The 72,089-nt window shown below is 43.6% G+C and overlaps 1 long non-coding RNA gene across 1 annotated transcript; it reads left to right on the top strand.

The window, feature by feature from the left end:
* Window positions 1–15,863: 15,863 nt before the first annotated feature.
* Window positions 15,864–18,190, top strand: LOC118116297. The gene is made up of 3 exons (XR_004697646.2): window positions 15,864–16,226; window positions 17,207–17,290; window positions 17,573–18,190. It is a non-coding gene; the product is annotated as an uncharacterized LOC118116297 (long non-coding RNA).
* The last annotated feature ends 53,899 nt before the right edge of the window (window positions 18,191–72,089 follow it).

Consider the following 72,089-nt stretch of genomic DNA (forward strand, 5'->3'; position numbering starts at 1 on the left):
GAGCTTTGATAAGTTTGTTTTGCAGCAAGATTCGTTTACGCTTATTTTCCATGTGTGTGTAATCATTTGTAAGGGAGAAGGAGAAACCCATAATGCCTCTCAAATATTATGAAATTGTGTCTTGTATCACTGCCAGGAGACACAGCTCTCAATATATTTCAATATTTCAACTGGGAGTGCTTAAAGTCGACAATCCCTGATTAAAGGTGATGGCTGTAATTGGATGTCATACTCAAACAATAACATTTTATTACCCATGTGTCTTTTTATGCGCCGAGATGTGTCTCTCAACGGTATTCCCGTACTGCACTTCCACGTAGGGTGCACAGTCACAGCACGGTACCATTTGCAGGTCGCAGAAGCCGTCATAGCAATAAAGAGCTGGCAGCGGTTAACTGAGGAAGAGGAATGAGTCACAGTGAGGATGCGGGCAGTGCTGTCTTGCACTGCACCACTGCAGAGTTTGGAGCCCCGGCCACACGGTGCAGGTGCTGAGGAGGCCATACTGCTGCAGAGCAAATTGGTGTAACAGCTTCACACACTGAGGAAGAAAGTCACATCAATTAGTTTGAACATAAAACCAAACTTTTTTGTTTGTCAAAACCGATAAGAAAAGAATGTAACTTTTTGTCACATTTATTTTACAGTGTAAAAATAACAAAGGAAATGGTGGTATGTAACAATTCCTATTTATTGTCTAAAAATGTTAAAACTCAGAGAAATCCACCATTTCTGCTCCAGCCTATTACTAAATGATTGTGTTTCACCAGTTCATTGTGCCACATGAAAATTACAGTACTTAAATGTGGCAATGGAGAAAAATGGAGATAATCTCTGGCTTCTAAAAGCCAACTAGCCTGGATGCGCAATCCAATCCAATGTCAGATTTTTGATTATCATCTTCAAAACATGTGATATTAAGGTTTTGTAGCATATATAGCTGTTACACATGTTAGGTGAAGAAGCTATCGGATCATGTTCTCTCAGCGTCGCTATTTCCTTAGTTGCTGCTTTCTGCAAAGCACCAATCAGACCCAATCCATTCTGACCTCTAAAAAAAATCTAAAGCTGCAAACGCAACCACATAGTAGCTGTGATGCTCGCACACACACGGCACATGCAGTAGCACAGCAGATCAAGTTTTGATAGTTGAGGGCTGCAGAAGAAACGGTTTCATCAGGGGGATTCATTCTAGCCCAACTGCCAAGTCCTCACTCACTGATCTCGTGCTAGGCAGACTGAGAGATGAAACTTGAAAACACATGATGCAACACGAGCGCAACGCAGTCAGCATAAAATAACCAGACGAATCCAGCCCCTCGACGAGAGTGAAGGCTGTCGGCAAACTCAACAACTCTGTGTTAAACGGAGACCTGAAAAGTGAAGAGATATACGCTTTATGCATTTAAAGACCATCTAAATCCTGTTAGCGGCTAACAAAGGACAAACAGTAGTGTGCGCTTTCTTGATCCGTCTGCATGTCGTTTGATTATCCACCATTTAGCCGCCACTTACGAGGCCTTTGTCAAAGCCCGAGCGTGGCAGTGCTCAATATAACCTCTGATCATAATTAAAAAGTGGCCGAATGATGCTCAAGATATCACACCTTTGTGTTGCACAGATGCAGTTCTGCAGAATGGCATCAGTCTCTCTCCCCCTTTTCTCTTTCTTCTTTTTGTCTTGGCCTGACAAAGCTGGTCCCTCATTTCCATTCTGCCCATTATGCAAATGAGGACGCATCACATATTGGTTCAGATGAGTAAAGCAAGTGCAGAGGCCAGGTCTCCTTTAGGACCAAGTGGAAATTTGCACTTAAAAGCCATTTTGTGTGGCAAAACAATGGCCCAGGTGCTGTGCCCTTGACCAAGGGCTTTATCGTCTCCTGTGAGGCAGAAAGTTGGTGTCACACCTGTTTCAGCCCCTTTCTGTCTGCTCCTGGCCCCGGCTCATTCAGTCTGGCTGACAACTGAGTACAGATGATGCTGTCAAAATGAATTAAAGCTTCCACTGCTTTCTAACCCCAACACTTGCTGCCTTATAGCAAATATTCTGCTTGTGAAAAAAAGAGTATTAAACTGAGGATGTTTGTGATAAGTGTGAAAAAAAACAAATGCTGTCGTTTTATACTGACGTGTGTTTCTGCAAATACAAGATATTGTTTTTGTACCTCGATTTTTTTATTCTTGAAAAACAAAGGGGCCACTAACGCTGTTTAACCTTATTAAACATTTGACATATTCATTAACTGTGTATTGTTGTCGAGGGGTCATTGCGTTCAATACATTAACAACAGAGGCCATATGTTATTTGTTGCCTGGGAAGATTTTCTGTCCTCGTTCAATCCTGTTGTTAGTCCACAAACAAAGCTAGATCAGCGAGATTAGCGCCCGTCACCCGATGCATTCAATCAGCAAATCACCTCAAACAATGCACCCAAACAAAGAAGAAATCTCTCCTCTGAGGACTTTGCCACATAATCTGATAGGAAGCTGATGATCTGAACGTAAACAGCAGACCCTCTGTGTCCAGAGATTTAGATTAAATCACTCCCTCCAAATGTCACACTGTTGTTTCCAATTAACTTTTGTCGCTGCGCGCTTCCACTTCAAGATATAAAGCCCGGCAAACACGCCTCTATTTCATTACCTCTGCCAAGGAGTTAATGTTTTCAATGCAGTTGTTCTGTTTGTTTGTTATTTGTTTGTCAGCAGGATTAGGTAAACAACTACTACTACAGTGAACTTGATGGAAGGATGGGAAATGGGCCAAGAGAGAACCCATTAGGTTTTGGCGTGGATGCGGACAAAGTGGCGGATCCAGGAATTCTTTATTTCGCTCTTTAATAATGCAGGATTATGTTGTTGTTGTTTTTTTTTTACATTTTCACAGATTTTCCAAGGAAAAATCTATGGATCTCAACTAAATACTAAATCTATGTTATACATATATACATATAGCTATGAGTGTGTGCAATTTGGTGTGAGTGCCACTCTAGTTTGAAATGGATTTAGAAATGATGCTGAAGCTTGTTTCGATCACTAATCTTTTGATGATCTTTTACGGAACCCTTGAAAACAACTTTGTATTTCTAACATATTGTGGTAATTTCTAGATAATCTTAATAAATATATTTTTTAATGTAGTCTCCACTAGATGTAACCTCACAGTGACGACCAGAAGTCACTGCAGCAGCGCGACGGGCCTGCACATAACCACAAATGGTCACTTTTACACTTTAATTCCTACACTTATTAAACAAACAAGATAGAATGTGTTAATAAATTTGCTTATAACAAGGTGTTAGATAAATGTCACCTTTGGATGCTGTCATGCTACTTGCTACCTATGCTAAGCTAAGATAACCAGCTGCTCAAGCTTAACCTTCCCATTTATCTCTCAAATCATTCTCTTAATAACCGGATTTTTTTCATTTTCAAGAAAAGCTGGTACAGTCACTTTCATTGTACAGTACAATGTGGTTTATATTAAACAAAGAGACAAAGTTTTTCTTGACAAAAGATAATCTGAATATATTTTGGTTCAAGGCAGTTCAACGCGGTGTCTCCTCGGGCACTCAGGTCTAAGTCTTTAAATTGAAGTTAAAGGATGTCAGTTCTGCAGTGAATACACACACAGATACAAGTCCCCCTTTGGGCTTTGTGCATAATTATAATTTTGTACTATTTTGATAAGATAAGGGGGAACAATGGTCGTAAAAGAAAGTTTTAAAAAATGAGTTCTCAAGTTGCGGGAGCCAATTATTTTTCTTATGATGAAAGTGTCCCCATATCAGCAGGGATCAAACTATGCAATTAACATTAGGCCGAGATAACGAATAAACACTTTCTACAGTTTGAAAAGGAAAAGCTCTTCTGTGGTGCATTGGTATTGCGCTCACACGAAAAAATCCTTTCAGTCCAACTATTGCATGCATTTGTTTAGTTTTTTTTTTTGCAATCTGCACTGCACTAGGGGCCTGCTGCTTTCACAACCTGTCCTAACACGAGTGAGTGAGAGGAGCTGTCTGTGAAGGAGGGAGTGAGCGAGGCAGGGAAAGAAGTGCAGAGTGGTTCATGAGCGGGTGTGCGTGAGCGAGAGAAAGTAAGAGTTGGGTGACCTTGTTACCAGTTGGGTTGAGTTGGACAGGCTGGTAGGAGGTTGCTGTCTACGGGGAGGGACAGACAGATGCTCGCTCCTCTCCCTGGGCAAAACATCTCGCCTGGTGCAGGCAGCACACAATCTGGCCCGGGCAGCTGTAACCCTAATGATCACTGGTGGCGCTGCACCTGACCGACCGACCAGCTCAACACTCACTCAGCCCTCCCCTTCCCCTTGCCATCCCTTCCCTCCACTCCCCGGCCCTCCGTCTCCTCTTTGACCTCCAACGCCTCCGAACTCCGAGCATGAAACTAGTTGTGTTCGCAGAGCGGTGGGGAAGGAGGGGAGAGGGGCTCAAATGAGAAGGTGTTTCGGAACAGACAGGATGTTAGGCGGGGGAAGAGCTCCATATGAAAGTGATGAGACAGAGGAGATGGGTGGAGGAAGCGGTGAGAAGTGTTGCCAGTGGAAAGAATTTGTAACCAACGCACTGTGGATACAAATGTAAGGTAAAAAAGAAAAGACAAATATCCAGTAATCCATAAAAGAAATGGAGTAGGGTATAAAGGGCGTAGGAATGCAGGATACTAATGGAAGGGGGTATTAGGGGCTCCTATGCTCTCCTCCTGCCACCGCTGATCCAGTCTGAGCTGCTTATCGGGTCTCTCCCACACCGCTGTCTCTTGTAAGGGCTCAAAATCCTCGGGCTGCGACTGGCGCTGCCTGGTTGTGTCTGTGGGGACGTTCAGTTTGACTGTGTCATTCATCAGCAGGGGTCCAATACCTTCAGACCACCCGATCAGCAGTTATTTTAGGTTTGGTTTACCATTGATACTGTAGACCATACATATGAGACATTGTTAGGGATGGAGCAATTCATTTATCATCTGATATTAAAATAAATCAGAAAATGATGCTAAAACACGGGAAGAATATTTGCATCAAGACCTAATTGATATAATATTTACTTAAAATCATGAAATTACATGATAAAAGACAGATTGTTTGATTTATCTGAAATATCACAAACATTTCAGAGGAAAAAAGTTGCATTAAACCCTTTAATGAGTTTTACTAACTTTCTAAGAAATTGTTAATCACATTTCAATGCTCAGGGCAACTTGAGTGGGCAGCTGTAATTCAAACTCCTCTGCATACTAAGCTTTAACTAACAACTTCTTAATGAGCAGATTAATTCTGCAATAATATACAGATAACGTTACTTTACCTGATATTACCTGAAGGTAAAAGCATATTTCAGCTAAAATAAAAAAGGACAAAACACATTTAGACAGATATTCTTTTTCTCTACAGATTTTTTTTCCATATTTGAGAGAAATTGGCTTCAACAAACATGTTTTTTGTCCAGCGTGTGAATTAGTAGTTGTAAAGACTCCTAATCCATATTAATCAAAGCTTAGCTGTTGTTTTCTCTTGCATGCATCACACACAAACACACACACACACACACGCTGATAATAAAAGGTCATCCACAACAACCTACTGTGGTAAACATTTTAATCCCAATTAATCGCTAATTCGGCTCTTCACTCGATTCCATTCATTTCTGCGAGACGGCCCAATCTAGATGTGCATGGGCGACAGAGAGCTCATCTGCTTCATCAGCTTCACGAGCTGATGAGAGGAGAATGATAGAGGGTTGGGTTTTTTTTCTGCTTATGAGTGCACTTTCAAAAGGGGGTGCTAGTTAGCTTGATTTGGCTGCTCTGCCTGCTCGATGCTGAGTGGAGCAGAAGCCTTGTGAGATCAAATCACAGAGGATAGAGTTTACCAATAGTAAACACAGAATAAGGATTAAACACTGTAAAACTCTAATTTAATGATGTTTTTCTAAAGATCCTCAATATTTCAATAAAACTAATGTCTCTCGATGACAAATTTGAGGGATTTGCTTTTTTTATTTTAGTCTTCAAGAGTCCTCAACAATAATTATTCCTGATGATCATTAACATTTCCTTCTTCGCTGAACTGCTGGAGACAAAAAGACACAAGAAAGTGCGTGTTTGACACACACACACACACACACACACACATAAGAGAGAGCTGTAGATGCCAGAGAGAAAGAGCATCTGTGAGAGAGGGACAGAGAGAAAAGAAGAAGAAGCAGAGTGAGAGCTTGAAAGAGCGAGAAGGGGGTTTGTGGTAGTGAGTGTGTTTGGAGATCGGCCCGGGCCAAGAATGTGTCCGTGACTGCTGCTCTGTGTATCTGCCTTGCCCGGGTGACACCGGTGACACAGACATTTCCCAGCAGCCTCCTCGCAAGTCCTGAGCCACTGCTGCTCTTCCGGGAGCCAATCTATACACACAACACACACACACACACACACACATGCACACACACCACCACCACACACTATCTCACTGTCTTTCCCCTCTCTTCTGGGCCAGGCAACAGGCTCCGTGTTAGCCTAAGCAGACCAGGACTGTCAGAACCACATGACCCCGGCAGGGCTCCTCAAACTGTTGCCGCTGCTCTGTAATCATACTCCGCCAGCAAAGACTGCTCATGTTCACAGTTTGTTTCCAGCACAACATTTCATCCGCTTGGGATTGTTATCCATCCATCAGCTTGGTCCGGTGATTTGTGAGTCTGTGCGTGTTGTAGCTGAGACGCCAATCAGCTACGTGTTGGTGTTAGAAAAGCTCAAACCCACTGCACGGTCAAATCGGACTTGAATAAAAAAAAAAGCCTCCATCCCAAATTGAACAACCTCAAGAAATTCTGTGAGTGAAGATATTTTTGTCGCATAATCTATGACAGATCTCTTACAGACGAGCAGAGACAGTGGACAGATGTATGGACAGGCAGTCGGGCTCGGGACACTTAAAATCTTCCAGTCAGGATCTGGAGAGAGTTCACATCCTCCTTCGGCAGCCCAGCTGTCTATCTGCCATGTTTTCTTTATCAGCCCCCTCGTCATCCGGCAGCCCTGCACATGACCAAATTAGTCCCAGTATCAGCCGTTATCTAGCCACGGATGGCCTGCCTGCCTGCCTGCCTGACCAGAATCACTCTCTTCCCAGTCCTCTGCTGCACTGGCTCTGCTCTGGACTGAGGAAACCCAGGCTACGGATCCTGGGTTTGAGCCTCAACAGACTCCGGGACAAGGAAAAAGGCCTCGCTTCCTTTTACGGTGGCTGGCCTTGCTTTGGTTTATAAATATATGAGATATAAATTATATATTTATATACCGAGTGCGGGTCAGTCGGTTCCCTGAGGTAAAATGAAAAGCACTGGGAAGGTGGAGGGAAATTCAATAAATGAGATTGTTGGGGTGTAGGCCGTGGGATATTTGCTTACTTTAAGTTCTGCCGGCAGCAGATGTACATCGACCTTGTAACTTTGAATTTTTGGAATGGCTGTGCTCAGTGGACACCCTGGCAGAGTGTTCTCTCTCCTGCATAAGCAGAGCTGAGGGAAGATTAGAATTTGCACTTGGCTGGCATTACTACATGACTCACTCATGCCCTGCATGTGACGTCTTAAGTAAGTTTCAAGTAGCAAAGTCTCAAAGTAGAAGATTAGCCACTGGCATGAGAATTCATCATAATTCATGTAGTATTTTTTTTTTCTTCATGGGACTCTGAGCTTTTACGGTCCCATGGCCTCAGATGCACTGGAGATTAGCTTCATTTTCAAAAATGCTTTCTATTCCGACCAACCGCTTCAAAAACTTCTCACGCCTAATTAGACGTGCGAGTAGCCTTTTCTGAGAGAGCGCAGATAAGAGCGCATGAAAAACTGATGTGATATTCAGTGTAGAAAATGAGTTCAAAGAACGTGTAAACAGGAGGACACGGCATACATGCGTGGTACCAAACACATGCAAATGCATACACACACACACACACACACACACACACACGCTACAGAGGCCCAGAAGAGATAGGGATAGTGTATGTCAGGGGGACAGGAGGGATGCGAGGGGTTGCCAAAGACCACAGCACACTGTCTGTGCCAAGCAGAACTGAGCGCCCGCTGCCATCCCAACATAAATAAAGTGCTTTTGGCTCCCTGCAGCCACCAGTGTGTGCCGCGCATCCGCCAAGCATGTTTTTTTCTAACAAAGTTAAAAACAGGACAAATTTGATGCAATCACTTGCTGGAAATAAATATGTGCCACGTCTTGGACAGACAGGGTGTGAATCAGATGGTCGGTCAGTTATTAAGTTCCCGTAACATAACTTCAGGATAGATTTCCTCTTCAGATTTTCGGGGGGCCTAGGAGGGAAAAGACTCAAGCTGGTCACGCTGCATGAGTTACTCCTCATATATACGTGCAGCAAGGCAGGATGCCAACAGGAGCTGCACAACTTATCGATCCCGATCTCCACCGGGAAAATAAGGCTCATATGGAAATGCACTGAGATGTTATTGCTGAGATTTGCCATGGAAAAATACCAAGAATAATGACGAATTGCAGCTATTCAGTAATTCTGCTCAGTACTTATCTGATTTGTTTGTGCATTAGATGCTGTGTTCATAAGAATGTGTATGTGTGTGTGTGTGTGTGTGTGTGTGTGTGTACATGTGCGCCAACGTTCCCGTTCCAAACAGCTCCAGGCTCTATTCCCACTCTTCACCCTTGTATCAGTGCTGACTGATTAGGCCCTGATCTCCACTGCTTCTTGAACAACGCTCACAGCGCCGATGCTGCCCTGGTCCATGACTCTTGGGTGGGTAAAAAGGCATATTGCCATGGCAACACAGCACTTTCTCGGCCAAAGGAGTTGACCCGCTACTCACATGATCAGCCAAACAGACTCCCTCTCTCTCTCTCTCTCTCTCTCTCTCTCTCTCTCTCTCTCTCTCTCTCTATTTTGTCTCTGTCTCTTCCCTCTCATCTCCTCACCTCCGTCCACACCGCTCCTGTTTGGACTCACGTAGCTCCCTACATGTAGAGCGGAGGGTGTAAAGCCCCGTAAGCCCCTGCTCTACTCCACACCCAGATTTTAATACCTTGAGATCAAAGTTGTGCACAGAGTGTAAATCCAGGAGTGGGGGGGAATAAGCTGGAGGAATTCACGGTGGCAACAGTCACCACTAGTAACACTTAGATGCCGTATAGGAATAACACAGCATTTGGAAGCTTACATCATGTGGCTTCACAAAAAAATTGGTTAAGTGTACCAATTTATATGAGCCACATATTTACATAAGCTTAAAATGGTTAAAATAAATGCTAAAATTGTGTAAGCCATATTTAAGATTGTGGTATCTTTAAAGTAGAGTAATGTCTGTGAACTCCCTGGTATCAAACCCTCTGTGATTTGGTCCGACATCATTTGGACCACCGGCGTCTTAAGACCGGGTGTCAGGTTACGCACGCTGCGCTTTAGTGAAATCCATCTCCTCCATCACAGGCTGCAGAAGCTGACTGGCCCACTGTGTGGCTCGGTGAAACCGTGGCCGGCCCTGCGATCGCTCTGATGTGGGGATCTCTTCCGGCACTGGCCACTCAGCTCCATTCCGGAGCTGTGACACCAACAGGAAGTAACACATTAGCAGAACAATTGGGTTCCTTGTTAGGGAGCTTTGCACGGCCACGGCCTGCCATTAACAGCGCTGGGGGAGCTGCTCAGCTGATAAGGTCTGACAGATGAGAGCCACAGTCGGCTTCACAGGTTGCAAAGTTGCGTTAGGCTGCGTTTACCAGCGTCTTTTGAGATTATAAATAGGACAAAAAGCATCAGTATCTTGAATTAAAACAACTCCAATTTTTGCTGAGTGAATATTATGGAAGTGAAAACAAACATGAATCTGATCCCAGTCATCAAGTAACCTCATGAAATGACCTAAACCAACAGGTAATGAATTAGTAGACGTCTTATGAGGCCCATTTATCTGTACTACTGTTGTCACATGTCACAGTTACAGCTTTAAACCGGGTGACATATTTCTTCAATACCATGAACATAGGTACTGCAATTGTATTAGGAGTCTCAGATATACTGTCCTGCTGCTGTAAATACACAGTATACAGTACACTGAATGTATACTTAGGGTTTGCACCTTCAGGTATAATAAATGGGCTTTGGGCTCTCGAGTTGAAACATATTGAAAAACAAACTGATGATTTTCAACTTGTCATTGAAATTGTTGACAGAAATAAATGATACTGATCATTCAGAGCCTCATCCTTTCATGATGTAGTGAAATGAATGGAAGATGATTGATGTTTAATGCAACTAATTATTTTATAATCTAGACTTGTGGAAAACTAAAACTTGCAAATCAATGGGAATAATACATTAATTCTATTTTATTTTCACCAATATCTACAGCACGATAATGCTAACAACAGCCAAAGCACAATCAGAGAGAAAGTCAGCTGTTGAACTGCAGGCTAACAGCTCCCCAAATCAAACTCATGCGGACAAATGCTGTAAACACGACACTAGCAGCAAAGCCAAGATAACAGAAAACAAGCGAGAACAAGGCCGACTGCATGTGATTACACTCTTTAGTTTACAGAAACCTCTCCATGACGATGTCATGTGATAGCCCAGAACTACAGCGTCGTGTTCAAACATACAAATTCTCCGTGGCGAGCTTGTGCGTAACAGAAGTTTGCGGCAATCACCGAATAAACCAAACTCCTGAGACTAATAACAATGAGATGTAAATCTTCCCGAGCCGCCGACCAAGAGATACACATCAAGGCTGATTCAGTGTTGCCGCAGATGTAATGGTGATGCTGAGATAATACTGTTTTGTTCCTGTCAGATAACATTCAGTTTGACATTTAAAAAAAAACTCCCACAGCTCCTTGAAATTCTTTTCTAAAGGTCTGTTTGATTTTCAAAAATTAATTGTTGCCGCAGATATTTCAAGTATTCAGTTTGGTATCAGCTGTGAGCGTGTTAATGCATGCTGTGTAATGATGGGACTTTTTGTTCCACATTAGAAGGACAAGTACAAGATAAAAGAAAAAGAAAATCATGGAGGCTCTTTCTCCCCTCTCTCCCTCCTCCCCTCCTCCCCTCTCCAGACTCCCTCCAGCCCTGGGAGGGGGAGAACACAGCCCAATGTGTGGCAGGTGGACTTCCTGTCTTAGTAATTAGAAACAAATTAGGTTAAACTGCAGTTCTTCCCCCAGCCCACAGTCCACGGAGAGCCTCTGCCCCTGTACCTCCAGGCACACAGAATTAGCCCAGCCACACACTGGGAGCCTAATGGACAACCGTGTACACTGTGGCTGTTGCTCATGAGCTAGATAACACCCTGCACCTGCACATATCACACTTCCAATGCCCTCTCATCATTACACATTGCATTATATAGCTCCGGAGTGTTTACACGGCACAGCGGTGGGTGCTGCGGCTGTGGCAGTGAAGGCTGTGGTTGGGATGTGAATAAAAGCTGCATGGGGTCGTATTGGTTTGAGATAGAGTCTTTATTTTGGGTGTGAGCAGAGCTCTAATTGAAGACTGATGGATTTACATTAATTTCCTGCTCACACCTGCCTCCTTTATGTGCTCCCAGATAGCACTGGGTCTACTGGCCGGCCCACCAGCCGTTTCTATTATGAATAATGGGCAGAGCTGAGCGCATGCCTCTCTTCAACGTACACCACAACACAGGGCGCTATTATTCAGTGCAGTTGGTGGCACAGCAGCAAATGTACCTGAGAAACTGTGAAATCCAGCGTGTCTGGGCTGCCACTAAAAAAAAAACAAAAAAAAAACAGAGAGAGACAGGTGCAGCCCCTCTCCTGCTGCCGTCTGAGAACAGTAAACACAGGTCTGATTCTGACTGGTCAAACAGACGAGCAGCTTTTTTTCTGGTGACGGCACCGGAAAAACATCAGCAACTGAAAGAAGTTTTTTCATAGGGGTGCAAAACTGGGATAACAAAGCAATCATTCTCTCAAAGCTGACAGTTTGAAGTTTGAACGTTCGGCTGAGGGGAACATTAAACCCGTACCTCAACTGTCTGTTTGGTGCTGGGGGGGTGTCTGACCTAACATGGAGTCTGAAGGCGGGTAGGCCAGGGGCTAATGGTGAGGAGCCCCGAGCTGTCAGATGTGACTGACAGAGCTAACTGCTCCGCGGAGATGACAGAGAGGAGGAGGAGGAGGAGGACCGGGGCAGGACAAAAGCAAACGGTTACGTATGGGAAGTCAGGGGAGGGAGGGAGGGAGGGAGGGGTGAGAAACGGAGGGAGGAGGAGAAAGGGTGGAGGCAGTAGGAAAAAGAAAATTATGGAAAAAGAGGAGTATAATGTCTCCTCCAATGGTTCGGGGCAGACCCCACCAGCTGGAGAATAATTGCTGAGTTGGGCGAGGGAGAGGAGAACAGGCTCACATGATTGACTTGTCATTGATCATAATCTTAATTGCATGCATGCAAATCCCCTGGGTGTGATTTGTCCACTTGGCACGTGCACGTGTGTGTGCACGTGTGTGAGTGTGTGTGTGTGTTCGTGTGTGTGTCTTTGAGTATGTTCATGTAAGTACGTGTGTCTTTAACTGTGCATGTGTGTGTCTCTATGTAATGTGTCACTTTGTTATAGGACGCACCGTACACCTACAGGTTTGTGTATACATAAACATGCACACACAAACAAACACACATGCACACACGCACACACACACGTTTGCAATGCAACTACAAAGTGTTGTTTTAGTTTTTTTAAGGAATTAAATAAAAAGAGACATAATGTGTTCACTGGTGATGTAAAAGGGTTTTGGTAGGTCTTACCAGCTCTTTACCCCTGTTCCAGTCAAATTGCTACGCTAAGCTAACAAAATACTGGCTGTATCTTAATATTTACTGTATGGACACGATTTTATGGATTTTTTGAAAATTATAATGAATTCAATTTCACCAGCAACAATTTTGAAAATAAAAACAATGTGTTGCAGCCTACTGTTTTGAATTTGAGTGCTAAGTTTAACGGTGCCCTTCAGGCCCTAATGAGGATGTACAAAAATACAGAAGAAATTATCTAAAAAAGCAAGGTAAAGATTGAGTATTGTTGTGACAGGATCAGAATTTGTGTATTAACATTTTTCCCTGTCAACTCTTGTTCGTTAAATGTTGTTAAAAAAAAACTAGACGGTATTTGCCAGTATTTGGGGGAGTCATATTCCGACTAATAATTCACAGATGTTACACAACACGAATCTTAAGTCAAACATGACCATTATTTTGGACTGGCGCGGTTAAAAAAAATAAAGGCAGAGGAGCATCAGTGGAAATATCAAGAAATCTTACAAATACTTTGATGAGTAAGTGGATCCAATGATTCATCCTTTTTCCAAATACAGTTTGGACATGTTTTTTATTGGAGACTTGACACAAAATGATCAGAAAATCATTTCACTTTCTCTCTCTCTCCCTCTCTCTCTCTCTCTCTCTATCTCTCTCCCTCTCTCTCTCACACACACACAAGCACACACACACACACACACACACACACACACACACACACACACACACACACACACACACACACACACACACACCACAGCGTCAGTTTGTGTTTGCTCTTGTTATGGAGGGATTTGTGTGTTGTTAAATAGCAATCCTACAGTGAGAAACTGACCTTTCTTTAATGCTGCCGTTTAGTGTCGGCTCAAATGGGATCAAGTTCAGGCCCTGGTGAGTAATAACACGAAGGCCAACAACTGGAACAGTGTTGTCAATGCCAGTGGAATTACTGCCTGACTCGCAGGAAAAAATACACACCACCCTTTGCTGTTGTTCACACTCTAAAGACCAACATAAAATCAGGATAACATCTGTATATCTTGACGGGAAGGCCTATAGTATCTTAAGAACTGTGTATGTTTTTATAGCATACAAACGCTACTTTAAAAAAGCTGTTTCAAGCTAATTTGTGGCCACATGTGGCATTTGTTCATTGCTTGTAATGTCTCCATGTGTAGGACAGCGGGGGGGGGGGTCCACAAACCCTGGACGGCCGTGTGACCTTTGACATCGGTCCACCATATGCTGTGCAGAGCAGGGAGAGGCAGATAATGTGGAAAGACAATATTTGAGAAAAGGCGAGAGTGGAAATCTAAATATTTCCCCCTGAGGAGTTAGGGCTGTTGTAAGTGTCCGCTGTAACAGATTAGGCAGGTCTTTAAAGTTTAAAGGGTCGCCCACGTTCCAAAAAAAATAAAACAATCTCACCAGAGTGTTTTCAATTCAACCCGTCTTCTAACAAAGAAATAGTCCCTTATGACAACTGTTAACAACTGTGCTCTGTGAATTGTCCAGAGTAACAGGAAGCTATGTTTCTGTTTATATCGACTAAATCCAGAGATATCCGTCTGTCTCTTGGCACATGTATTGTTAAAGGCCCAATGAAGTACAATGTTTAGTTTTGGTGCAGTTTGGACATGTGAAATGTTCAATATTTAAAAAGAAATAACTCAGCCTAAGGGATATTGTCCATCACAACAACATGCAACCAACAAGACCACAGGCCAAACAAACAGCTCATTCCAACACTGAGGTTTAGAAAGTGCACATTTGTGTTTTCAAAAATGTAATTTCACCTCTAGCTATTTCTTTTTCACCTCAGAAATCTCAAAGACACTCAGTTTAAGACCTGTACGAGGTTTTTGTTGGGATTTGGGTGGACCGGCCATTTAAACAGATTAAAAACACACAGCTAGTGAGCACAACAGGCCGTCTTCACAGGAGACGCAGTCATTTCATCTTAGGAAAGGCTCAGGTGTTACTGATAATATTAACAAAGGCTCTGTTCGGCTCAAGTGTCCCAGGAAGACATGGCCGTGAGACAGTGAGCCAGCATGAAAAACACCGGGACCCTGAAACTGAAGTAGCTAAATGGAATTTATCCATTATTCATTGTTTGATTCATTGTTCTTTTTCTACAGTGACATAATGTTGAAATGTCTGCAGTGAATAAAAGCCTATGGAAATGCCTACATGTGCACGTGGGTAAGGTTATTCGGGAAGGACCAGGAGATGGGAGTGGGAGGTGATAGCGAGAGAGAAAGAGAGAGAGAGAGAGAGTATATGCATCAACTGCCCGAGAGAAGCAGGAAACAGGACAAGGTTAATGTTCTATGACAGACAGAAGCCAGCAACTCTCTTTAATGTTGCTCCCATTAGGGCGCTCCCGGTGCTCACATCCCACTCTAGCATCCTTTAGAAGACGCCTCTGCCAACAACTGGTGGGAGAGCAGCAGCGTGCCAGCTGCCAAACATGACATTTGCTGGCTGGGCCGCTGAACCCCAGCGGGTGACATCTGCAGCGCAGCCTTTCATCCCCTCGTTGGGTACCTGTGTGGCCCCCGGCCCCTGAGAGCCAGGATGAATGCACTCACTCTTCCTCCCAGCTGGGTTTCTCATAGCCACGGGCCCACAGCAGTGACACACACGCACACAGACAGATATACAGTACACGTACACACATCGCATACACACAGGGACGTGTACGGGTACATCTGTTGGTACACCCACCCACACATACACACACAATCAAACTCACATAGTCGCACAAAAGCACACCACCTCTACCTCACAAACACCTCCACACAACAAACAGCTTCCAGCGTCAACATCTGCAGCTCTGGGGGCTGCTTTTGTTTCCCCCTGTCGTTTCATCATCAGGGGCTGGCAGTCAAGTTGTGCTGCTATTGTTGTTATTTCAACCACAGGCCCCGCTGCAACTGGCATCTAGTGACGCTATCACATCCTCACCAGGGTTTGATCAAATATGCAAACGCGATGCTGAGGGTTGGAGTGGGTGAAGCGCAGAAAACAAACAGGCTGCGGAGGAGATGTAGAGCAGCAGTAAGAGCAGGTACGATGGCGGACGGGGGAACAGCAGTAATCGTAGCTGCGTGCCATTCGAATCAGTTTATAACAGGACTCAGACATCTGTCTGTTATCGTTTTTATCTCGTGGTTCTTTATCACGATGTATAAATCTGCTGATCTGCAACTCTTTGTGGTTTGAGTTGTGCAGATAAAGAGCTGGTAGCAGAATAACGTTTTTGTGGAAACAAAGCATTTACAAGCTGTGGGTTATTAGAATAAAATGCTAGTTTTGTTTTTTCCACATCCGAATACAGAACAGTATTGTTCCACTTCTCAACTCCACTCCCAGACATCGTCTTTCAGGTGAGAACTCCCAAAAGTGTCTGTTTCTCTCTCAACACATTCAGCCTGCTCCTGTATCTCTTCTCTATCTCTTTAATCAGGCGTGATCTTTGACCACTTGTTGTTATGAGTGGTTCTGCGTAGGGGTTCTGCTCCCGGCTGACATCCCATTAGCCCCACATTAGGAAATTCTAATCACTGTGCCACCGGGACGCTGGGACTCACAGCTCCTATTTCACTTAACCTCCAGCAGGAGAGATCAGACTCTGCGTCTCAATGTTTGTCCCTAATTACCTCCCTACAGTGAGCTGCCACACACAATTTAATCCAATTTTCATCCCCTCTCATCTTTAACATCTCGCAAAGCAGTCACACATGCATGCTATGGTTTATAGCTACAACCCACACGCTTCCCCGCTGCTGCTGTAATCAATGTCGGATCTGCATAATTCTATCAGCGCTCGAGCTGACACCTGTCACTTTTGGGTTCGGTTTTGTTTTCAGGTTGCTCACATTTTTAACATGGTCTTTGCTGCAGATGGTGCACAGAGATAGTTATCGCGGCAGTAACCACCAGCATGTTCACCTGAGGCTGCACAGGTCAGACAAGCTGTGCCTCGCTCATTAGCATGTGCTGTATGGAAGAAGAGATACCAATGGAATAGTTTATTATCATTTGTGAACGTGGATTTGTGATTTCTCAATTTATTATATTTTTTATAAATGCCTAAAATTGTAAATTGTATCCTCTAAGTTATTTAATTCATCCCCTTCATTCATCATCTGTTAGCTTTGCTGTAGAATCGCAACCAGTGCAGGAAGTCCCCTATCTCTACCCTTAAGTATACTGGGGTATGTTTGGGTCACCAATAAATGATGAGCTGAGTAGGAAAATGGCAGCAAGGGACAAATTACTTATTCAAGGTTTGCTTCTGCTAATTCTTGCACACGCATTAGAAAACTTAGAATTCCTAATTATGAGATCTGTTCCTACATTACAGATGTTGTAGGATGACAACAACAGACACAGTGGAGACATGAACATGCTGAAAACCAACACAACGCAGGAGAAGTTTGGCAGCAAGGTGATTAGTTTATAGTCAAATGAATATATATGTTTTGGGTGTTATTATTGACAGCTACTAGACTCCTTAACCATTTCTTATCAAGCAACAATGCCGCCTCATTACTGTTGCGTAGATTTGTTTGTGTGTATATGTTCAATTGTTTGCATCCCTCCCAGCCTGTTTATGAGCAGGCGTGCTTGTGCGCATATGTTTCTATATTTGCATGTTTACTTCTTGGTGTGTGTATGTAAGTGTGGTTTAAAACTTGTGATGGTGTGTGTGTTTTCCTGTGTCACACAGTCTCGGTCCTCATTATCATTTCTCCCTGGGCCTGTTCTGGTGATCAGAGCCCCACCAGAGGGGCCTTTGGCTCGGTGGGAGAGGTGTTGGAGGCGGCCTGGCCCCGCTGTGCTCCTTCCTTCCCCCTCCACAGGGTGCCAGGCACAGCATGTACCACTGTCATGCCAAGCCTGACGACGCGGCTGCCTGCACAGCCGACGCCGTGTTTGAACAGGGCAGGGGGTTGCCACGTCATGCCGAACACACACATGCAGGAAGGCCCCACGCTTGCACGCACCGACATACACACGTCGCGGTGAGGCTGACTCCCGGTGGGTTCGACACATGTTTGGAAGATGCCGCGGAGGTGAGAGTAAATGTGTGGACCAATTCAACTGAGTCTCTCTTGCAGTTTGTGCAGGTGAGAAACATCAGACAGAATTAGACTGAGATTGATAAAACTGAGTACATCTGTTGTGGTAGATATAGATTCAGATATAGGACACGCGGTGCACACTTTCAGTCAATTTAAAAATGTATGCGGTGAACGATTAAATCCTTTTAAAAAGTTTAAAATAAAAAGTGACTGCAGTTCAGTGTTTTATGATCTAACTATGTCGTCCTTGACGCAGTAACTCCGACTCCTCCTCCCCCTGACTCCATCATTTCAGCATATTGCGTGTTCCACATTAAGTTTTGATTTAGTCATATGTTCAGCTCTCAGGTGTGCCGCTGAACCATGAAATATTAAACCTATGAATTCAAGGAGATGTCACATTCTGTGTTTCATTCATTATGTACACCTACACTACATTGTTGACACTTTGAATTCTAATAGGTCTGAATAGGAAAGAAGTGGTGCAATCTCCATGCTGGCTTTTACAACTTGTTCCCAGCATCTGCTTTTATTTGTGAAGTCTCTCAACTTTTTTTGCGCCAGTTACTTTCAGTCGTTTGAAAATCTGGTGAATGTTGAAAAGTTTACAGAGCATCAGGACGGCATCCTAAAAACGTCGATGTGTGAATATCAGCTTGAAATGTGTCAACAGATGAGCTGGTGTGTGTCTGAGTGTGAATGAGTTTACACAACCTCCTCCATTTTGATATCTCCAAGTGTAACATCTCTTTTTCAGAGCCAGGAGCGTTTCAAGGGACTTAAGGGGGTTCAGAAAAGGGACCAGAAAACTACTGGCAGGGGGCCTCAGAAGGGGGTTTCCGACTATCAATGGCCAATAATAGGGGTTCTTACTAAATCTATGTTGCTGTGGACTATCGTAATCAGCCGTTGTCCCAAATAAAGAATACAGTATATATATATATATATATATACAAGTACTACGGAGACACAAAAATCAATGGAGCTCTCAAGTATCAAATAGAAATGACAAACAGATAATGTTGCATCTGTTTTAGTCCACCTCTGCTTTACAAAAAGATCAGCAGCCGTCGCTGTCTCACTCCACCTTTTAACTCCCTGGCAGTCGTGGGAGACGGGGAGTTCAATCGGGGGGAGAGATTGAATTACCATGACATAAATCTCTGTGTCTCCTTCTCCTCTGTGTGAGGGAGGTGGGCAGCGGGGCGACGAGCCTCTTAGCACCACTGTCTTTGGGAATGCCGGCATGTTCCCTGGAGGAGATAAAGGAGATAGGCCTGGCGCCTCCAGAGAAGTCTCTCTCCCTCCTTCTCCCTCCTTCTCCCTCCTTCTCGCTCTCACCCTCTCTGCTTATCTCAGGCAAACCACAATAGGGTTTTGTACACTGGAGCAGAGCGAGGAGGGTTCAGATGGCAGCCAAGTATGATATGCAGGAGGACAGAGGGCTGGAGAATCCCTCCCTCTGTTCCACACAGTGATACGGTACAATGCAACACACCAAACATCTCTAATGGATGAAGCACGGCTCCGTGTTCACCCATCATATATCAAATAGCGCACAGGCCCGTCACAGCCAAGATAGTGTTTTTTTTTTAAGTCCATGTCAAATGTTTAAATAAAACCATGAGTGATTCCACTTTTAGTTTAAACTTGTGCTATTAGTGTTTTAACTTTTGAGGCAGTTGATGGTGTCTGGCAGTTTTTAACTGTCTTTGAAATGCTTCCCACCATCTTTTTGCCCACCATGTCTGGTTCAGGCTATACACATTACTGGCTGCAGGGCGACGCTGTTATTGCAGATATATGGCTGCTGTTATTGTTATCCGAGCGCTACAAAGGGACGTGATCAGCCACAGGAGGGTCCGAACAGATACCAGCTGAGCCATGCGGTGAGAATCGAGCTCAGACGACTAACCTCCCTCCTTACAAATTGCCTGTTTGCTGCTGCTTGCAGGAGCTCTGGGTATCAAAGTGGTGATGACACGCGTGCAGCATAATGACGGGCTGCTGTCGACAAGGGGAGCCGGCTTGTGTCAGTATCTGTCACATTAACGCGAGAAGTGAAGGCTGTCAAATTTCCTGCAATGAAGACAGAAGGAGCGCAGCAGCGTCCATGTGACCTGCACTGTGCTGCACGAGCCTGCACAACGTCATCCTGCAAAATTAAAGATGCACACAAGGGCTTCAACGTGACGATGAAAAGAAGTCGTTTGTGCTTCAGCTTTTATGTCGTAAAGGTCAAACCTTATAAATCTACCGAATGCTGCCCAGGAACTGGCAACCATTAATCCTATCCACTAGAAGCTTCACAGCCTTGATGATTGCAGGGGCCAAAGGCTCTGCCCTTTCAATGCATTTTCTCTGGGCAGGTAAATTGGAGCAGCCAGCAGCCGTAATAAGAAAAGGCCTTGGAGACACTTGAGTCCCCCCCCCCACTAAGAGAATAGCAATTATTCTGGAAAATCAATGTTCAACCCAATCTTTGTCCCTTATCGACCAAGAGGCTCCTTGAAGGTAGAGAAGGTGGCAGGAAGATTTATTTCTCAGGTTCTATTAGCAGGTGTCTATTTGCTGCATGCATCTCAGAGCGGCGCCTGGTTTTCATCATCATTTTGGCGACGCATGAACACTGATTCTAAGCATATTTAGACTTTCTCTATAGAGTAGTGAGTGTATATGAAAATTGATTTTTTTTCTTTACTTACTAGAAGCTCATTCATTTTCATTTTCATTGATTCTTGTCCTGACACGGTTCCCTATTAGAAATTCCATTTGCTGGACGTAAGGTGTTAGCGTGAAAATTTGACTCAGTCTATTGAAATAGACTCATACATTCACTATGAGCTGCTTTCTACCCTCTCCTGAGCAGATTGTATTAAGTGAAATCCAAGTGGCTGCACTGTAGGCGCTGCTGTTGCCTTTCAGTGTTTATTCTGCGTGTGCACAGGTGTGTGTGCGTGTGTGTGTGTTAGTGCACGTGCAAACACACGCACCGAGCCCCAAACGTCTTTGTGATTATTCCCACAGTCTTATCAATGTTTATTTTCCTACTGTGAAAAGCCGTTTGCAACTGGCATTCTTTGCATGTCGTTCCCTGACCAAGATTTATCGTTGTGTTTATCCCGTTAATATGTCAAGCCATTTTGTAAACTGGCTACAGAGTATTGCAGTGATCCTTCTGACTGGCTCCCACTCACTTAAGTTTGTTTTATGCATCTGGTCCTGGTTTATCTGTATCCTTCAGTCTCCTCTGTCATTCTATCTTAATGTCTGACCCACTGTCATGTTTCTGTCCTATACTCTCGTATGTCATTTGTTTATGGAAGCACATTGAAGCACATCATGCTGTGTGTGTGTGTGTTTGTGGGTGCGTGCACGTGTGTGTGTGTGTGTGTGTGTGTGTGTGTGTGTGTGTTTTGACATCACATAGATGTAAATCAAAAGTGGCAGTGCTCTGATATGGGCTAATAAAACTGCCTGAACTGCCTGAAGTGCTAAAGGCATTTCAGCATACACCCTGAAATGCAGCCCACTGGCTCTCTCTCTCTCTCTCTCTCTCTCTCTCTCACATCACATACACATACACATACACACACACTACCGTGAGGCCATTTTCATGATTAACCATAACTCCACAAGAGGAAATTCATTATACGTTGTCTATTACCCGTATACACACATGAAAATACACACTTTACCACACATGCCAGCATGGAGGAAAAAGAGAATAAAACACACACACACACACACACACACACATGCTGTCCTGATTCTGAGAAGTAGCATTTGCTTTTGGTTAACAGGGTCCTCTGTGGGTTCAGCAGGCCCGATACTCTGCCCCAGTACCTCCACTTTGTTCATGTTCTACCCGTCTCTGTGCCCTCCTCCCTCGGTTTATTCCTGAGTGGAGAATAAAAGTGTCCAGCAGTGTGTGTGTGTGTGTGTTAGGGGGTCTGTGGGTGGTGGTGGTGGTGGTGGTAGTGGGATATTTGGTGAGAGTACTGACTGTTGAAACAGATGCCGGTATGTGTGTGCCACCTATGTCAACATGGCCGGTCTCCGGACCCGATGCTGCTCGGAGATAGGACCCTGCCCACAGAGTCACAGAGTCTAGACTCCAGATGTGTCCACACACACACACACACACACACCCACACTAGAACCCATCCAAGTCCAAAGCAGTAATTCTCCCGGATGACAGGCGTTTACTTACACACAGTTAGGGACGGATAATAATCTGTCTCTCCTCACTCTTGACAAAGATTACAAAATTGCTGATTTTCTGGTTTATGACCAACAGAGGACATCTTCACTGTACAGGAGGTGGGCGTGGAGTGCAGAAACACCCTATCATGATGACATTTGGATGCAGTTATGCAGAGAAATACCATCGGCCAACCACGCTCACTTTCAAACAGACACAGTGTATAAAGGCCCAGCGTGAATTTTACAAAACAACAATGCACATGCAAACAACACATCAGTGCCAGATAGTGCTGCTGCTGCTGCTGCTGTAGGAAACTTGAGATGATCGTGTCTAACTATTTCTGAACGTTTAATTGTATATGAAATGTGTTGTTTCATTGTGCTGTACATTTAAATAACCTACTGCTACACTCTCAAAACTGCACTGAGATAAACAGAAACATATGCTGGCCGCATATGTTCAACACCGCTTTATTTAGACTGTTCTATAGCGACTCGACAACAAGAGTGTTTTTGTGAAAAAGACACATGGGTAAATTGCAACTGTTATACTAAACAAGACTCGGGAAGAGGAAAAGTAAAGAGTAAAAGTGTTCAGAGCACAGATGCACCCGCTCTCTTGCTATCTCCTGTGCTTGTGGGTATACTGCCGATCCAGCTATTCTTGTTGGTTTGTTAATTGTTTGTCACCCACCAGGTGCCATCTGTCTGTAGTCCCACAGTCCCCGAGCCATGTGGGCCGGCCTGCCTGGCGCCTGCCAACGTCACTGACCTGCAGCAACCGTCCACACCTCCGTCACACACCTCCTGATCCGTCTGGGATAAATAGCTTCTCCCTCAACTTCTGTGCCGCCATCACGGCTTCCCAATCTGTCCTGTGTTAGAAGGGGGGAGAGGGAGGGGAGTGACGGGAGGAGACAGGGCGGGAGGGAGAGAGAAATGAGAGTAAGGAACGGATGGACGGACGGATGGAGTGAGAATGAGCAAGAGATAGAGATGGATGTCTGCAGAGATAAAAGGTGGAGACATACAGACACGTTGAGCTTTCTCGTATGCGTGCTGTCGCAGAGTAGAGAAGCTCCACCAGCATGCGGCCTGCTGCACTACCTCCGCGACTAACTGACGTATTTGTGGCTACAAGTCCTAATTACTGCAGATGTCAGAGTTGATTTCAATAACTTATCTTTGTTCTGACCTAAAATTAAAGCAACAACAAAATGTTACATCACCAGAAGTTGGGATAATTTGGGATTTGGCACAGCATCGACTGCGCCTCGCCACTTTAAGAGGCACTCCAACAGGCAAGGGAGGTCACCTTCACCTGGTCCTGATGTTGGGGCAGCTGTGTGCTGAAAAATGAGATCAGCTGCTTGCTCACCGGGACGCATGCGGCAGTCTGGAACTACCCAGGGCCTAGTGTACCAGCTAGCATACGGTGGCCCCGGTACAATAAAGGCAGAGGGAACAGCCCCCGCTCTCCCAGCCTGTCTGCCTGCCTGCCATCCTGGGGCATGTTGGGTCACCTTGACGACTGGGCCCAGCGAGAGGAGCCTCACCCCACTTCGGGGCGAAGACTGAGGCAGTATGGGTAATGAGGCGTTGCCATGCAAGTGGAACAGCTTTTGAATAACCCCATCCGTACACACACACACAGTATTCTACTTGTGTTTACAGAAGGGACGACAGCTTGGTGGAGAAACCTCTCAGGAGTTCTTAGTCCAGGAAGGAGAAGATTCATGGGCATCATGATGGAGGTCAGCAAGTCATGTTGTGAGCGTTCATGCACAGATAGCTTCAATAAAAAGAAATAAATGTGATGTATGGTTTATCTGAAGCATGCAAAAAAGACTTGCCATACTACATAAAGTAAGTTTTGCAATATTGATGGGTTTGGCTCCTGCTATTCTTAGGAGATTCTCAGGTTTTCAAAACTAATTTTCCACTTTCCGTGTCTTGTGTGCCTCCCCTGCTATACAAACAGAAATACTTGTAAGGGTTACAGGGGTTGCTGGTGGATCCAAGACCGAAACCCAATGGACATCGAGGACTGGGTGAGCCAACACGCCGAGCTGAGAAAATAGTGTAAATCAGCCGCTCATAAAAAAGTTCATTTAAAAAGGAGAAGGAAAAAAAAGACTTTCCAGGCCAAGTCCGCCTCGTTGTAATGACTGTCGGAGCTGAGGTTTAATCATTCTGCATCTTGGTTTCATAAAGAGAGGGAAGGTACTCAACGTCAAACATTCACTAACAGCCACCAAAACTGTGCCGCATCCCATGAAGCCATTGGAATCCTCGGACTAGAAGAGTTCTGACCACCTCTAACTCACACACAATCACAACTAATACACAATTTGCCAATGTAGTGCATCTGCTGTTACGGGTGAAAGATGCTGTTTTTCAGTAAGAGCAAAGAGAATAAAACAGATATGAACTTTAAACTGGTTCATGAAACAAACAGCAACTCCAAAAATATGCTCACAATTGAAAAATTAAAACCTGAAGGTTTCTGACCACACAGAGATGCAAATACGTAATTTTTCCCCCGACCTTATTTTTGCTTGTTTGAAAGAAATAAACCTCTGCCTGGAATCCATGTCTTATGGTAACCTAATCCAAAGTGGCTGCAGTACACAGGCGAAGTTCCAACATTTGAACACTGGATATGGGTGTTCAAATGTGTTTTTATTTAATCCGTGAGTGTTCTTCACGTGTTCAAGTTTACGGTGCGCAAGTGGTGGATGCATTAAACATGAAACAACATGTAAACTTTAGTGCTTTATCTCAAGCAGAAAAACTAAAAAGTTCCACTTCATTATTCAGCTATTCCTTCTGTTTGCAATTGGAAACAGCCCTTCGCAAAAATAAATTGCTCAAAGTCTTGGAAACCACACTGAAATTCCGCAAACGCATGCACCATATTGGTATTAAGCTATGAAGCCGTATTGTAGAAGAATGGACCACAGGAAAAGTTCTTTTTTTTTATAACAGGTTTCTGAAGATGATGTATGATTCCAGGATGAGAGCACTTTTTTTTCTAAATACTGATTTTTTTTTTCATCACATCTGTCTTCTCTGAATACTAATAGCCCATCTCCTGCAAGCTTTGCTACAGATACTGGCAGGTCTAGCCTGAAATGATTATCAGAGCCAGATCCCACCGGCCAGCTTTCCAGTAACACTCCTACATGGAGATGGAACCAGAGCCGGGGCTGAGGCTGAGGCTGGGGCGGGAGCTGGCGCTGATCTGCCAGGGGACGGCCGCCAACAGGCCCAAGAAATTAATACCAGCGCTGAGGCCTCGCTGAGGTCCAACATCCAGCTCCAGCTGGAGCAGAGGAGACGAAATGGATGAGTGGAAATGATGTCACGAGACAAGGTAGCATAAGGGTCTCTGTGCCGTGGCTAGCGACACCTGGAACCAACAGCGGGAAATCATTGGTTTCTGAAAGACCGAAAGATGGAAGCATGACTTTGATTCGCTTGGAGTTTGATTCCAGCAAATTTAAATATGTATGTAAAAATCGAATCAGTCTTTTTCATGTAATTATGAATCAATCTGTTTTCTAGTTAATCAGACTTAATTCAAGCTAAGAAAAAACGTATCTTAAATATGAATACGCATCACTGAGCCATACAACAGAAAGGGCGGAGAAAAGTATGACAATGATGACGAATTTAAGATTTTCCAAAACCAAACCACAGCTTCCTGACATTTCTTGCACTCGTCATGTTGAGCTAAAGTTACCGAGCATTTGATTCTGTTTGACACAACATATTCACCCCCAATGGGCAATAACAGCATTATATGAAATGTTGGGGCAAAAAACTTGATGAGAACATTACTTGATAAGATACAGATGTATCTTTTGCATTAAAATACATTGCCGTGCATTTAATGCCTCTTGTGCTACATCTTCCAGCTGGAGGACAAGAGCTGTTGTGCTCATACTGTAAAACCAATAAAACCGAATGGTCGTCACTTTGTGTCACTGTGGGTTTTGCAATAAGCTGTGGGGACGATCCAGGCAGTTTATAAAGCTGAGATCTTGATTCAGGGTGTCTAATCACGGGGGTGATGACTTTAACATCAGGAAATCATTTACATTACTTTGGCTCATGGGGAGTTTCAGAGTATCTCAGCAAAGTTATTACAACACGAGATGGCTCACATGCATGAAGACACACACATACGCACAATCACACACACACACACACACACAGTCCACCAGGATCCCATGTCTGTATGATCTGACACTAAATGTGGTTTCTTAATACTATAGAGCCTTGGAGGGATCTCAATAGATTGATGGTTGTAGTAAAGAGAACTATTTCATTTAATTTCAGAGCTTCTGTACAAAAATATTATATTATATATCCGTGGGTTGACTTCAGTTAAAATAACAGCGTGTACGTCTGCTTTCTAATTAATTCTGTTGGTCCATAATTAGTAAATCAGTTCTAAAACATTTTTTCGGAGATAAAAACTTCCAAGAATTAATCAATCAGCTCTGTATTTGTTTTTAAAACTAATAAACCGATTCCCATCAAAGAAATGAAGGCCAATGTGTTTCAGCGAGGATGCTTGTTTCTTCTTCCCTTAAATATGTTATCCTCGGTTATGCCAAAGCTGGAAGGCGTCCAACTCAAGCCATGAGACAACATATTTTGTGTGGGCTAGCTAATAATGTTTGCCCCGACTGAATCTATCTGGAAAAAAAAAGAAAAAACTTGAAGAGTAGGTGGAATTCATGTAAATTAAAGAGAAACTTTCATTTTGTCATGGAAGAACGGAGTCATATTGTAAGTCAAGTAAAAATCGACTGCAAAACGAGACACCTTTAGTGCGCCTGGTTTACAGTGGGATAACGCTCACACATACTTTTAATGGAAACAGACCCCAAACATTCAGCTGGGGACCAAATACACCAAACAGCAAAGCTTCTGTTTTTCGTTTTCCACTCTACTTTGCTTTTCTCTTTTTTAACCTCCTAACGCTCCCCGATGGCGTATCGTCCTAAAACTGACCAGGCTTGAAATATGACAAGTTTAATACGTCCTACATCACCGTCGAGCACGGTTGAGTTACTAGAGCAACAACCGGCCTGTCCCGGCTTGCAGCAGGGCCTGTGGAGCAGCGGTGTGAACATAACCCTTCGTCAAAGGGGTTCAAACAAAGACGGAGACAAAGGTCTGACGAAGTTGGAAAAGCATGAAGTAGAAGAGTAAAGCCACTCAGAGGAAAAGGAAGTTTCTCAGGTTCGCTCCAGACTGACATACATGGCAGCAGCTCTGACGACAGGAAGGGAGACGACTGGTTGGTCGCTGCTGCTGCTGCTGCTGCTGCAGTGTGAGTGGGTGGGTGGGTGGGCCACCAGGGTAGGCGAAGGGAGAGAAAGGCAGACAGGAGGGAGGGCAGGCCTACCAGCGCTGTCACCAGCAACCGGCGTGTTTGGATAAGACCCATGGAACATGTGGGGGGATCAGCGTGAGGCATCACACCTGGAGGAAAAGACAACTAAATCCAGCCCCCAGTACAACAGGACCTGGCTCCACCAAGTCTAGCCAGCATCTGGAATGGATATCTGGAGATGCAGCGCACTTCACAGCCCCTTCACGGCTTCTTCTCACTCTACCTTTGCTACGAAACAACACACTGAGAAAGGCTGCGGGAAAAATAAGAGAAGAGTCTCGGTAAAAATTTGGGCTTGAAAATAAACATTGTCTGTCAACGTTTTCCTTTGCAACATATTCCATATGTTTGGCATAATGTTAGAGGCTCTCTTCACCTTCATGGTGCTTTCGCTTGACTTTCACAACTGTACACAACTGTTTTGGGTGCAGTACAGTAGCTTCAGTCCGATTGGGCATCTTTCTTTTTTATTTGCAAAACGAATGATGCATCGCCTCAAAGTCAAAATAAAAACGTAATACTATATAACTTTGGTATATAACAAATTTAACCAAATAACAAACATAACATTTTATTTAAATCATCCTCAGATACATAGATAGAGTCATATCATCTGCGTTGAATAGAAAACCCAGAGTTAAAAAGTTGGAACAAACATTAGCATGGTCTAAATATTTAATACAGTTATTGATGCTTCTAGTCTGGTTTTTGTCTTTCTATCTTTTTACTTTTCTTTATCTAAATAATGTTGAACCTGTTTTAAGCCGGGCAGATACTGTGCATGACACAATAATAAAAATAACTCAAAATGACAATTCCTTAACTGCAAGGAATCATCATCCATATCAGCAGCAGCTCCATAAAAGGTGAATAAAAACAGTGACCATCAGGACAGCGATGCTCCGCAGTGTGTGTACTCTCCGCATGATTTTCTGTGTGTGTGGTTTGTCAGGGCCCGTGTTGTGACTGGAACAATCCCGGCCACAATGTTTGTTTACACTGAACCGCTCACTCACCCAAATAATCAGCCGCTGTGGGCCTTTCTAATCCCCACACAAAGTCAATGGAGCCAGGTTGAGTTGGCGACAGCCGCGATAAGATACTCAAACACAGGCTCTTGATCGGTGAGCCACGGCCTCTCCTTCCCACACCCTCTGTCCCCCTTCTTTTTTTTGGGTTTCCTCTATTGCAATTCCCCACACAACGCGGATTTGAAGTTCACGGAGCAGCTTGGCGGTGCAGCTGGAGGTTTTGCCTCCTCAATACCTAGTGGTCAGTTTTTGTCAGACATTTCATTCTTTTTTTTTAGATTCTTGCAGCACAACACACGAGTCAAAGCAAAGCTGCCTCCCTCTCAAAACAAAAACACACACACACACACCCATTGGCTCGCACAGGAATGCATATTTGAAATAGTGTATTGTTATGGTTTTGGCTAGGTTGGTACCCGCTCTGCAAATCCTTGTGCGAGTGTGATTCTGTACGTGCGCATGTGTGTCCACTGATAGAAGTATGCGGTAAAACGTTAATTAACATTCCATTCATGACCTCGGTATTATGTCCACAGTGAAGGAGACCATATATTTGCCTTTCACACCTCTTGCATGGGATGAGGGAAATGATAGAGCATTGTGTGCGTCAGTGTGTGTGTGTGTGTGTGTGTGTGTGTGTATGTGTGTGTGAACGAGATAGAGAGAGACAGAAAGAGAGCGAGCAGGGGAGAGAGAGAGCAGCGGGGAGACGGATAAAACACAGCTCACTGATACAACATAATCTATCCGGAGCCACGTCTCAATATCACAATATTTCACACATTTACGTATCACAAATTTGGCAGTGGCAGCCTTCTCCTCAGATCAGTGGAGTTATTTCTGCCTTGTGTGCTGGATGCTGCAGGACCGAGATACAGTTTGCGACGGCACAGATGGGAGAGGCTGCAGCTTCGGTACCACAGTATCGCATGCAAAAATGTTTGGTATGTTTTAACACAGATAAAGCTGACATATTCCGAGGCGTTTCGCAGACAATACCCATGAAGGAACAATCTCCCATCTGGCAGTGCAGTCTCTCTGAAATCCTCTCGGTCATGCTCAATGAGAACTGGAGAGACAAAACATTCTCTGTCTGTATATCGCTCCTTATCGAGGGTGTACCTTGGGCATCGCTAGATATCAGCAAAACATCACCCCGCAGGAACAGGACGCCTCGGAAAAGAAAGAAACGAAACAAAAACGCACTTTAAGTTAAAAGCTTGAACTTATACACATCTCTTCGCAGTTTGATGCTACACAGAAGCAGTTTATGCATTCATCCCCAGGGCACAGCTGTGGGATTGGGAGAGCAGCATAGCGGACAAACTTCTTAGCTTCAGCAGCACATGTACAATTTCCTGGTTTGGCTCAAATCGATCAGCATTACACTGTGTCCTCTCCCACAGTTCAGGAAAGAGGGATTACTCTCTGAGGCCAGGGTTAGCCGCTGCCTTTATGACAGGAATAATCAATGAAGTCACTGCTGTACTGCTTCTGTCCACATGATGGTGCAGAGGACAAGTCTCCCCAATGGCCGGCATGTAAGCTGACATTTACCTTTTCGGGTTCTTAGACATGCATTGCCACCACACACAGGCACACACATGATCAAACACTGGACGAAGGCCATGGATTTAATGCTTTTCATAAGGGCGTAAAACACAACACGCATTTAATTCCCTCTATTTGCCGACTTGACACGTGACATGTATGTAAACAGTTTGGATTTCACAGGCAGTAAACACGGAGTCCAAATGATCACTGTTAATTAATCATGTTTGCACTGTTTGTATTGAACAGCTGCATATTTGTATAAAGGCTTGTGTTGAGTACAGGGTTGGACACGTCTTTGCTCGTTTTATTTTGAAAAGGTTTTATTCATTCAAAGCTGTATGCACATTGTATCCCAACGTGACAATAATCCCCTGATGTCGCTGTCTTTTGGTCAGTGAACAAAGAGCTGTGCCGTCCAACATGTCATACAATATGTGTCTGTGCGTGTGTGGGTGTGTGTGTGTGGGTGTCTTTTTATGTCCTGGTGGGGACTTCAATCTCACTCACATTGATCCATGACCCTGGGGGCAAACCTTCAGGTCCCCACAGGTAGAGAATGTTTTTTTGATGGATAACACTGGGTAACCGTTAGGCCTAGGTTAGTGTCAGGTAGTTCATCGTGATGGGTAACACCAGGGTAAAGGGCCGGGGAATGCACTGTGTCAAATGAGTGTCCACCCATGGAGACAGTGAAACGAGTTTACGTGTGTGTGTGTGTGTGTGTGTGTGTGTGTGTGTGTGTGTGTGTGTGTGTGTGTGTTTGTGTGTGTCTTTCCTGTCTGTATGTAGTCACACCTGTACTCTCTGTCATGATGTTATCAGACCCTAAACACCTGCTCCACAGTCTAAGGTCACCAGCGACATAAAACTGCCTCCTAGCAGTGAGATGGGCATCTGAAAATACTCTTTGTGTATGTGTGTGTGTGTGTGTGTGTGTGTGTGTGTGTGTGTGTGTGTGTGTGTGTGTGTGTGTGTGTGTGTGTGTGTGTAAATATAAGGGGGCTTGTTTTTCTTGTAGTCATTTGTATGCAGCTCATGTCACCCGCACATCGCTCACAGGTGTCATACAACCCTGAATATGACCTGAATGGAAGGGGGGGTGGATGGAGAAAAACAGAGAAAGAGAGAGAGAGAGAGAGAGAGAGAGAGAGAGAGCGCAAGGAATACATGATGGATTATCGTTCATGGATGTACATCATATATCGATTGTACGCTCAAATAAAAAATCTACAGTAGCAAACACTTACAAAACATTTTGCATCCACATGAAATAAAGTCTCCATGTTTATGACAACAACATACCGCCATTGTGCCTTAATTAGCTTGATATGAAGGGAAAAGGTGTAAACAATTAATGCAAACTGCTGGATGACAATTGAATAAATCACAATGACAATAGAGGATCTTCAGTGCACAGTGAACCTTCACCTCCTGAATAAATTAGCCCTTTCTCTTTTCTATAAATAACTATTGATTTTTACAAATTACATGAGAGACATTGTGTGCGGATTGTTTTCCCACTGAACCACTGGCTTTGATTTGACTTGAAACAAAATGTATTGAAACGCTTTTTAAAATGAAAAAAAGCAGGTAATATAAACATATATTCTACCTGTCTGGATAGCAGAGATTAACAAAAGCTCTCGGTGGACAATCAGTGCAGCGGATTGATTTTGGACGTCAGCAAAGACGGACATGTTTGCTAAAAGAATCCAGAATGGCACTCAGTAGAGCACATACCACCAACAAGGCCAAACAAGCTGTAAAAAATATCACTGAGCTGCCAGAGTTCTGCTCTGTGCCAAAATGTGATGGCCCATCCTTCTACCAAAGACCGCAAAGTCAGTTGCTCTGGACTTTCTATTGAGTTTTTCCTACCAGCGAATGCAAATATCTCACTTTGAGAAATAATTGCCATACACGTAGAAGACACCAATTAAGATATTAAATTGGAAAGACAATGAGATTTGAGAGTTTTGGGCGATAAGTGCCACAGCCAGTGTTGGTGTGCTGTAAACCAAAATATGTGACTTCTTCAATGGAATTCATTCATTATATCCTGTAAACCAAAATATGTGACTTCTTCAATGGAATTCATTCATTATATCCTGACTGTCTTCTTCATATGTTCGACTCCTTTCAACTCAAAAATGTCAAAGAATCGCACCATGACAGCACAACTTAAAACCTTGAAATAAATACTGTTTGCAGCACAAAGAAAACACCCAAGAAAAGTTTCACTTCTGCGTGACTATCCTCCAACAAAGCCAATATCCCGCCGTCAGCCTTGTGTACTTTTCACATAATTAATTAGTGAGCCACGGTTATTAATAAAAGAGGCAGGCCACAGAATAATATCCTCCAGGTTGCGAAAACATAAGACAAAAAAAAAGACTCCGATTGTGAAACAGGTTCTTAACACGGCCGCAGGACATCACCGTATTGGTTGGATTACTGTGTGCAGATAGTGCGGGGGGGAAATTTCCATTACATTGTCGTGCCTGTTGGTGCTTTCGGCTCCGAAATACTTCCATTTCCAATCCTTAATGACAAACAAGAAAGCTTTTCTGATTGAAAACAATTCCAGCACTTCAAGCCATAACAAAAATCATGACAAGAGCATTTTCACCAAAAGGAAGACATTTCACGCACTAGGAGCCTTTTGTGATATTTTTTTTCTCCTTTCCTCCTACCCTTCCTCCCCCCCCCCCACTCTCACCCTCCCTCTCTCTCCCTGTCTCTTTCCTTTGTGTGCGTAAATCATCTCTTCCCTGCGGCCTGTCTGTGATCATGTTGATGGGAAACAAAGAAATCATCTTGAATGGCACATTAATTTCCTCCATTCTCCCCCTGCCCTCTGCCTAATGAAATCCCCTCTGCCACGGGGCCTGAGGAGCCACACTGGCGAGCCGTCACCAGCCAGTAAATATGTTTACCTTGGAGCACTACGCTAATGGACTGTTTACTAGGGGGAGCCAGCGAGGGGGTGTTACAGAGACCAGGCAGCTCTGGGTCTTGGGTGTGTGTTCCTCAGACCAGATGACAGCTCCTTTGCTCCCCCCGTCTCCCCAAAACCAACAAACCACCAACCACCTGATCTGGAGAGGCTGTCACCAATAAAGAGCTCAGATGGAGGAGCAAAATGCAAAGAAACACGACTGGATTACTCTGAGGGGGAATAAATCTACAGTCTGAATTGTGACCACTTATTATACTAGCACTTATCCAGGGGTTAGCAGAGTTGTGGAGTAAAGTGGAGGACCTTCTCCTCACAAGGTACAGAGCCTCTTCTCAGCAAGCATCGGTTTGCTTTAAGGAGGCTCCTGGAGTTTCTGGGCACCTACAACTGAGAAGTTGACTAGTAAACAACCAGCAATGACGGCAAAACATTGCAAACACTGACTGTTATGGCACCTCTTCGTCACCCCCCAGAAAAATCCATTGTCTTACTCTTCACCACTGTTGTTTTTATTCGTTCCTAGTATTTTTATATAACTATGTAAGCAACTGCAAAATATGCTTTTGTGGATGGAGATTGTTTACTTCTACATTTCCACAAATCATTATATAAAACTTGTCATAAGTCTATTTTAATTTATTTTGGTTCCTAAATTCTGACTTGGAAATCGAATTCATTTAAAAACTGGCTTACACTTTTGGCTCACGCTGTAGGCTCTGAATAAATGGACTGCTCTCCAAGTCCTACACGTCAACAGTTTCAGCGATGGTGGCCATGACACTGCAATTCATGCAAAGGGTTAACATACATCCCCCGGCCCTTGAGAGCTTAATCCCAAAACATGTAGGAGACTGATCACATACAGCAGCAAATATAAAAGAAATATAGAAAGGATAGAATATGTGTCTGTAATTAGAGTCTGTATTAAAAAAGCACAACTAAAATGATAAGTATAAAGGAATGATGAGGTTTTGAAAACAAAAGCTGACATCTGAAGCTACACATACACCACTGGGAGTGCAACTTTAATCCATGGGTGTCTGATAGTATGATTATGAATTTGTGCATGGTTAGTATTTAACACGCACCACGCAGCCTGTAATGTCTGCTGTGTTGTGTTAGTTGCAAACGGCCAGCCAAGCATCCAGATATGCCCTGGCCCACATGCAGGACTGATTGTTATGTGAAACCTGCTCCATGTGACAGAGATGTTGAGGAGATGTTGCAGACACTGAGGCATCCTCTGCCAAAGCTTGACACTCATCATTCCTGCACATCATTCCTGTAGAGTAGTTGGAACCTGCCCTTTACCCCCCCCCCCCAGATTCAAATTTTAGTCTGCCTCTTTCAGCGTAAATATATCTGACATTGAAATGAAATGTTGTTAAATAATGTTTGGAAACAGGAGTTTTCTGCGAGGCACTGAAATGTCTAACATAACCTAAATTAACCCTAACACTTAATTCTAATATGTCACATTTAGCTTTTAAATATTTATGCTATTGGTGCTCTGTACAAGTGAATTATAAAACTACATATGGCGTTACATCACTGAATCAAGGACGTATTTGGCAGTGATACTAAGAAAGCAATAATATGAAATTAAAAGACGCAGATATGAAAAGGTGAGCGTCAGTGACAACACACTTAAAGAGCAATTTATTTGAGAGACATGATGTTTAATTACAGCAGGTTATAAATGAAATTCCTCTATACGGATTTATTTCAGCATTCATATCCAAATCGCTGTCTTGACTGCTGCAGATAACTTTCACAATCAGGTGGATACATTTTTCCCCCGAGCTCACAGAAAAACCATTTGCAGGTGGAGGTGAAACCTAATTTCTACTAATTTCATTATATACATGTCACCAGTATATTGATGTGCATACAGATGTGTTTCTGTGTGTGCACCTATACACCCACAACTTACCATTCCAAGGGCAACAGCAGCAGCAGTCTGAGATAACGCCCCCTGTCTCATCTGCGGGTGTCTGGCGCCTGGCAGCGCTATCAGTGACTGTGTGCCTAGATGTGTTCCTGTGTCCCACACACACACACACACACACACACACACACACACACACACACACTATCACATAGAGAGGGCCCTGCAGCTGGTGACAGGCTGCTTCTCTCAGTCTGCTGCCAGCCTGTACAACACACAGCTCTCTATCCAACGCTTATCTTCATTGATTTCCTCCCCTGCCTCCAAACTTAGATATGCACTCTTTAAAACCAGGCCACCTGCAGAGTTTGGACTCAGAGACGGCAGAATACGCCACCGCTTGGGTGGCGAGTCCAAAGTTTCGTCACTACTGCAGACGCGTCTCCTAATTTTGCTGCAATTAGTTCAGAAGCATTTGCGCTATCTGAGGAATAAAGGTCAGATAGCGTGGGTAGCGACTTCCACACTGAGCGTGTGGACTCACAGTAAGTTGGTTTGGATGGAAGCAGCTGCTAAGTATGCAGCGGGGGAGTTTCCTGTGATGTATGTGTTAGATCTACGTTATGTCCATATATTGACACGGTCATGAATTTCCATGTCAAATGTCTCAGCAGGATATTGCTGAAGGCTGTGATTCCTATCCAACCGAGATGGCAGCTCCAGAGCCCCCTCCCCTTCCACCTCTGCAACATCTCTCACTCCTCCGCTCTCGTCCACCATCTCTTTATCCTTTTCCCAAGGTTTTTTCCCTGTCTTCCTCTGCATCCCTCTTCCTTTTTCTCTCCTCTTGGGTCTTGCTACTCCATCCCACTCCACCTTCTTCTCCTGCCCCTCCCCCACCATCCTCCAACACTCCCCCACCACTCACACACACACAAACACACACACACACACACACACAACCTTTATGCCGGCAGACTCCATCGATTGATTTCCCCTCACTGTGACACATTTGGTGCAGCCGCATGTGGCCTATTAATTATATCCACAGCAGACTCTCGTCACGCTTCCCTTTCCCCAACAATACCCCCCCCTGCATGCACATACACACACATACACACATACAGTATATATATATATACACTACCCTCAGAGCAACCAGTAACCAGCGGTCTACTACACAGCATCCGTGACCCTGCAGAACGCCCTGTAACCACTGGATTTGGCTGAGGAGCGGATAGACACGAAGCATTTGAGTGGAGGCAAACAGACAGTGGCAGTTGAGGCGAGGTTGGGCCCATGTCGCGTGTAATCGGGCTAACATCTGTTAGCCATCATGTGTGTGGCTCCATTTAAAGTCCAGAGCGGACTAAGAGCCCAAGGAGGCACCCTGCATCCCCGCTCGCAGGCTTTTAGCGGTGCCGCTCCAAATGCTTCCCTCTGCACAGACAGATCGAGAAAGAACAAGAGCGAGTGCAGAGGGCAGCGGAGACAGAGGCTGACACGCACTCAGCAGAACACAGCAGCACTTAGCGCATCACACGGCTCTCTCCTTCATCGTGAGCGTGTTTGTGCAATTGTCTGCATGTGTGTATCTGTGTGTCTGTGTGTGTCTGTGTGCATCTGGCAAACAATACAGTAAGCCTTCGCTGCAGGCCTCTTACAGCCTCAAAATCCCGGGTTTTTATATTTAGCTCGTAATCACTATAATTTCCAAATTAGATACAGGCTGGCCAAGTACACATTCCTTCTGTACAATAGCCCTAAATGATCGTCCTATCATCTCTGGAGACAATCTCCGGAGAGACACTTTAAATATTAGAGTGATATTCAAAGACAATCCATAGTGATGAAAACAAGCGGAGAGCACTAAACAGCTGCTGTTGAGGATGTGCGAGGGGAGGGACGCAGATTAAGAGCAGATTACAGAGCCTTTCCCTCTAGGGGCCTCCATATTCCAGATTGACAATGTGGTGGGATTGGGAGATCAACCTGGAGATTTTCATATGAAAAGATGTTTTCCATCAGAGATTAATGGCTGTTATTATTCATTAACTTTTTTCTTCTTTTTCTCTGCGGGCCCCTCAAAGCTTTGTCTAGCTCGCTGCCAGAGAAAACCAGAGGAATGAGAGAAACAGAATACGGAAGAGGTTCAGTAAGAGGAACCGAGGAGGGAAGAGAGGAGAGAAGAGAGGATGGAGAGGCGATGCTGTATCGAGAGGCATTTCTTGGCATGAGAGCTAAGACTATGCATTACATCTAACTATAAACAAAGGCTGGGGCTCATGCATTATTTACTGGCAGTAATACTGAAGAGCGCGTGCACAGGACCAATACATTAATCGTATGATCATCTGGAGTTTACATTTGCTCATACTGTATCTGCTCGTTTGTTTGTGAACACTCACTGATTAACCGCCGGGGTCGTCCATACAATTACACGTGGGAGGATAAAAGCGCAAATATGTTGTTATATGTTGCTGTTTTTGTCTCTTTTTTTTCCCTGTATGACACATTGTTTAAATACAGAATCCTGAATTACCTTTTTCATCAGATAAACAATTAGAAACTGACTGGACATGAGCTTCGGCCTTGATCCTCACCCTCCTTCAGCAAAATGAACTTGATTTGAAAGGAGAAAGAAACAGTACTATAGAAGTAAACAGACCTAAGAGAGAACATTTAAACGCAAGCCATTTGTTAATCCTATCGACACTATCTGATTCATTTTGCAAGCTGCCAAAGTAATTATAACATCAGAAATATTCTTTCTGGGTCCTTGCCCGTTGCCATGCTCTATAATTAGAGAAAACAAAACGGCACAGCAGCACCCAGCGGGCGTTGGAGGGGGGGGGGGGACCTCCCCAATATCAGAGGAAGAGGCCATGAAATCAAAAAAATATATATGAGAAAACATAAAAAAAGGTCACAGATATCTCGTGGCTATTGATCTCAGGGCAGGGTGGGTGCAAATGCATGTGTTGCATCTGTGCATACATGTGTGAAGGAGTGCACGTGTGAGTTAATGTGCTTGTGTGTGTGTGTGTGTGTGTGATGGAAGGTAAAAGGGTGTTAGTGTGCTGGTGTGTGTTCATGCCAAAGAGGAAAAATCCCTCAGGGTGAATCAATAGATAGTCCTAGATAATGGAGGCCTGCTCGGGCAGCTGTGTACTGCCTCTCTGGATGGATGGACGGATGGATGGACGGATGGATGGATGGATGGATGGATGGATGGATGGACGGATGGACGGATGCATGAGTTAGAGAGTGAGTGAGTTAGTGAGTTAGTGAGTTAGTGAGTTAGTGAGTGTATGACTGGTTAAGAGGCTGAGCATCGTAGCATCCTACACCTGCCAAGGGTTATCCTGCTGTGTACTGGTCAGTGGACAACACCCTGTTACAAATCAATTCATAAAACAGACACACACTCTCACGTGTACCAACAGCAAGATGACAAACTGAAAAAAACAAAAAAATTGTGCTGTCGTGCTGGTGCTTCATTCTGACTCATCATCCTGTTTAACACACACACACAAACCATGTGACATTCAGAAACACACATTTGAAGGTACATTTCTCGACATACATCAGCCTCACATTACGTGAAAGTGCCATATAAATTCTTATTAAGGCTGAACCATTAATCCAGCAGATCAGCTATTTCTTTTGGTGAAGGTCAAATGTGTCATATCCTACCATTATAAATGAAGCATTGTGGTCCTACAGAGATGCCCTGGCCTACAAATCAATATGTGCACATGTACGGGAACGGGCTTGTTCTGTAGAGAATAAAAAAAGGAAAGATCACATCATGATTTTTCTATATTTCTTTATATTCATTTTATATTTTTAGTGATAATGAAATGCAAACATCACAATGTTTGTCTGCCCTAATTCTTAGACAAGTTATGTGAAAACTCCACACTTTACATTTTACTGTTACATCTTTATACAACAGATTTAAATGAAAAAGAGACTTCGAAACTGATCAATGGCCACAAAATTTAATTTAGATGTCTAAGAAAATCAGATCAATGAGTGGATCCTTAGATCAGCTTTGTCAATCCTCTTTTCTCATCACTATTCATGCTAAAGCAACCCCCCCCCCCCTGTACCTATGTCTGCCACACTTCATGATCAATACCAATAAAAATAAATCCTTTATCTCATCTCCTTAAGTGCACCCTTTATTGATCTGTGTGACTTAACCAAACATCCAATAAATACTAACAAGTACAAGCAGCCCTGATGGAAATTATCAGCAGATTACTGTCATGTATCAAAAACGCAAATGATAAATTCCCTCACACTTTCTAGTCCCATTAAAAAGTATTATTTACAAATTCATCTGAGTGAAGCTTTCAATTAAATATCTGCTGAGAGCGTAGAGGCATAAATGATGAAAGGGTGCGACAGTAGCAGACTTTTATGTGAGATTAGAGCGGGAGATAAAACAAAACGTTATTATGTTGCTGATGAATTTGTGCATCCACAGTCAAGTCCGCAGTTTCTGTCTCTGTTCTTGGTTTGGAAGTTTAAGTTGTGGAGCCAGAACTTGTGAAGAAGCTGACAAAAAAATGCTGAAAAATACTCATTAATTAAAGAGCCATGGAGGAAGACTGAAGGTTCATACTACACACACACACACACACACACACACACACACACACACACACACACACACACACATATATGGTGAGTGCAGGTTTGATGTGCTGTGGCTAATGAGAAATAACAGTGGACCACAGTAACCATGTCTCTTCCTCTCCGGTAAAAATGAGCTCTTCGTTTCACATCATTATTCAAATCAGCCCACTAATTCCTGAAATATTTGCATATTTAAAACTGGCTGGCATTTTTCTTGCCCTAGGCTGACGCAAGTCCATGTGATACAGAGGGAAATGAAAAACGGTCCGCTACTGTGAACGCACTGCGGAAATCTTTTTCACATCCACACACACACACGATGGCAGAGACTCCCTCTCGCTAAAATGTTCCTGTAGGAATGTTTGTCACGGGTCGGCAGAACGCTCACCGCCCTTATTTATAATTCATGACACATCAGTCATTAACTGTCAATGTTACTCAGCTCACATCTTGCTCAGTCATCGGTGGCGACACGCCATGGCCACAACGTGTCACATGTTCAGCGTATCGGGTGCATTCGCTTTTCTACACAGCGTTTAGAACCAAAACTATTAACATAAACAAAAACAGAAAGGGGGTTGAACTAACAGTTATTTTCATTATTCATTCATCTAAGGATTATTGTCTTGAATAACTTTAACTTTATGTTTTTCTGTCAGTCATTAGAATGTGTTGTTTTTTTTTTATGTGAACATGAATTGGTGTTTGTCTCTGTGAGCCAGTCCTGTAATGGATTGGTGACCAGTTAAGAGTCCAACCCGACTCCGGCCCAACGTCACCTGGCTGCAGACAAAACCTAGAAGCTGTATTGGAAAATATCATTATTGATACTTTTTGAAAGAAATATATGTATTTATATATATATATAATATATGTAATAATATGTTGAACCATATGTTAAACAATTTTTTTCACTTGAAATTCTGCTGTATTTTCCACTGCGGCAGGGTATTATTTGAAAAGTGCCAATAGAACACCTACATTTCCAAACTGATTCGAGAGCAATTTATATTTTTTTCACTTTGTTGAAATATTAAAAACATTGTTCTACAAAACTACACAAGCAATCATACAAAAAAGTACATAGTCAAAGATTTTAGTGCTCTAGATCACGACTCATCTGTAGAATACATAAAATAATTGTACATGCGTCATTAACTGCTTGTTTATATATTAGAAATAGTCATTAACCAATCTAATGTTGTTTGTGTAAAATTGTAAAAAAAAAAAAAGTAACTGGTTGGTGTCTTTATTCATGGTGCTTAAGCTCAGAAAATCAACCTCCTCTGATAGAAAATCTAATTGCTAATATCTGCCTTTCTTCTTTTTTCATGATGCCTTTTATATTTTATGTAAAGCACTTTGAATTGCCTTGTTGTTGAAATGTGCTGCACAAATAAATCTGCCTTCTGCGTGATGAAAGTACAACAACAGTTTGAAAATGAACAAAATGCCAAAGACCTTGAATGTAAAACACTTTCAATTTGTTTCCAAGTTCATTTTTAAAAAACTGCACTTGCTGAATTTGTGACATGACCCAGAGTCAGAGGACGGAAGACATGGGACACCTTGTCCCTGTGAGGCTGCAAATGCTGCACCACAACCTGATCCTCTGAATGGAGCCGACACTCAACACTGTGTCACTGTCCAAGCAGGTCAACAAAGCACCGGGAACATATGGGTCATATTAGACCCAAGCATGAACGCTGGTGCAAGGCACACCGTACAGTGTATTATCCTGAGCTGCTCAAGTGTGTGTGTGTGTGTGTGTGTGTGTGTGTGTGTGTGTGTGTGTGTGTGTGTGTGTGTGTGTCTGGACGGTATGTGTGTTCACATCAGCTAACTAGAACACCACTGAACCATGTCACTGAAGCAATCAATAGACACAGACATCTGGTTAGTGATGGTATGTAAAGTATGCATGTGCATGTGTGTGTGTGTGTGTGTGTGTGTGTGTGTGTGTGTGTGTGTGTGTGTGTGTGTGTGTGTGTGTGTGTGTGTGTGTGTGTGTGTGTGTGTGTGTGTGTGTGTGTGTGTGTGTGGGGCGAGGGGTATTGTCCAGAGTCCTCTGAGTCATGTAACACTGCACTGCCTTTGTAATGGAAGAGGAGAGTTCCTGTAATGATTTATTCATTGCAACATCAAAGATACATCCAAGCAGAGGTGTCAAAACTCATATATTACATGTCGTGTCCACAGAGTTTACTTTCCCATAGATCTCCTTTACTGCAGTCCATAATCCCACACTTCTGAACCAATCATATCGCATTTGCTCTCGTAGTGCTAGTTGTATTTCAAAGTAAGTCGCGTTACTTTCCGTGAGCCGTGAGCAGAACACGGAACGAACACGGAACACGGAACGACGAGGCTCGTACAACAAACGAAAACATTCAAATTAAACAAGAAAAAGTGGAAGAGAGAGCGAGGCTGCCCGAGAGACAGACAGATACACGCACAAATACAGAAGCGGAGAGAGATGAGTGTGAATAGGAGGGAGAGAGAGTATGCTGAATCCCACTCAGACCACCTGCTCATCAGTTCCTCTGGCACAACAGATACTGTCATTGTCCACACAAACACAAACACACGCACACACACACACATACACACACACACACACACACACACATGCACATACTAAGCTCAAATATAAAAATCTCCCGGTGCGCTCACAGAAAGCCTTTCCCAGTCCCTCCCACATCAGATGCTGGGCACACAGACTTGATTTAAAACTGTTAGGTGCCATTCAATATGGGCCTGGTTTGGAGCCAAGCCTCGGACATTTCTCAAAGGTTCTGCTCAGTTACCTGCTCATGTTATTCTGTTCCAGCACACTTCAGAAAAGTAGCCTGCGGTGTGTTTGTATGAGCAGTGGCGTTTCCCTTACTCGGGCCTTGATTTTGTTTTCCATTGTTCTCGTTGCTTGTTGTCGAGGAGTATATTGTGTTATTTCTGCTTTATTTAAAAAAAGGCTGCGGCAGATTGGGAACAAAGAGAGTTTCTGATCAGCTGGAGGTTTCGCAAATTTGGAGAAATGTCACGGGTGCAGTACTCTGCAAACTGCAGAATAAATATATAAAACCATTTCAAGGTCTCAGGCTAGAGCGTAAAATGATATTTTTGCCCACTTAGATAATCTTAATTTTGAACAACAATCTCAAGAAGAAAAACTATCCATCCATTACCTATACAGCTTATTCTTTCAGGGCTGTGGGGGAAGCTGGATCCACAAAGAGAGGACCCGGCTAACAACAAAGCCCACAGGAAAAACTATTAAAGCAATTTGAAATATTTGAATGTGTTACGGTCTTATCTACAAATAAGAAATTACTAATTTAATCAATAATGAGAATTTGCTGATTCTTAAATAGAAATGAGAAAATATTACAATAAACTAGGGAATAATGACAAATTTTGGAGAATATTTGGCCTGTCTCCAGAATAGCACCTCCGCCCATCTATTATTCTCCATTGAGGGGATTCCATTGAAGGGACAGGTGCAGCTATGCATCAGCCATACCCCTTAGTGAGAAGGACAGTCCACTGTGTGGGTGTAGTCACACAAACACATCACGTCAGACAATATATACAACACACACACACGCATATGTACAAGAGCCCTCCACCCCCACTGTCCTTGTATTGTTTGGTCAGAGTGTGTGTGTGTGGGGGGGGCACTCAGGTACACAAGGTAATGGCACCTGGGGTTATTCAGGCCTAAATGGCAGCTCTGGCTACACTGCAGCTCACAAAGTGCCTGTACGAGCACCGCGGAGACTAATGCGCCTGTGCACACAATGTATCGCTCAACTACAAAGGACAGGTGTGTGCGTGTCACTAAATTGTCCCCCTGTTGTCTGGGCCTCTCCGAGTGGCAGGCCCTGTCCATTAGCCGCAATTTAACAGGATGATCAGAGTGCTTGAAAAGGGCCACATCAAACAGGTCTGGAGAATCCCAGGTGCCCAACGCAAACGGCAGGCATGGGCAATAACCAAACCCACTTACAGGCCTAATGTATTCTGTGAGGGAAATGAAGATGTTCCTTCTCCGACCAAGGCTCTTTTGTTCGGTGGCGAGCAGACAGGGGGGGGATTGTTTCTAAGTTTGCATGGTGCCTAGGTGACGAGGGCAGCCAGGGCAATTATCTTTCTGGGATCCATATTTATATTTCTCTAATGGAAGTATGATGCTCATGGTATGGTAAAGTAAAAAATATGCTGTTGTAGGATACAAATGTTGATGTTCAGCGTAAATGCAAAACAAATAATCTGATCTTGCCTTTTAAAATTCACCTTATGTAGCCAAGTTGAGTATATAGAGTAGAGCGAGCAAGGTTGAATAAGAAAACAAATTAGATAAACATGTTTGTACATTTCAAAAAGGCATATGCAGGCTCTCTTTTACCGAAGATATTTTTACACCTCATGTTTGACAAGGACTTAATAGGCAAAGCCAATGGTTCTACTGTTTTGTACACGTATAAAATATGTGCACGGAATTCCATGGAAATACTTTACACAAGCAGCGTTCACAGCAGCGAAACCTGTAACTCATAAAGCTCTCCGCACAAGATCACATCTCTCTGCAGCGTTCAGGGAGAGGCATATTTCAAAACTTTCATTTATGTTGGATCGCTCCGTCTCCATTCATATCATTTCTCCTCCTAAATCTAGGGCAAGGCCCAAGCAGGACAGTGGAATTGGGACCAAAAGGACACAGTGTCCCAAGTTACCTTGTTGATTTATGAAATCTGCCCCTGTGGTGACCTTTATAGGTGTCAGCCAGACAGGGACGTGGCGCTCAGGCCCGAGATGACAAAGCTTCCCTCCGAAGGTCGTGCCCTGCCCCGCAGCCGCGTTCTCTGAAACTCATCACGAGCCCTGGACACACTCCTCCAACTGTATTAACTTCTACTGGGAAAAAGTGTGTAGCCGCCGGCCGCACGACTGTGACACTAAAGCAATCATAACCACCTGCTCGTTGACGTGCCCCAACTGTGCTGAAGTGCACCACGTTCCTGTTTCACATTCACTGCTCAGCCAGTATTTGTCATGCTTTGCACAGTGCTGATCCATGCTGGCTCACTTATCAGGCCGTTTGAATTATGTATTCATTTATTTATTTATTGTGTGTGTATTCAAAAGCAGAACTCAATGGCCAAAAGTCAGCACTACGAACAGTAGTGGTCTGCACTTAAAATATTCAATTCATGCAAACATATGCGTAGGTTGCGGTAAATCACCAAAAAGCGAAATAGCAGTGATTTTCTTTGCGGTAGGAACACTTGTCACGTGTGACCACAGTATGTGACTGATGAGCTTCAGACGCACACAGGCATAGAGAGATGAAGAAAGAGGCAGCGAGCGAGGGAGAGACTCGGTCCTTTTACACTGACAGGTGTGCAACAGTGGCTGGCCCCTTTGAAAAGCATCCATTTCCTTAGCAACTGGACGTCAGCGCGCTTCAGCCAGGCAACTTTAGCAGATGGCTTGGTAAATACCTTGCCATGTGTTCCTGAGGAGAAACTAAAATGCGTCATGACCAAAAACACTTGCGCATCGCCCCAACCTCACGCACCATATTCACATAATCCAGCCTGCTTATGCCACCCTCGTTCTCCCCTGATTTAAGTCTTACTTGTATTCAATAAAAGTTAAATTGTGTTCTCATACGTATGCGTCGAGGTTTCACACTTTCTGAATCGCCTTACTTGTGCCCATTCCGAAGTTAATGGCGAATGCAATACAGTCTTTCTTTCGAACAATAAGCCATAGCCAAAGGTCTCATTTCATTTAATTGTGTAACCATGGTAACCACCATTTTGTACATACTGTACAGAATACAACCAAAGGTAGCGCTATTGAAAATAACAACTCCAAGGGTAGAGCAAATGCAGTGCCTAATGAAATGCCTTGAACCATGGGAGGCACACAATAGCTCCTTTCAACTGACACACTGTGGAGACATGTAAACAGGTTGGCTGATGAGACAGCGCAGAAATGCCGTGGATGGATTTTTTTTAAATATGGACCAAGGTCTCTATATGACGCACTGTTATTTATTCCATGTTATTCTTCCTCTCTCTGCCATACTGCTCTGACCTTCTCATATTATGTTGACAGTCCCCAACCGTGTCCAATACCTTCTCTCTAAACACACAAACAAAATGTCAATCTGTTGCCCACACTTTCAACGTCATATGCAATTATTCTTGTGCAGTTGTTGTTCCACTACCTTTCTATTTCCTATCTATTACATTCATCTGTACCCTTTCAAATATTTAGTTATATCTTCTAATTTGTCCTTTTCCTCTTTTTTTCCCTCTCTTTCCAGCCCCTGTGCTGCAGCTGCACGGGGCAGCTGGGACCAGCTGTATACGGTTCAGCTAGAGACCCTGTCATTAACACTAAGCCCCCTGAGTGGCCCAATTCTGGGGCCTCTGGTCATTGTGCGGGCATGTGTGTGTGTGTTTGTGACAGTACGAGAGAGAGTGTGTTATTGTGCCACTCGTGCAACACACCAGCAGCAAGGACATCTCCAATGGCTTCCATATATGTTGTGTCAGGTCAAATTATGATGCTGCTCAGTCGCATCTGGACGATGTGATGGCCCCAAACTGATCCCTGACAAAACACATTCATATTATAATTCAATCTGTAAAATACTTTTAGGAAGAAAACAAAAAAGCACAATTGTTTCCTGACAAATTAGAGTGGATCAAGCCCCACTCCCCTTAGTTACTTATAGTGGAAAAGGTGGAAGATTCACTGTTCTAAATTTTTCATAACTTTTTAAACAAAAGGTTTTTATTTTAGACAAATGCAGAAAAGTAAGGGATCAACATTTTTCTAGCCAGACCAGTCATAGCCAGATGTTATCACCTAGGTTGAAAACACATCCTCTGGTTACATTTTGTATGTTACCAACTGAGGCTGTCCAAGTAGAAAAAGTCTGCACCCTCAGCAGCTGATGATCCATCAACATGGGAAATAAATTGGTACTGTTAAAATATTGCAGAATAGAGCAAGTAGAACTGTTATAAGTATGTTACGGGAAAAAAACAAACCAGAGACCAGAGCTGAAAAGCAGGACAGAGCTGAGCCGGGGGGGATAATACACTGTAAATACTAATCGAGCAGGGCTTTCTTTAAACATTAACTATAACCCCACAAACCAATGGAGCTGGATAATCACATGCACACTTGTGGCCTTAGGAGAAGGCTTCTCCTATAGGTAGTGTGCTAGTTAGACACAAATGCTGACAAATGCTGCTGAAGTGTGACATTCTTTTATTGCATAGACATTGAGGTGTTAGGTCGAGGTTTGCAAATGGGCATCAAAAGTTATCCTGGCAAAACCTTGAAAAACACAACTGGTCCAGGGTCTTGCTCAATATTCAACCCTGATTAGACCTTTTCTAACCTTAACACTGCTTTGAGTTGTTAAAACATGATCACAAAACCATATTAAAATACAAAAAAACACAGATCATACAAAACTTGTTGCCTCCAGTGGAATCTATGTATTCCTATAGCAGTTCTTTATATGACTTTCAAACATTTTGGAAGTGGTGAGGAAAAAGACAAATGGTAGTCTCTACAAGCACTACTTGTGATTTTGGTTCAGTTGCTCAATCAGTGTCTAATGAAAGAAATCTGAGCCTATGGCTATCTACATAAATTTCAGATAAAAAAATTCCTTCCCTAAAATAAGCAGATTCATACGTTAATGAGGTGTAACAAAGAAAATGTAAACTCTCGACAAATTAAAAATACATTTCGATATAAATAAAGCTATGCAGTACCTGTCTACCTGTCTATGTAGTCCAGAAATGGAGCTGGCTGATTGCTGGCTGTCTGTGTTGACAGCTACTGTACAGCATGTTAATGCACATGAGCAGAGCTCTGCTTCTCCCTCCCTGCCCACTGCCTGTTCACCACTCAGCTCCCCATATGCCGCTCCCCTGCGCTCCTCTCATCCAGCCACTGGGAGCTTGATTAAGCCTGACTTGTCACCAAATTACACACACAAAGTTTACATGCATTCCCCGGCTCTCCAGCTGTTGCAGATTTGTTACAAAGAATAAATCTTGAAGCAGTTGACTGAGCAGGTCTGGATGTCTGCCGCCTCATTGATAGGGAGAGATGGGGAGAGGGTGGAGGGGAGGGGAGGGGAGACAGACAGGGAAAACAAGACAGACAGGCAGAGGCGAAAAGAGAGGAGCCGGGCTGATTACAAAACTGACCCAGCTTTGTGTGTTGGTATTATTGTATTGTTGTTCTGATTGGTTTATTAAGCCCCTGTGAGCCGAAATTATGTCTTGATATATATTAATAATTAAGTTGTGTTTTATATTCACAAATTAATTATTCATAATACACTTTAATTGTATTCAAAATGTGACTTTAAATACCACTAAAGCCTCATTTATGCTGCCTTTACACATGAAAATGATGTAACCATCACTGCCCAAGTGCTTTTATGCTAAGTCATACATACATTGGTAAAATGTATTCCTTGTGTCCTCTGGTTGTCTTGATTGAACTATTGGCTCCACTGCCCCTCACGATTGCTGGGGGTACTGCTCCGCTTGATCAGTTTCATCCCTATTCCTATAGGCTTTTAGAAAACGTGCACGAATACGGACAAATGAACGCAGAGTACGGACAGAAGGCTACATCTGTTTCCCTATGTCATCTGCTGCAACTTAGCTCCGACCCAGCCCTTTGCTGCATGTCTTCCCCGCTCTCTCTCTCTCTCGCTCTGTCTCTCTCTCTCTCCCTCTCTTCCATGTCACGCTTACTGTCCTATCAATTAAGGTGAAATGCCCAAAAAGTTGAGATATAGCTGAAAGGTCTGAAAAAAGCTAGTAAGTAATGAGTCAAGATTGTCTTGTCCTACTACTGTTCGACAAAGTGAATTTAAACACTAAACAAAAGTAAGTATATTCAGCCCACTACAAATTATTAAAAACTAATTTCTCAAATCAAGCTGACTTGTATTGACACCATATCTTATCTTGGTCTTTGGGGAAGCAGGATTTGAGAGCTCAACACTAGATTCAGCTTTGAGAGTTTGATGCTAGTTACTGAAGATTTCTCTGAAATCAATGCACTTGAAATTTTGATATATTCCCCCTCAATATGCCTCTTATTTTCCTGCCATTTAATGACACATGATTCTTTTCTCTTCTGTTTCCCTTCCATCTTTTTATGATTATGATTCCTCTCTTAGATCATCTGAATGGCTGTGGCAGTAATTGCTGCGTGGGCATCATTACCCAAGAAAGCATGAAAAAGACACAGTAATGAGCAAAAGCCCGGGAGCTCGCTAGACCGTTGATCAATACCATTAAACAATGTGCACTTTGAGCCGAGCTGCGTTCGAGAGCTCCGACACTCAAATGGATATTCCTCATAGCACTAATGGCTTTGAACTAGGCCTCCATTACCATGTATAAAACGCTTCTTATTAACATAATCAAATCTCTCTGTGTTTTTTTGCGTCAGAGATAATATGAAAAGACAGGAGGTTGCTAATGTAATTAAGCGTATGCTATAATTACTATCCCCTGATCACGTGACCTCTTCTCCTAACAAAGCTGAATAAATAGTGCCATTACCCCGACTACTGCTTTGCGATTTGGTACATTGTTGGTTTCCATGTTGTCTTATGTTCGTACGTAAACAACATGGCTCCGCGTGCCAACCCCCGCTACCACACTGCAATGTGAACACACACAATCTTGGACAAATCCAGAAAAATAAAGGTTAAATACATTCTTAAAAGTGCAGCAGTGTTTGAAAATCACTTTTTGCTGTTTCTATTGCAACCAGAACCAGCAGGACTGCAGCAAGAAAGCCATTATGATCAGTGGGTTTAATTACAAACATTTTAATTTGCATCTCAGGGCTCTATTCATCACATCCATCTCGGCTAGCGGCCCCGTTCTCCCTCCATATGCCCAATAAATAAATAAGAAGCTAAAGGAGATTCTGGGGCCCGAGAAATGATTACTATTTCACTAACAATTACCAGGATGCTAATGGCTATTGTATTGATTGCTCTACCCTTTGAGATCAAGGTCATATGAAAATGTAATCAAAAAAGCTTTGATAATTCCTGCTGAGCCATGAAATTAGAAATCACAATAGTGAAGCCAGGCTAAAAATATCGTCACACCATTAAACTTGACTGGGATATGTCACGCAGTGTACAGTAAGAACACAGCAGCGTTTTCAATTAGTCCTTCTGAAATTTGTACACTTGAAAGTTGGGCTTAAAACGAAAGACGAATCGACTTCTGCATGTTTGTCAAGTGTGTGTAAGTGTATGGCGACACACCAGCTAGTGTGTGTGTGTGTTGTATCATCACTAACGCGCATCTATTGTGTTGCTCGCTAACTTTAATATGATGTTAATGCGATGCAGAGAGCTAATAGAATGATTGATGAGGTCGTGAGACTGATCAGTGAAAGTGTGTCAGCTAACAGTCAACCAAAAGCAAAATGAATGGCTGAACAATAATGATGCGTCCTCTGATGACTGCAGATGGTTCTACTGTACGTCACAATTAAACAATGGCCTCATAAATTACTATTTAACCCTGGAAGCATTTGCTGTCATTCACATTTTCAAGCCATTTCCACAACTCAAATGTGAAATTCACTCATTAATCCACCCTGGCAGACATTCAACTTCACTATATCAGTTCTGTCAACTCATTAAAAGCACATTCTTTAGCAGAGGGTCGTCCTAGAAATGAGATGTAGTTTGCCAACGGATGAAGATTTATGCTGTTTGTGGCGCAACAACCAGCACTTGCTGTGCCTCTGTAATGAAGATAATTGTTGCAGTATCACTATAAGCAATCTGTGCTGGGTAATGTATAAAAATAAATGGCAAAACTAATTTCCAGGCACGTAAGGGGAAAAAAATATATATATATATATCTGTATGTTTTGATGCAAAGCATTTCCTCCACTGCAACACGAAGGAATTCATATACTAAACACACACCAGTCCCAGCCCCTGCATGCCTATACCCTCCAGACATCCTCCCCCGTATCCCAGAAACCTTTCTGTGTTTAGGAATCAGGCTCCACCACGACTCAGTGTAGCGCCTGGGAAGATATCGCCACACGTCCAAAAATTTCCATCAATGGCGGCTAAACTCCTCCGCAGCAACTCTCTGATAGGTTAATCCCTGTATCACACTTTAGCACCAGTTCACTAAGCGGCTTAAAAGGACACATTAGAACGATGACAATGACCCGCTAATGGTGTTACATTTCTCTGAAGCATTATGAGCTATCTTTGTCACGTTTATCTTATAATGAGATCTGTCAATTGGGGGGGAAGACGATCCCATGCAGCAGCCAAGGACGTTGATATTTCACATAATAAATAATGACCTAGAAAAGGGAGAAAACAAACCTTGATCCCTCTCCCCTGATCTGTTTTCTTTGCAGGCGACACAGCGGGCAGCCCCATAGGGGCCTTGGAGCTCGGTGTCACCATTTAGATTACTGGCTGCTGTGCAGACCAAAGTCCTCAGGGCCACCACAACACCCCCAGCCACACCATGTGTGATTGATGACTGCCGGTTCCCATGGGTGTTTTAAAACATTTCCTCAAGCAATGTCCCCTGAAGAAAATGTGCCATAATTCATCATGCTGTTACTGTACCGAGTCCACATAGTCATTCTGTCCCCTCTAATTTCATTAAGCTGAACATTTCATCCTCCTGTATACTTTAATGATCAGTGAGAGCATGTTCTATGTTCAAGAAAAATACCTGGCTGCCTACCTATTGAATTAGGCTGGAAAGTCTCTTTCCTTAATCCAGAAATACGTTTGCCTAATAAGATTCTATTAGGTAAAAAAAGGTATTTTAAATATCGTGTTCTCGAATGATGTCTAATTTGAGTGAACCTCCTTATAACTGTTGCTGCTAAACGAAGCAGTCACAGGCACATATCTGAGATGAATATCAGCTGATTCATAAAGTGCTGTGTGCCCATTTCCACATGTGCATGCACAGTATTTCTAAACTTTGCTGCTAAACGACCTTTTGGTCCAAACTTCTTCCTTCTATTCCCTCCATCTGGTTTACGTAAAAAGTAATTATTAAGTACAAATGTTCCGACCTATTCTGCCCAGAAAAGTTTGACATCTAGTTTAAGCACAGAGTGGATGGGTCTTTGATTTACTCTTTGCTATGTGTTTTTCTTTAAGGACCACTTAAATCATGTCCGGAGAATTTGTTTATGCAGCTGTAAAGTTTAACTTAACTTTTACTCTCCAGAATCACAAAAAAAGAACAGTATAGCCTTATTTGTGCCAAAAGCAGGGACTGTAAGAGTAAACTATAATTTCTTTAGGTTTCAATCTGCTTTTACTCTTTTTTGTTGCTTTGCTAGTTTATTAGTCAGAATAGGCCTTTATTCTGACTTATTCTGAAATGCAGACTGTTGTCACCAACAAAACAGCTATTTATAGAGAGTAAACAAAAGAGGTCGTTGTGAGATTGATGGTTGAAATGACCGAACAAAACCATGTCAATTATGCATCATGTTTTTCACATGTCCTCTGTATATTAATGAATTCGTCTTTGTTATGCATTTTTTACGTGGGTTACTACACAGCCACAATTAACTTTGCCCGAGCAACCATTTGGGTGATGGAAGAACAGACTTAATGGGATGAGAGGACTTTGTTGTCTTGTTCTCTTCCAGACGTGCACACACACACACACAAACACACACACAAGGTTAAGCTAAGACACATTATCATTAATTCACAACATTGTGTATCACATCAGTTTGTTTTGTGAGGAATCATTTAAAAATCAACATATACACATGCTATAAGTACACATCTGTGAGTGCACATACAGGAAACATAAATAGGCACACCAGCACAGACAGCAGTATCGCTGTCTAGGACACTAATCCAAAAAGCGCAAAGCTCTATTACTTTTAATTATCCCTGACAGCCTTTTGCTTTAATCTACACAAAGCACGTGCAAACGAGCTGTTACACTCGGCCTCCAAGAAAGGGGGGACAGGAGAGGACGGCATGCTGCCTGCCTGCCTGCTGAGAGGGCCTTCTCTGTGCATGACACGGACATGGGCTTCGGTGACCCGGCTGGCGCTCGCCTACGTCTGCTCGCCGGCTGAAGGCTCTGGGGCCGCCATGTGGCATCTGCTGCCATGGGGCTGGGCACGAGGCTGGGGCTGGGACTGGCCCTCTGTTCGCCAGGCCTGTCTATAGAGCTGTAGCACATTTCGGGAACCTGGCGCTGTTATTACCAACCAAACCAGTCCTACAGAGGAAGTGGCAAGGTCACCCTTAGCTCTGCCTGAAAGACCACTCCACCTGCCACACTCCGCCTGGCTGTCATGCTACACCGAGAGGGGTGGGGGTTGAAGTGGGGGCACTTTGTTCAAAATTCAAAAGGTAATCCATTGTGCACACTGTCTCCATACACAATAATATTTACTGCGGTAACACATCTGATTAATAAACAATCAGAAAATTGTGTAAAGAGCGACACGTCTGAATGGAGACAGGATACATTTTGGTAGATAGATACAAACCAGTATACCAGTGCTCACCAGACGATTATCTATCTTGTGTGAAATCTATAGTCTGAATCCGTTATGGCAAAGTTGGTGATGGAACGCATTCATAATGGTAGCTATTCCCCAGTGAGGGGAAGGGGGCGTGTTTACCCCTGAAGGTTACCCCTTGTAAATCCTTGCATAGTTTATTTAAATAGTGCCCTAACCATGGTCTCCAGGATTTTCCCCTTACAGCGAGCAAAGCATGACCTTTACATTTGACGCTTGACAGTTCCTCAGATTCGCCCAACCAGAACAGATTATGCATATTTATGTGTTTGTTTCTGAGCACTGGATGCTCTTTATCTCTTGGAGAACAAAAGACACAGAGCTCTTCACAGACACACTCACACACACACGTGCACAGTATGCCGCCATGTGCACTCACGTAAAATGTAGGTACACGTCAACATTACCTGCACACCGGAGATTCTGTTTGACCCGGCAGCGGTGAACATGCTGAGGTACCATTGCTAAAAATGTAGTGGCGTTCATATTGTGGTGGTCTCAGATATAATAGGTTGTCACGATCATTAAGACTAAAATCAGTAAAGATGACAGAAACATAACCATAGCTCCCGTCTCCCATGTTTATGTTGCCATAGGCAGCATAAAGCACGATACTGTATGGTTTTTTTACATAGTCAGTCCGTTTTACACACTGGCACCTGGTCGGGGGAGGATGCAGCCAAGATAATCTATTTAGATTGGCCAGGTTGAAAGCTGTCATTTATCACCGGTGTAGAGCCCCTCCTCAGATGGCAGTCTGACTGCTCCGGTCCAATGGCCTTTACGTCCGTGTGAGACGCCTGTGTACGGACGGCTGTGAATCTCTCCAGTCTGGTCCGAGGACCTGGCAGACGCGTCGCTTTCACTGAGACAACATCAGCCTCCTTTTTTTTTCTCCTCACTCAGTGCCACTCCCTGAAAACTCCATTTCATATTTAAAATTATTTTGGTGGAAAAATATATTTGCCGTCACACAAGACAGACAGATGAAAACAGGCAGATGTGAGGTTTCTTTTTGAAAAAGCAGAAAATAGCAGGGATATTAGCCCACTTATCTCAGCCTACACTGTTCTATTTGTGCAACAGCAAATAATTTCTTTCCATGCTCATTTCCATGCAGCTTCTCAATGCTGCGGCTATGTTTGTGCACTTTAAGAGAGAGCGAGAGAGAGAGAGAGAGAGAGAGAGAGAGAGAGAGAGAGAGAGAGGTAAACAGAGAGCGCACGCATGTCAATGTGTTTACTGGTTTCTTCTCATCATGGTGTAGACTCAAGGTTATCTGGGTGAGGTCCAAGGAAAAAAAGGTGCAGCAGTCTAAACACAGGCAGCCTTTCCCCTCCATCTTATCAAGGTCTGAGATGAGAGGAAGGACAGAATTGGAACGTTAACCTCACCCCCTCCAGACAGAGAGCACCAGGGAGCCAATACAGAGCTAACACGCTGCAGCACTAGCCCTGTAGTCCCTATATATAATGTTAGCTATGGCGTTCTCCGGCAGAGCATCGTTTTATGGTCTTAAATTTAAGCAGGGGCAAGAAAAACTGCACTTGTGCAATCAAAACAGGGACGGATATTAAATCACTAGTTGGTTCAGAGATGCTGAAAGAATAAACTGCCATTAAAGAGTTTTTTTCTTTTTTTTTAAATGTGGACCACGTGCAGTTTTATAAATGGCTATTTCTGCAGGACAATTCTGCACCATTACCTTGCCACCCACCACCTCACTTGTTCGGATGTAGTAACCTCCACGCCTCACTGCCACAGAGTTCTCTGGCGCAGCGAAAAAAAAAATCTAAGCGGCCACATGTGTGGGAGCGCAGGAATAGTGCACCATTAAAAGGTCCTGACTCACCTTGTTTTAAGTGCAAGGTCTAATTGCCAGCCTCTTTTTCAGAGGGCCAGAGCAGCAGCTGGCAGCAGGCTGTATCTACAGGGATAGCCATTAACGGCGGGGTATAGCTAGCGAAGAAATAAGGCCTGCAGACCCCGGCTCCCTCACAGACGTTCACTCTATTCTGAGACGGGCAAACACCGCAGGAGACAGATACAGAGAGAATGCCCTCTGTGACTTCTCGCCATACGTTTGACTCATAAATAGTGCCATTATTCTACTTCCAGTTTGGTCAATCTTAACTGTCTCGTATAAAAAGGAGTCATTATTCAGAATGTGGTACCCGGTTGTTCAGTAATTTAAATTAGTAGCACTTTAGCCCCTGCACAATCCACCCGAGACTCATTTTTGCAAGATATTAAAAGTTGTAATAAAGATGAACAGTGGCGCGTGTGTCTGTGTGTGTGTGTGTGTGTGTGTGTGTGTGTGTGTGTGTGTGTGTGTGTGTGTGTGTGTGTGTGTGTGTGTGTGTGTGTGTGTGTGTGTGTGTGTGTGTGTGTGTGTGTGTGTTCTTTCTTCTTCAGGTGATGCATCGCTGCTATAAAAGGTTAACAGCTGTAATTGGGCTTATTTTAGACAAACCAAACAAGGAACCATTTGTATTCAGTGCGGAGTGCAGCGAGTTCTCTGATAACTATCTCTCACCTGCTTTCTGTTTCCGTCTTTGCTTTGTTTTACACATTTTTTTTCCCTCCCCTTTTCTCACTGGGTCTAGTGGAGGTGTTTGGAGGTTAGATGCAGTCGGATGCAGAGACACAAACACAGGTAATTCTTCACCACGGAATTAGCTCTGAGAAGTCTTGGAACCTTGGTGCTGCCCAGTGAACCAGCCCAGGTTTCCATCTGTTTTGAGCACAAACATTGCAATCAAGGACGTGTCTGCAATGCCTCGTTTACACCGAAATTAGTGGGTATTCGCAGGGTTTTTTAAATGCTAGTAAACCCGCTACACAAAGTTGATTGGCTCCTTCCCGAAAGCCAGTAGAGGAGTTTTCCCTTATGCTTTTTTTCCCTGGTGCCTCATGGTCGACATCACGAACGCGCCGGAAACTCGCTCTTTCACCTCGCTGTCTTGCCAAAGCAGCGTGTTCACCTGTGTTACGTTTCCTTCACTGCCAATTGGAGCCGGAGCTGATGAAAACGTGCATCTATTGCAGAGTCATTTGACCAGAGAGTGAATGACGATTGTATCATTTCCATCACAGACAATGCTGAGGTTTAACTGAGGGCATTGCACAGTGTGTACAATGAAGTAAACAGTAGAAGCAAGATGGTGAATGGATTACCTTGCCTCACATGCCTTCTTCCTTGTTGCTTTATCCTTTGGTAAGATATGACTACTGATGTTGTCATGTTCGCACAAAGCCTGCGACTGGTTATAATTATTATTATTAATATTATTTTTGGTTCCAACTGACTTTTTAGGTTCTGACCCAATTTATTTTTGAAATTCAAAATTAGATTTCCCAAACCGGAACTTGACTCATTCCATGTTGGTGGAATAGGGGCAGCAGTGAATAGATGATGTTCAGGTTTTTGTATAAACACAAATTGTTTACTTTTTCATGCACAGTATGTTGTGTTCACAGCATGGGTGGGAGAATGTGCTGAGTCTGTATATACTCCACAGCCCCCAGGGCTTCAACCCACAATTCATAGTGGACGCCTCTTTAGGGCACAGTTGACCACATACACGTCAGGAGCAGGAGGCCGTCCCGTACAGTGCAAACACAGTACACTTGTGCCTTTCTCTCTCTGCTGGCCTCACATCGCAAAAATACCAAACACTGAGGTGTAACTGACTCCCACACAGGCTTGCTTACTGTCTCATCAACATGCACCCTCACTCAATTATTCTCACTCCCAAAACAGCAAACCTGCACTAAGGATTTCAGTTTTAGCTACAACGTGACAGACCAGAGCTTAGAGACACTTTACTCCAGCTACTTAATCTAACTTCTGAAACTCCTCTTAGCCTGAAGAAAATATTTTAAAGCTGCGTATGTGGTTTAACTGTAGAAATGCTGAGACTTTGTCCAGCTGGCCTCGTAAAAGTCACAGGCACCGCTGAGGACTATAGGACAACGCCATTTGTCATAACGTCAGCAAATTCAATAATTAATGGGCCGTATCCTATCACAGCTCTCCAGGTTACCCCCCTCAGTCTCAGTCCCCCTCTCAGGTTCGGGAGCATTGTGTAATCTCTCTCAGTGGTCCACCACAAACGTTTAATTCCTCATCATTAAGAGATGTCCAGTTGCACCCAGACAGTTATTTGCTCGTGGTGACAAATGTATGCACTCACTGTGCAGATTCACACGGGCTCCTCATGAAGCCTCCATCCCAGAGGGAAGCAGCATGTGAAATGCAGTTATTGTCATTAGCTGCATGTAGTTTGGCACGGAGAGAGTGGAAATCGTTTGGTATATATATATATATATATATGTGTTTGCACAGGTCTACGTGTGGGTGCATGCATCTGTGCATGTGACCCTGGATTTGATCAGCTGTAGCAGCCTCTGTGTTTACAAGGCCAAAGACACAATGACAGTGTGTGACTAGGGGCAGGCAGGCCAACGAGGCCCGTCCCAAACACAGCTGGCACCAGGGGACTGCGAGGTGAGCTGGGAACCACCACATCCCTTTTGATTAATGTGAGAGCGAGCGTGGGAGACTGAGAGGATGGCGCCACTGTGCCCTGCTCTGCTCTGCGCCTGCCAAGGAGGCGCATGTAGGTTAGCAAGGTCCAAGGTGTGTGTGTGTGTGTGTGTGTGTGTGTGTGTGTGTGTGTGTGTGTGTGTGTGTGTGTGTGTGTGTGTGTGTGTGTGTGTTGCGGTTGACAATCATAAGGAGTTATACATGTTTAATTAAATCTCGTTTCCCATGACATTTCACTTCCAATAGTGGCCATTTTGAGATAACATGTGAAATGGGAACCAGAAATAACAATTGTGTTTCATAATGCTACATGTTATCATGTCAACACATTAACTGTGACAAAGGTCCCCTAACAGATTCCCCATTGTAAAATGTTAAGCATATGAATAGGTTCGAAGAATCTGCATGGATACAGGCTCACATTAGATTTGGCTCGCTAAAGGGATCTGTTATGTAGGGTTGTGAACAGTAAGCTTGCTAACTAGCTGGTAATCAGACTTGTATATTATAATCTCCACCCAGGAGGTTATGGTTCTTTCCCTGTCCCCTGGTTTGTTGGTTGGTTGGTTTGTCAGCAGAAATATGCAAGAACTAATGAAATCAAACTCGGAGGGATGGGACATAGGCCAAGAAAGAACCCATTACATTTTGGCACAGATCCTGAAAAAGGCCCTGATTCAGGTTTTTTTTTCCACGTTCTTAACCATGGCAAGAAAGGGTGTTTTTCTAACAAATTTCAAAAAACAGAATAATTCAGGGATCTTGATGAAAATATTAGGCATATTTAGAGAACCGATTTTTATGATTTGATTGAATTTAAGGGGACTGGTGGACTTTTGCAGAGGTATGCGCTCTATTAATAATAATAATAAGAAGAAGAAGAAGAAGAAGAAGAAGAAGAAGAAGAAGAAGAAGAAGAAGAAGAAGAAGAAGAAGAATATATTTTATACTACATATAAATATTATTATCAAATCTGCTAATTTAATAATAATAATAATAATAATACATTTTATTTATAGGCGCCTTTCAGAGCACTCAAGGTCACCTTACAAGGCAGATAAAAAACACAACAACATAAGAAACAACGTATCAAAAACATTATTAAATTTTAAAAAATGAAATGGACAGTGAATAAAAAATGGAAGACAATCAAACTGAAAAAGCCTGTTTAAACAAAAATAGTTTTTACATGTGATTTAAAAATGGAGAGAAAGTAAGTGTTGCGAATGTCTGGTGGGAGGGAGTTCCAGAGGCGGGGGGGGGCAGAGCGGCTGAAGGCTCTAGATCCCATGGTGGACAAACGGGCAGGTGGTACAGTGAGGTGAATGGAAGGAGAAGATCTGAGGGTGCGGGAGGGTGTTTGGACGTGCAGGAGTTCAGAAAGGTACGGTGGAGCGAGTTTGTGGATGGCCTTAAAGGTGAGGAGCAGAATCTTAAAAAACAATGTGGTATTTGACCGGGAGCCAATGAAGCCGCTGAAGGACAGGAGGGATGTGATTAATTAAAATACTGTAGCTGTAAAATGAATTGGTGGCTGAGCAGTACGGCCTCTTTCGTCTTAATCCATGTCCTCTCCTTCACCCAGTGACCACACAGTATAACAGCGGGCCTCTAAATATGGGTCGAATCACCCAGTGTGAAAATGTCAGCACCCCCTTCCTCAGTTTCTTTGTTGATGCTGACATTTACCCTGATATCACAGGGATTAACAATAGGACATCACACTAATGCCACTATATACTGGGTCAGATATGTGTGGGATGGTTTCAGACGTCCTTTTGTCCTGTTCTGAACCTTTGCCATACTCTGTGAAGAAGCCAGACATGTTCTCTCCTCCAGAATAACATCAGTGTGCCCTGCTACACTCTGCATTGGAACTATACGCTGGATGCTGTCTCTAAGAGACCACATTCCCCTGTCTGCATCCTCTCCACCCCTTTTTTTCCCCCCTTTTCTCTATCCCTCTTCATCATCCCCCCTCCTCCTCTTCCACCCATCACCCTCTCCCCCAGGTGGCTGTGGGGCCGGCCTGTCTGAAATGTGATAGGCATAATCCCATTTAGCCTAATTGCATCTGCGGGAGAGCAGCTCTATGTGTCCCATCGTGCGCCTACCAAACCCCTTAGAACACATTATACACACATATCACATAGAAACCTCCTCAAAGCAGAGTCAGACGTAACACGCACACACACAGGCGTGCTCTCGCTGGGGCTCTTGTGCATCACATGCTCTGCGCTGGAAGGTCTCTGTACAGATTCTGGGTCTGTCTCTGCTCATCGATAAAAGCTCCAAACCTGAGACGTTGATGGTTCTCTCTCTCTCAGACGGATGCTGGCGGGTGTCTGCGCCCAGTCTGCATTAGCAGGAACGAGACAGAGGACTCAGGCAACCATGCTAGGAGAAGGGTGCTATAGTAAATGGCCTAATCAAAAGATGAGGGGTTTAATCTGGGTATATGTGCATGCACGCTTGTGTGCATCTGCCTCCGGGGGGGCCGTGGCTCAATGCATGACAGGACACGATGCTGCTGTGGGGAGATGTGGGGAGTGGTCCACTGCAGTGGTATCCATAATGAGAGTCAGTGTTCTCCCAGGCTACTGCTCACAAATTATTCACAGTAGAGAGGAAAGGGCAGAGGCATTAGGCCCAGTGGCATAGCGGCACATTAATGATCATGTCAAGAGTCCAAACATGAAACTGTCATTTGCTTTTTCGAGAATCTACTTAATTTGGGATTTATGTGCGATGGGATACGTGCTAAAACATGGATTAAACGGGATCTTTTTTAAATGATGTTAGACCCACTGTACACCTTTTCTTTTCTTCTCTGTTCCATTCTACTACGTGCTCATGCAGCTGTTTTTCCGTGTAGCCCTTTTACAGAGAGGCTGTGACATATTGAGATCCAACAGGCCACAGATCAATCTGTGACACAAAGGAAATCAATGCCCCGGAACTGAGTTACTCCAATGGGCTGAGTGCAGAACATTAGATTTTCAGTTGAATGAAGGACTATTACCATAAAACAAAGTCTCTTGTGGTGGAATTTTGTTGTTTCCCAGGAATATAATAGCTATGTTCAATACAGATCATCACAAACATTGTTATTGGTTGTGGATAATAACCGAAAAATAATGACTTCTCCAGCTAAAACAGTCGCTGCCTGCTATTTCCCATTAAATGGCCTCTATCGCTGCAACCAAGCTTGCGGAAAAAAATCCATGTGAGTCATAATCTGTGAAACGAAACTATTATCTAGGAAATAACAAATAGGCCCACTCTGCATAATGTGATATCACATATATAGAGTGCCATTCAGTACATCATATTCAAATAAGTCCCATATGGTCACATTGTTTTGGAGATAGGGCCGAGAGAATGCTCAATCACCTGTTATTCTTAAGTATGAATAAAACTGCGACGCCGGATTTCCCGATGAGACAGCTTGAGTGTACCTCTCCTATATGAGAATAGCCACTACATTACAGAATCTCCAGCTGTTCCTTCATCCCCTCCTCAATCCAGTCATTAAAACTTTCAGATCTTTCCGAGCATTTGTTGAGAAAGCTGTCAGACCGAACCCTGATGTCAAAGCAGTGAACACAATTCACAAGAAGAGGGGGGGAAACAAGCAGGGGAAGGGATGGAACAATATGTAAGATGTGAGAGGTACTGGGGGGGAGCCAGAGAGCTGGAAAACAACATTCATCTGAGTTTTCATTATGCAGAAGTATTCATTTCTTATGGTGGTTATAGAAGGTGTTTTTTTCTTCTGTGTTTGATAAGTTTGTTGTGGTGGATTTCTCTGTTTTTATGCAGCATGTACTTGCACATCCACATCCACATCCACATCCACATGCATGCCCTCCAGGTCCTCGAGTCAAGGTGTGTGTGGGTGCAAATTCGATTACACTCAAGTTAAAGCAATTTCCTGCGGAATTCAATTCTTGTCCTCCGTTGCAGGTGAGCTCCCCGCGGACGTCTGTGTCTTCTCAAAGAAATAAAGCACCTATAAACATCAGCCTTAAAGGAGGCAAGTGGAGCCAAAACGCAATTAATATGCAAATTCAGGGGGAGACATAATGGGGAGCCTTAACAAACATTCGTGTGTTGGGAGATAAGGCTGTTTTCAGGTTGTTTTCCTCTAACCTCTGCCTGTCCAAAGTCAAAGCCTTGGGGAGCCGTAACTCTTGAAAAGGTGCGGATGTTGCCGGTAATGGATTATTGCGCTGGGAGAAGTAGGGCAGTCTAGGGCTATGTTTTGGAGCGTGCGCTGTTCGTCATGTCACACAGTCATGCAAAATGGCAGTCAGCTTACAGAAACAATTCACTTTTATCCTTTTATGTTGCTCTGTGTCCTCTTTTTTTTCCTTTTCTTCCAGGGGTGAGCAATTTGCTCTGAATCCCATTTGAGCTCTGCCACGGGTGGGGTGGGGTGGGGTGGACGAGGAGGAGGGGGAGGAGGGGAGAGGGGAGGAGAGGTAGAATGAGTAGCCTGAGGCGAGAGATGGAGGGCAGCGGAGAGAGGAGAGGGTGAGAGTATTCATTGAGATTTGGAATTCATTTGCCATTCTCGGGCCCAGTCATACTTCAAGAGGCTTAGGAGAGACACGGAGAAGGGAGAGATGAGGCCTCTGATGTGGAATGACATGCTTGATGATAGAAGGAGGGAGAAAGAGAGAGAGACTACTATGAATCACGGCGATAGAGGAGCGGCGAGAGCGGCACTTTGCGGGAAAAAGCGAGGGAGAGATGAGAAAGAAAGATGAACGGGTTCGGGCTGCTGTCTTACGGGTCGATGCCGCAGTCGAGGCCGCAGCAGTGCTGTCTGATGGATCTAAGTCCCCGGGGGACTCTACCCTGTTTTCCATCTCTTCAGTCCCCCTTCCCCCACCCTAATGATTCATCCATCCAACCCCCCCCCACACACCCACCCATCCCTCCACACACACACACACACACACTCACACCCCGACTCCACCCCACCCCAGCACCTTCACAATGATTCACACCCACTCCCCGAGCTAAATTATCGCTGCGGTCCCTCGGAGAGCTCCACCACTCTCCCTCCGTCTTCGGTTATCATCAAACAAGTATATGAGCTGAGACCGGCGCCTGATTGCATTGAAGAGCCCAGCTCAGCAGTTTTTATGAGACTACGTGCATTTGTTCACACACTCTCGACTCACACGCCGCTGCCTTTGATGGCACTTTTGCAGGAAGAGTTTTCCATCTTAAAATGCTTGAGTGTTTACAAGTGATGATGCGCAGTCGATTTAGCGGAGGGCAGCGTAATTCCACAGGCAGGACACTATAAATGTTGATTGGATGAAGGTTGAGAGGAATATCTAATCGTCGAGGACCCGTCGGTGCTCCCTCTCCGTACGGCTGTTACATCACCTGGCCTCAGTGGCAGTGAGCACAGCGACCACTTCATGTTGTGAAGCATCACGGAAAGTTCACAAACAGGATGATGTGCTTTGATTACATGATCAAAGTTTACAATACGTCAGGAAGGTTTAAGTGTAATGATAAAGGTTTCAAACAGTTAGAGATCAATGGAGAGAGGTCTTTGCTGGGGCTGTGAGATTCTCCCTTGAACCCTAGCATGCAGAAAGTTATTAAAGTATAATTACATCCATGTCTTTCCAGTATAAATGTAGAATTTGAAGAAATGTTTTGAGTGTATTTGTTTAGTACGGTCACAGTGAGATTGACCTTTCATTAACAGATTCAAAAATTCTGTCTCTCCTGTTTCAAATCTCTACTTCTGTCTGCATATTCTTTACTATTGGTATGTTGCTTATTTTTGTATTCTATCTTGTTGCATTGTATGTTTTGGATTTATGCGTTTAAAATAAAAAATGTTAAGGAATTAAATCCTTAGAATATCTGCAAGAATAATTTCATCCTCAGCATTGCTCTTGTTTTAATGGCATTTTTCTGTGAGCACAAACATGTTTCAAAAGTCTCAGATATCTCAAATGAAAGCAAATAAAAACCCAAACTATCCGCATGGCTTCATAGAGGTAAGTGAGAAAATATGTTTATTTGTAATTTGGGTGAGCCGACACTTTAATGTATTCACGCGTCGCGAACACGGATCACCCACCCACTCTGCCATCACACAGTCACACACATGCAGCGGGGATGATTTGGCATGTACTGGCCCCATGATTAAAGTGTACTGCGCTCACCTGCCCAAGTCCAATCAGGCCCTGTGCTGATTGCAGCAGCTTGCTGGAGACAAGAGATGGTGGTGGTGGTGGGGGGGGATGCTGGGGGCACTGGGGGCACTGGGGGCTGGGGGCCGGGGGCTCCTTCGCTGGTGGAGTGACACTGCGGTGCAGCAATGGCAGGGCAGCAGGAAGCTGCTGCCCCGGGGAGGATCCAGCTCCGCTCTCCACTCCTCTCTGGCCAGACGGGGTGAATCAATCATCTCCAAAGATGTCAGCATCTGCCCAAGCAATTTCAGATTGGAATAAATGGCAGATGGGGATGTTGTTCCCTCTGTTTAATCAGTTCCACCAAATGTGGTTTTATCTCTTATAAAATGAAACCATCTGTAGCACGTAGGTGTAAGGATCAAGTGAGGGAGGACGGAGGGAGAGGGTGACAGAGGGAGAGGAGAGAGATGAGACTGTGTGTGTGTACGTACATGTGTATCCTTCTTGGTTTGTGCGTGTTTGTGTGTGTGTGAGTGTGTGTGTGTGGTGACGGAGGGCAGAGAGAGAGATGGAGCACTGTGAAACAGAAGCAGAATAGTGGGAGTGAAACAGAAAAAATAGAAGCACTTATCCATTAAAAAGAGGGAAAATGTAATCTTACTGCGAGCTCACACCTCCACTCTAATCTCCTCTTTCTCCCTCACAGGAGTACCACCCAGGGGCCATCACCATTATATCTAGACCCATCTATTTCCTTCTCCGCCTCCAACCAGACACCGGGGCTGTAATTTGGTCCCCCTGGCCCCAGCCGAGGCAGAGACATTGCTGATAAATCCCCTTGTTTTTAACCAGGGATGATAGTGTGTAAGCATTATAGCTCTCAGAGCTCTTGCTTTAGGGATCGTCTTGGTGGCACTTTACTTTAGGATGGCCTTATTCCAATGTGCAGTAAACTATGGAAAAGTCTATGTGGGGTACACAATAAACGTGGGTTTCTGTGAGAATCCTTTGATTACAGTGAGTTAATGTAGAACACAAGGCAGAAACAATGTCAAAACAAGCTGCTGCATCTGCACGCTGGCTCGTACACAGTGTTCTTACACCCTCATAAGCACATTATGCACAAGAGACACTTTCATTAAGCACTATAAAAGTAAAGTGTTACTCGGGTTTTATACACGGTGGAGCGAGGGTGACGGAGGGGAAGATAAGAGCGAGATTGGGGAAGAGCTTCCGTGTCCCACTGCGTGTTCTTCACATGTTCTGGCATTAATGAAAGTCTGACAGGGTAATTCACTGGAGAGTCAGAGGCAGGAAAATCTAACACCTCCAGCGAGACACCATCACTCCTCTATCATTCATATCTGTGAAGTGACAACCACATATGTGGAAGAATATTTCTCCTTTCAATTGCATGTATTTCAAAAATGTAATACTCACATTTAACAATTAAAACAAGTGAAATGTATAAATGCACAGGACAAATTTCGAGAGGAAGAAATTTGAAACACAAAAAATCTCTCATCAAAAAAGAAAAAGAGAAATGATTCTCTGAGTGTCGACTGGAAGGCGGTCGACTCTCATCCACTGCCAACATTAGGATTACACCACAAGCCAACAACAAGTGATGGGCAAACTGTTCCTTGATCATTTTCTCAGCCAATCATCAAGCCTTATTTTTCCACTTGGCGAAATACTTGTAAATCCTAATTGTTTTTAGATTCATGACAATTATGATAATCAGAGTGAAACAGATAAACGCATACAGTATGTCAGTACCCACAGAGCTTGAAGAAAATGTATTCTACTAGATATAGGAGTGGGGAATATTCATGTGAATTTATTTTTTGTATTCACATAATTTCTTCACTGTTTCAAATTCTTCTCTATTTCATTATAACTTAGTCGCCTTATTATTCAGAGTTTTCATATTTAACATTTTCTTCCATTATTATATTGAGACATTAACTCAGAACTGTGGAATCAATCAATAAAGCGGGATTTAAAAATACACGTATAATATTACTGAAAGGTTTCTACTTTAATCTGTCATAATCCTAAAGAAGGCTTAGTTACAAAGTGTTTTGTTATCATTCCCTGAACGTTCTGCTCGAGAACTTAAAGATATTTCACCAGCACAGATTTTCTTCATCGTCTGATGATTAAAAAAGGAATTTTTTTATGTTCCAACGTTTTCAGAAATAGCTGTGTGTATCCACATTATTGTCGTGATACTTAAAAACTTCAAGTATGAGAGGGTTTTGTAAAAATACTGGGAGTTAGTTTATTTTTAAAATGTTCAAGAGTCAAAACATGAATGGTAAACCTTCACTACAACCCTCGTGTCCTTGTGTTCAGATTGAAACCTTGACGTATCTTTCATGCGCACATAAGCAGCAAGTCTAAACTCTGAAGTCCTGCATTGATTCTAATATTTTGAGACCTATGAAATATTTTCAGTCAATGCCTCATGTGCCTGTATTTCTGTCTGGCAGTGGCAGAGAAAGAGAACAGAACATACAGCATTTATTCAATATATGAGTGATCACGTCCACCCATTAACAAAAGGGTTATAATTAAATTTTCCGCTCAGCTTCAAAAGACCACGTTCACATTCCTCTTCAGACCGAGTCCCTGTCTCGTGCCGTGATGTGACAGGATGTATTGTGGTGTAAGCCCGGCCTCGCTATTTGCTCCTGAAGATGACTTAAGGCTCACGCTGGGTGCTAAATGGACGCGATGAGAGCCGGATATATCTGGACAGGACACTTTATTTCTTCTGGTCTGGCTTTATTAATTTTTAATTTTAACACAGGCTAAAACAGAGCATTAAAGAGACAAAGAGACAAAGGGACCTGCCCCTCATACGAGCATTTGTAATTGATGTCAGTAGAGCAAAGAAATATATCATTTTCCTGTGAATCAAGTAAAAGATGCAGATGTGCCTCACAAATTTAGCCCATGTCCTTTCTATTCTCTCACCAAGTACTTATTTAGACTTATTAGTGTTTCAGAGATTATTTGTTTAATTATATAATTTTTAACTGCACTCAGTCCAGGTGAACAAGTGGAGATGATGGTGCCTGAGTGTATGAGACCCCTGTAAGGATATCAGACATTTCAGATACGGTTGGAATTTGAGATTGAAGAGAGGAAGAGTGGGAGAAAGGTAAGAAAAAAAGAAACCAAAGCAGTTTTCGGATATGAAATCAAGAAAATGTGCGGAAAATGTTCCCGGGCTTTGCTTTCCACATGTGAAAAAAACAGCAGGAGATTGTCAGACGCATTCACAGCAACAGGAAAATGTCCAGAGCGATCAGGTGAGGAGTGGCTCCTGGGAGGAAAATGCAGAAGACAGGACATAACGTATATACAGTATATTCCACTGCAGAAACCCTGTGTTTTTGTTTACAGCACACTAACGTCGGTCTTTATTTCGCCAAAAGCTCTTGAATCTCGTTGTCTTTTCAAGTTGACATCTTTGTTGGTGTCGGTTTTGCGTCGGTTCCGTGATGGAGACGTCATCAACGCGCCCACTCGCTTGCGGTGATTCACCTGACGTTATCCTGCTGTATTCTCAGGGGGGCTCACTCTGACATTATCTGGACATTTTACTAGATGGCTGGTGGGAGAAACTCCAGAGAATGTCCTCAGCAACTGAAATGGACATTTGTAGAGCCCCTCCACATAATTTAAGGAGAACATCTTGAGTTCAGTGCAGGTCTGTTTGCTTCAACCAATCGACTCACAAGGTGGAGATAACTGCTGCAGTAAACATCATTTCCATTTCTGGTTTGTATAGTACAGCCTGCAGTGTCAGGAGGGGTAACTGCTCTGTTTGACAGGGAAGTGTATTAATCATGTCCTGATAACCGACACCAAAGGGTCCCACAGTTAGAGGAACAGGAAGCCATTTGTGTCCCTCTGTCTGCAAATAAAAGCTTGTTACCTGCTGCTAGACGTCCAGACGCACGCTTTGAATAATCACCATGTAAAACCGTCCTGCGTGTCCTTTGTGTCGGCCATGTCCGCTATTCTTGTTTCTGTCTTTGCGAGACGAGGAACCAATTTGGGCATCGGCAGGCCTCGAGACAGTCAGGTAGGCGGGAGCTGAACAGAACGGAACAGCCAGCCATACATATGGATCAGGTCGACAAGCTGAGCATTAATGGCCTCCCTCTGGAATCTAAAACACCGGCACAGGCCAGAGAGGAGCTCCTGGGGGAAATCAGAATACCAGCAGCCATTCAGGTCAGCTTGTACGTGTTCGCCGCGTGTTACAGCTCCATTTTCCTCCCCCCAGCCCTCACAGCCAGAGACAGAGAGCCTTCTCCGAGGTGATTTATATGCTTGTATTATGTATTGAGTGGTGCGCATTGTTGCCCGCTTTCTGGAGCACAATTGGGTTTCTGTTGAGAGCGATGCGCGGCGGGGTGAAATATGGTTTTGGTGAAGAGATTAATTATGTGTGAGGACAAAGTGCTGCTTTTGCTGTTTGGAGTGTTTTTACATCATGTTGGTGGTAGCACAGTACGTCCTATTCACTGGCAACTAAACTGAAAGATGTCTCCAGCAGAAGAGGAAGAGGGGAGGAAGCGGCTCTTTAATGATGAGCCAGGTTGATTAATTAGTTAATGACCATTTCTATAAGTAATTACGTCATGTGACACATCAAACTAAGTACTTGCTGATTGTAGCTTTGCAAACTTGGTGATTTTCTATTTCATTTACATTAAATTTAGACTCTACCTGACTAAGAATTTTCATTTGACTTAGATTTGGCTTTCTTTCATCTTAATTTACAAGTGCAGCTCTACACCTGTATGTAATGAATGTGCAGTTTGTTTGGCCTGTGGTGATGCTGGTTGCAGCTTACTTTCTGAAACCATTAAAGTGACCTGCAGTGACTCCTGAACCCTGAAGCCAGCGCTGCTGCCCAAAGAGCTGTTCACCTGTTTATTCAAATTTTCGGGAATGTTTGACTGAGTACACAGAACCTGGAGAATCAGTCATTGTGAACACGCTGTTGTCGTGATCGACAAGGTCACTTCCGTTGATGAGCGCGGGTCAAAGATTTCGGAACTGCACGAGACCACGACGTATCAACTGGCTCTCTCAGACTCTGGGACTGGGATCGCAGAACCAGAAGACTTGGCGTAGCACAAGAATTTGACCTGTTAGAGCAGTATGAAAGCGAGGAGAGCTCACTATGCCACCTTCAACACTGACACAGAGGCCACAGGTTGGGTTTTCTTTTCAAATTTAGAGCAATATGACAACATTAATGACATTTTAAAACACGTTTGACTATTACATTTGATCCAATTTGCATATTGAAGAGCTGTAGCCTCTCGTTCAACAATCAGTTGGTTGACGAGTACGATTTCGGTGGATTTTCTTTGGCTGACTGCAGCAAGTGCTCATATGATTTGTTTTCACATTCATATTCAGACATTTGTCAACCAAATGCAAGTCCATGTGATGACACAACAACATTATGCGTCGCATGTAAAATGGCTTCACTTGTTTCATTCCACTAAATTACATTGCATTTCATTTAGCTGACGCTTTTATCCAAAGAGACTTACAATAAGTGCATTCAACCATGAGGGTACAAACCCAGAACAACAAGAATCAAGAAAGTACAATTTTCTTCAAGAAAGCCAAACCACAAAGTGCTGTAGGTAAGTGCCATATAAGTGCTACTTTTTTTTTCTTTTCTTTTTTGTATCCAAGGTGTAGTCGGAAGAGATGTGTTTTTAGTCTGCGGCGGAAGATGTGTAGACTTTCTGTTGTCCTGATGTCATTGGGGAGCTCGTTCCACAAACAGTCGTGATTTAGTTGAGTGGTTAGCTCCCAGTGAGGGAGCAGCAAGCCGATTGGCAGATGCAGAGCGGAGTGGACAGGCTGGGGTGTAAGGTTTGACCATGTCCTGGATGTAGACTGGACCCGATCCGTTTGCAGCCCGGTACGCAAGTACTCGTGTTTTGAAATGGATGCGGGCAGCTACTGGTAACCAGTGAAGGGAGCGGAGGAGCGGAGTAGTGTGAGTGAACTTATGTTGGTTAAAGACCAGTCGAGCTGCTGCATTCTGGATGAGCTGCAGAGGTCGGATGGCACTAGCAGATAAACCAACCAGGAGGGAGTTGCAGTGGTCTAGGCGTGAGATGACCAGATCCTGGACCAGAGCAATTTCACTGTTACAGAATTAGCTTTTCCCCCCTTCTCACCCTCTCACCCTCCATTTTGTGAAAGATTGTGGGGCAATCGAACAATCAAACAAAGCCTTTAATGTGAAATCACACAGTGAACACAGGCTCAGTCGATTTTGAGATTTTCACGGTGCAACATTTTTTCGGACAAACTAGCACATCATGACACAGTTATTTCCTAACAATGGACAACAAACACGCAGGAACATCAGAGCGAGCCAGTGTCTCTCCAGTCACCCGACAATGGGTTACACTTTGAGTTCATGCAGTAATTATTCCCCTTTATCCGCTCGAAAACCTTCATGAGCCGCTCTTAAGAGAAGCTATTGTTATTACTCCTGCCAGTGATCTCTCCATCTTATGAAGCCAATTATTTGGTTTCAACACTTTCAGGCCTGTTCTCATGGGGATTGCTAAAAGTCATTCAGTGAAAAGCAGGGACTCGCTGACTCAGGATTCGCCGACAAGTCATTTAAAAACCTCTACCTCAGAACACCACCCCTCAATCCTTTTTTTAATTCAGCAGAGTATAAGACGGTGGAATTTCTTGTCACATGGAGGAGTTTTTACAGTTCAACCCCCGTATTGTGTACCGGTCATATAGTATTGAAACCATTTCAAAAGTGATGGGTGTTTCTGGGAGAACAAAGAGCTTTATCTGCTGCAGTTGAAGAATGCTGACAACGTGACATAAGCAGGACTTGTGACTTTGCTGAAGTGCCACTCACCCCCACATACCCACCATATCAATACTGCCTATGTCCTCGCCGCCAAGGTTTTTGTGAGGGCCAGTTTGTGACTAGTGCAGGACATTGGGGGCCACAAAAATGCTGAGCTATCAACCAGAAATACTTGCATAACCATGATTGCATTGTTGCAGAGAAAAGAGTGAACATGAATGAATGAGATTATATTTCACACCACAAAAGGCCGATAGAAATCCAGAGAGATCCATTCTGTTCACGCTGACAAGAACAAGAATCTTAACGGCTTCAGGAAATATTTTACAAAAATTGTCAACTGTAGTTTTAAGATTCAATAATGGACATGTATTCAAGATCCAACACATGGTTGACCATTCAGAACCACTGATCAGACCTGAGACACCAAGTCTGGAACTGTGCGACAATCTTAATATTAGGTACTGTGTGTGTTGAACACATAAACTATATTTAAAAATGGACTCCGGGTCTGAAAACATAAACCAATGTGGAAGTTCAAGATAGCATGATGTTCATTTTGTCAACTATGGTCTTATTTAGAGTAAAACAGATGAAGGAGCATGGTATGTATCGGGGGATGGATATCGTGTAATTGATAGTAAGTACCGTCCAATGGGTGCATGTCGCCGGTGTTGCTGTGCATGAAGTCACCCCTGCACCTCCAGTTCACAAACCAGTAAGTGTGGGTTGCCACTGGGTTGTCATTTGAATAAGCCTGCTTTGCCTACCTGGTACCCATTGTATCTTTAAAACTGGAAAGACTAGTTTAAAAATATGTATATATAATATTGCAAATTTAAAGACGCTGGATTGCAAAGTTATCTTATTGAGATAGTTGCAGTATAACTATGTATTTATTTAATATCCAAATCTGCACTAGAGCAGCATTAAATATAGATTTATAGAATGGCATTAGAACCAGGTCAGTTCTTTGGTTGGAAAATGGTAAAAGTTCATGAAGTCCCACTAATAAATGTTCAGTTGCTGCTGCAAACAACTCTATATTAGAGCAGCAGCAACAGCTTAGAGGTCATTCAGGGTGTGTTTACTTCAGGAGACAGTGTTCACATTCATAAACATTATTTGAATTACAACAATAGAGAAACATACGTTTTGCGCAGACTGGATTCTGCTCTGCACTGATAGCTCTGTGTGACTGCTCGGGGTGTGTGTGTGTG

This window comes from Hippoglossus stenolepis, chromosome 10, assembly GCF_022539355.2.
Source record: "Hippoglossus stenolepis isolate QCI-W04-F060 chromosome 10, HSTE1.2, whole genome shotgun sequence".
NCBI lineage: Eukaryota > Metazoa > Chordata > Actinopteri > Pleuronectiformes > Pleuronectidae > Hippoglossus > Hippoglossus stenolepis.